Below are 72,089 nucleotides of genomic sequence, written 5' to 3' on the forward strand. Positions count from 1 at the left end.
GAAAATTCGTTAAAAATGGGAAAATAATAGATCAACGGGAAGTAGGGCACTGGTAGGCCCTTTCTAAAATAGCGAAAATTCGTTAAAAATGGGAAAATAATAGATCAACGGGAAGTAGGGCACTGGTAGGCCCTTTCTAAAAGAGCGAAAATTCGTTAAAAATGGGAAAATAATAGATCAACGGGAAGTAGGGCACTGGTAGGCCCTTTCTAAAAGAGCGAAAATTCGTTAAAAATGGGAAAATAATAGATCAACGGGAAGTAGGGCACTGGTAGGCCCTTTCTAAAAGAGCGAAAATTCGTTAAAAATGGGAAAATAATAGATCAACGGGAAGTAGGGCACTGGTAGGCCCTTTCTAAAAGAGCGAAAATTCGTTAAAAATGGGAAAATAATAGATCAACGGGAAGTAGGGCACTGGTAGGCCCTTTCTAAAATAGCGAAAATTCGTTAAAAATGGGAAAATAATAGATCAACGGGAAGTAGGGCACTGGTAGGCCCTTTCTAAAAAGAGCGAAAATTCGTTAAAAATGGGAAAATAATAGAGCAACGGGAAATAGGGCACTGGTAGGCCCTTTCTAAAATAGCGAAAATTCGTTAAAAATGGGAAAATAATAGAGCAACGGGAAATAGGGCACTGGTAGGCCCTTTCTAAAATAGCGAAAATTCGTTAAAAATGGGAAAATAATAGATCAACGGGAAGTAGGGCACTGGTAGGCCCTTTCTAAAATAGCGAAAATTCGTTAAAAATGGGAAAATAATAGATCAACGGGAAGTAGGGCACTGGTAGGCCCTTTCTAAAATAGCGAAAATTCGTTAAAAATGGGAAAATAATAGATCAACGGGAAGTAGGGCACTGGTAGGCCCTTTCTAAAAGAGCGAAAATTCGTTAAAAATGGGAAAATAATAGATCAACGGGAAGTAGGGCACTGGTAGGCCCTTTCTAAAAGAGCGAAAATTCGTTAAAAATGGGAAAATAATAGATCAACGGGAAGTAGGGCACTGGTAGGCCCTTTCTAAAATAGCGAAAATTCGTTAAAAATGGGAAAATAATAGATCAACGGGAAGTAGGGCACTGGTAGGCCCTTTCTAAAAGAGCGAAAATTCGTTAAAAATGGGAAAATAATAGATCAACGGGAAGTAGGGCACTGGTAGGCCCTTTCTAAAAGAGCGAAAATTCGTTAAAAATGGGAAAATAATAGATCAACGGGAAGTAGGGCACTGGTAGGCCCTTTCTAAAATAGCGAAAATTCGTTAAAAATGGGAAAATAATAGATCAACGGGAAGTAGGGCACTGGTAGGCCCTTTCTAAAAAGAGCGAAAATTCGTTAAAAATGGGAAAATAATAGAGCAACGGGAAGTAGGGCACTGGTAGGCCCTTTCTAAAATAGCGAAAATTCGTTAAAAATGGGAAAATAATAGAGCAACGGGAAATAGGGCACTGGTAGGCCCTTTCTAAAATAGCGAAAATTCGTTAAAAATGGGAAAATAATAGATCAACGGGAAGTAGGGCACTGGTAGGCCCTTTCTAAAAGAGCGAAAATTCGTTAAAAATGGGAAAATAATAGAGCAACGGGAAATAGGGCACTGGTAGGCCCTTTCTAAAATAGCGAAAATTCGTTAAAAATGGGAAAATAATAGAGCAACGGGAAGTAGGGCACTGGTAGGCCCTTTCTAAAATAGCGAAAATTCGTTAAAAATGGGAAAATAATAGAGCAACGGGAAATAGGGCACTGGTAGGCCCTTTCTAAAATAGCGAAAATTCGTTAAAAATGGGAAAATAATAGATCAACGGGAAGTAGGGCACTGGTAGGCCCTTTCTAAAAGAGCGAAAATTCGTTAAAAATGGGAAAATAATAGATCAACGGGAAGTAGGGCACTGGTAGGCCCTTTCTAAAATAGCGAAAATTCGTTAAAAATGGGAAAATAATAGATCAACGGGAAGTAGGGCACTGGTAGGCCCTTTCTAAAAGAGCGAAAATTCGTTAAAAATGGGAAAATAATAGATCAACGGGAAGTAGGGCACTGGTAGGCCCTTTCTAAAAGAGCGAAAATTCGTTAAAAATGGGAAAATAATAGATCAACGGGAAGTAGGGCACTGGTAGGCCCTTTCTAAAAGAGCGAAAATTCGTTAAAAATGGGAAAATAATAGATCAACGGGAAGTAGGGCACTGGTAGGCCCTTTCTAAAATAGCGAAAATTCGTTAAAAATGGGAAAATAATAGATCAACGGGAAGTAGGGCACTGGTAGGCCCTTTCTAAAAGAGCGAAAATTCGTTAAAAATGGGAAAATAATAGATCAACGGGAAGTAGGGCACTGGTAGGCCCTTTCTAAAAGAGCGAAAATTCGTTAAAAATGGGAAAATAATAGATCAACGGGAAGTAGGGCACTGGTAGGCCCTTTCTAAAATAGCGAAAATTCGTTAAAAATGGGAATATAATAGATCAACGGGAAGTAGGGCACTGGTAGGCCCTTTCTAAAAAGAGCGAAAATTCGTTAAAAATGGGAAAATAATAGATCAACGGGAAGTAGGGCACTGGTAGGCCCTTTCTAAAAGAGCGAAAATTCGTTAAAAATGGGAAAATAATAGATCAACGGGAAGTAGGGCACTGGTAGGCCCTTTCTAAAAGAGCGAAAATTCGTTAAAAATGGGAAAATAATAGATCAACGGGAAGTAGGGCACTGGTAGGCCCTTTCTAAAAGAGCGAAAATTCGTTAAAAATGGGAAAATAATAGATCAACGGGAAGTAGGGCACTGGTAGGCCCTTTCTAAAATAGCGAAAATTCGTTAAAAATGGGAAAATAATAGATCAACGGGAAGTAGGGCACTGGTAGGCCCTTTCTAAAAGAGCGAAAATTCGTTAAAAATGGGAAAATAATAGATCAACGGGAAGTAGGGCACTGGTAGGCCCTTTCTAAAAGAGCGAAAATTCGTTAAAAATGGGAAAATAATAGATCAACGGGAAGTAGGGCACTGGTAGGCCCTTTCTAAAATAGCGAAAATTCGTTAAAAATGGGAAAATAATAGATCAACGGGAAGTAGGGCACTGGTAGGCCCTTTCTAAAAAGAGCGAAAATTCGTTAAAAATGGGAAAATAATAGAGCAACGGGAAATAGGGCACTGGTAGGCCCTTTCTAAAATAGCGAAAATTCGTTAAAAATGGGAAAATAATAGAGCAACGGGAAATAGGGCACTGGTAGGCCCTTTCTAAAATAGCGAAAATTCGTTAAAAATGGGAAAATAATAGATCAACGGGAAGTAGGGCACTGGTAGGCCCTTTCTAAAATAGCGAAAATTCGTTAAAAATGGGAAAATAATAGATCAACGGGAAGTAGGGCACTGGTAGGCCCTTTCTAAAATAGCGAAAATTCGTTAAAAATGGGAAAATAATAGATCAACGGGAAGTAGGGCACTGGTAGGCCCTTTCTAAAAGAGCGAAAATTCGTTAAAAATGGGAAAATAATAGATCAACGGGAAGTAGGGCACTGGTAGGCCCTTTCTAAAAGAGCGAAAATTCGTTAAAAATGGGAAAATAATAGATCAACGGGAAGTAGGGCACTGGTAGGCCCTTTCTAAAATAGCGAAAATTCGTTAAAAATGGGAAAATAATAGATCAACGGGAAGTAGGGCACTGGTAGGCCCTTTCTAAAAGAGCGAAAATTCGTTAAAAATGGGAAAATAATAGATCAACGGGAAGTAGGGCACTGGTAGGCCCTTTCTAAAAGAGCGAAAATTCGTTAAAAATGGGAAAATAATAGATCAACGGGAAGTAGGGCACTGGTAGGCCCTTTCTAAAATAGCGAAAATTCGTTAAAAATGGGAAAATAATAGATCAACGGGAAGTAGGGCACTGGTAGGCCCTTTCTAAAAAGAGCGAAAATTCGTTAAAAATGGGAAAATAATAGAGCAACGGGAAGTAGGGCACTGGTAGGCCCTTTCTAAAATAGCGAAAATTCGTTAAAAATGGGAAAATAATAGAGCAACGGGAAATAGGGCACTGGTAGGCCCTTTCTAAAATAGCGAAAATTCGTTAAAAATGGGAAAATAATAGATCAACGGGAAGTAGGGCACTGGTAGGCCCTTTCTAAAAGAGCGAAAATTCGTTAAAAATGGGAAAATAATAGAGCAACGGGAAATAGGGCACTGGTAGGCCCTTTCTAAAAGAGCGAAAATTCGTTAAAAATGGGAAAATAATAGATCAACGGGAAGTAGGGCACTGGTAGGCCCTTTCTAAAAGAGCGAAAATTCGTTAAAAATGGGAAAATAATAGATCAACGGGAAGTAGGGCACTGGTAGGCCCTTTCTAAAATAGCGAAAATTCGTTAAAAATGGGAAAATAATAGATCAACGGGAAGTAGGGCACTGGTAGGCCCTTTCTAAAAGAGCGAAAATTCGTTAAAAATGGGAAAATAATAGATCAACGGGAAGTAGGGCACTGGTAGGCCCTTTCTAAAATAGCGAAAATTCGTTAAAAATGGGAAAATAATAGATCAACGGGAAGTAGGGCACTGGTAGGCCCTTTCTAAAAGAGCGAAAATTCGTTAAAAATGGGAAAATAATAGATCAACGGGAAGTAGGGCACTGGTAGGCCCTTTCTAAAAGAGCAAAAATTCGTTAAAAATGGGAAAATAATAGATCAACGGGAAGTAGGGCACTGGTAGGCCCTTTCTAAAAGAGCGAAAATTCGTTAAAAATGGGAAAATAATAGATCAACGGGAAGTAGGGCACTGGTAGGCCCTTTCTAAAAAGAGCGAAAATTCGTTAAAAATGGGAAAATAATAGATCAAAGGGAAGTAGGGCACTGGTAGGCCCTTTCTAAAAAGAGCGAAAATTCGTTAAAAATGGGAAAATAATAGAGCAACGGGAAGTAGGGCACTGGTAGGCCCTTTCTAAAAGAGCGAAAATTCGTTAAAAATGGGAAAATAATAGATCAACGGGAAGTAGGGCACTGGTAGGCCCTTTCTAAAATAGCGAAAATTCGTTAAAAATGGGAAAATAATAGATCAACGGGAAGTAGGGCACTGGTAGGCCCTTTCTAAAAGAGCGAAAATTCGTTAAAAATGGGAAAATAATAGAGCAACGGGAAGTAGGGCACTGGTAGGCCCTTTCTAAAAGAGCGAAAATTCGTTAAAAATGGGAAAATAATAGATCAACGGGAAGTAGGGCACTGGTAGGCCCTTTCTAAAATAGCGAAAATTCGTTAAAAATGGGAAAATAATAGATCAACGGGAAGTAGGGCACTGGTAGGCCCTTTCTAAAATAGCGAAAATTCGTTAAAAATGGGAAAAAATAGATCAACGGGAAGTAGGGCACTGGTAGGCCCTTTCTAAAATAGCGAAAATTCGTTAAAAATGGGAAAATAATAGATCAACGGGAAGTAGGGCACTGGTAGGCCCTTTCTAAAATAGCGAAAATTCGTTAAAAATGGGAAAATAATAGATCAACGGGAAGTAGGGCACTGGTAGGCCCTTTCTAAAAGAGCGAAAATTCGTTAAAAATGGGAAAATAATAGATCAACGGGAAGTAGGGCACTGGTAGGCCCTTTCTAAAAGAGCGAAAATTCGTTAAAAATGGGAAAATAATAGATCAACGGGAAGTAGGGCACTGGTAGGCCCTTTCTAAAATAGCGAAAATTCGTTAAAAATGGGAAAATAATAGATCAACGGGAAGTAGGGCACTGGTAGGCCCTTTCTAAAAGAGCGAAAATTCGTTAAAAATGGGAAAATAATAGATCAACGGGAAGTAGGGCACTGGTAGGCCCTTTCTAAAAGAGCGAAAATTCGTTAAAAATGGGAAAATAATAGATCAACGGGAAGTAGGGCACTGGTAGGCCCTTTCTAAAATAGCGAAAATTCGTTAAAAATGGGAATATAATAGATCAACGGGAAGTAGGGCACTGGTAGGCCCTTTCTAAAAAGAGCGAAAATTCGTTAAAAATGGGAAAATAATAGATCAACGGGAAGTAGGGCACTGGTAGGCCCTTTCTAAAAGAGCGAAAATTCGTTAAAAATGGGAAAATAATAGATCAACGGGAAGTAGGGCACTGGTAGGCCCTTTCTAAAAGAGCGAAAATTCGTTAAAAATGGGAAAATAATAGATCAACGGGAAGTAGGGCACTGGTAGGCCCTTTCTAAAAGAGCGAAAATTCGTTAAAAATGGGAAAATAATAGATCAACGGGAAGTAGGGCACTGGTAGGCCCTTTCTAAAATAGCGAAAATTCGTTAAAAATGGGAAAATAATAGATCAACGGGAAGTAGGGCACTGGTAGGCCCTTTCTAAAAGAGCGAAAATTCGTTAAAAATGGGAAAATAATAGATCAACGGGAAGTAGGGCACTGGTAGGCCCTTTCTAAAAGAGCGAAAATTCGTTAAAAATGGGAAAATAATAGATCAACGGGAAGTAGGGCACTGGTAGGCCCTTTCTAAAATAGCGAAAATTCGTTAAAAATGGGAAAATAATAGATCAACGGGAAGTAGGGCACTGGTAGGCCCTTTCTAAAAAGAGCGAAAATTCGTTAAAAATGGGAAAATAATAGAGCAACGGGAAATAGGGCACTGGTAGGCCCTTTCTAAAATAGCGAAAATTCGTTAAAAATGGGAAAATAATAGAGCAACGGGAAATAGGGCACTGGTAGGCCCTTTCTAAAATAGCGAAAATTCGTTAAAAATGGGAAAATAATAGATCAACGGGAAGTAGGGCACTGGTAGGCCCTTTCTAAAATAGCGAAAATTCGTTAAAAATGGGAAAATAATAGATCAACGGGAAGTAGGGCACTGGTAGGCCCTTTCTAAAAAGAGCGAAAATTCGTTAAAAATGGGAAAATAATAGAGCAACGGGAAGTAGGGCACTGGTAGGCCCTTTCTAAAAGAGCGAAAATTCGTTAAAAATGGGAAAATAATAGATCAACGGGAAGTAGGGCACTGGTAGGCCCTTTCTAAAATAGCGAAAATTCGTTAAAAATGGGAAAATAATAGATCAACGGGAAGTAGGGCACTGGTAGGCCCTTTCTAAAAGAGCGAAAATTCGTTAAAAATGGGAAAATAATAGAGCAACGGGAAGTAGGGCACTGGTAGGCCCTTTCTAAAAGAGCGAAAATTCGTTAAAAATGGGAAAATAATAGATCAACGGGAAGTAGGGCACTGGTAGGCCCTTTCTAAAATAGCGAAAATTCGTTAAAAATGGGAAAATAATAGATCAACGGGAAGTAGGGCACTGGTAGGCCCTTTCTAAAATAGCGAAAATTCGTTAAAAATGGGAAAAAATAGATCAACGGGAAGTAGGGCACTGGTAGGCCCTTTCTAAAATAGCGAAAATTCGTTAAAAATGGGAAAATAATAGATCAACGGGAAGTAGGGCACTGGTAGGCCCTTTCTAAAATAGCGAAAATTCGTTAAAAATGGGAAAATAATAGATCAACGGGAAGTAGGGCACTGGTAGGCCCTTTCTAAAAGAGCGAAAATTCGTTAAAAATGGGAAAATAATAGATCAACGGGAAGTAGGGCACTGGTAGGCCCTTTCTAAAAGAGCGAAAATTCGTTAAAAATGGGAAAATAATAGATCAACGGGAAGTAGGGCACTGGTAGGCCCTTTCTAAAATAGCGAAAATTCGTTAAAAATGGGAAAATAATAGATCAACGGGAAGTAGGGCACTGGTAGGCCCTTTCTAAAAGAGCGAAAATTCGTTAAAAATGGGAAAATAATAGATCAACGGGAAGTAGGGCACTGGTAGGCCCTTTCTAAAAGAGCGAAAATTCGTTAAAAATGGGAAAATAATAGATCAACGGGAAGTAGGGCACTGGTAGGCCCTTTCTAAAATAGCGAAAATTCGTTAAAAATGGGAATATAATAGATCAACGGGAAGTAGGGCACTGGTAGGCCCTTTCTAAAAAGAGCGAAAATTCGTTAAAAATGGGAAAATAATAGAGCAACGGGAAATAGGTTACTGGTAGGCCCTTTCTAAAATAGCGAAAATTCGTTAAAAATGGGAAAATAATAGAGCAACGGGAAATAGGTTACTGGTAGGCCCTTTCTAAAAGAGCGAAAATTCGTTAAAAATGGGAAAATAATAGATCAACGGGAAGTAGGGCACTGGTAGGCCCTTTCTAAAAGAGCGAAAATTCGTTAAAAATGGGAAAATAATAGATCAACGGGAAGTAGGGCACTGGTAGGCCCTTTCTAAAATAGCGAAAATTCGTTAAAAATGGGAAAATAATAGAGCAACGGGAAGTAGGGCACTGGTAGGCCCTTTCTAAAATAGCGAAAATTCGTTAAAAATGGGAAAATAATAGAGCAACGGGAAGTAGGGCACTGGTAGGCCCTTTCTAAAAGAGCGAAAATTCGTTAAAAATGGGAAAATAATAGATCAACGGGAAGTAGGGCACTGGTAGGCCCTTTCTAAAATAGCGAAAATTCGTTAAAAATGGGAAAATAATAGATCAACGGGAAGTAGGGCACTGGTAGGCCCTTTCTAAAATAGCGAAAATTCGTTAAAAATGGGAAAATAATAGAGCAACGGGAAGTAGGGCACTGGTAGGCCCTTTCTAAAAGAGCGAAAATTCGTTAAAAATGGGAAAATAATAGATCAACGGGAAGTAGGGCACTGGTAGGCCCTTTCTAAAATAGCGAAAATTCGTTAAAAATGGGAAAATAATAGAGCAACGGGAAGTAGGGCACTGGTAGGCCCTTTCTAAAAGAGCGAAAATTCGTTAAAAATGGGAAAATAATAGATCAACGGGAAGTAGGGCACTGGTAGGCCCTTTCTAAAATAGCGAAAATTCGTTAAAAATGGGGAAATAATAGATCAACGGGAAGTAGGGCACTGGTAGGCCCTTTCTAAAATAGCGAAAATTCGTTAAAAATGGGAAAATAATAGATCAACGGGAAGTAGGGCACAGGTAGGCCCTCTCTAAAATAGCGAAAATTCGTTAAAAATGGGAAAATAATAGAGCAACGGGAAGTAGGGCACTGGTAGGCCCTCTCTAAAATAGCGAAAATTCGTTAAAAATGGGAAAATAATAGAGCAACGGGAAGTAGGGCACTGGTAGGCCCTTTCTAAAATAGCGAAAATTCGTTAAAAATGGGAAAATAATAGAGCAACGGGAAGTAGGGCACTGGTAGGCCCTTTCTAAAAAGAGCGAAAATTCGTTAAAAATGGGAAAATAATAGAGCAACGGGAAGTAGGGCACTGGTAGGCCCTTTCTAAAATAGCGAAATTTCGTTTAAAATGGTAAAATAATCGATTAACGGGAGGTAGGTTACTGGTAGGCCCTTCCATAAATAGAGAAATTTCGTTTAAAATTATAAAATAATCGATGAACAGAAGAAACAATTGATTAATCGTCGGGAGGTCTCTGGTAGGCCCTTTTAAAAATATCGAAAATTTTACTTTTTGAAATTGTTAATGCGTTGTTTAAATATGCAAAATATTAAGTAGTAAAAAGTTTAATTTAATTTAAATATGGCCAATCTGTTAAAACAAAGCGTATTCTACGCTTTCACCATTTTTTCAAAAGGTGGCGCTAGTAGTCGAGGGTTACGTTGAGAAGACGCGTTTTGAAAAGGATAGCTGTCCTGGATAATCTTTTATTTGGCTATGTACCGAAAGATGACGTAAAAACTCCGAATAGTATTTCTGATGATTTATATTCGTCTTAATGTGATAATAATCATCAGCTAGGCGTTGAGCGCCCCTAGCGGAAAATTATTTTTTGAATAGTTTTTGCATTAAAACCAAAAAACGAGCTTGGCGCTTAACGCCGATAGTTTATACACTTTTTTAACGAGCGATAAGACCTCTCCTCCCAGGCTCCCCCTTTACAATCTCCCATGTGATTGCTCAAGAGATTTTTCTAGGAACCTTGGGCCGCCACGGCCGTACTACCTAAAGTATGCCTAAACTCTAGGGGTGTGCAAAATATTTGGTCAAAACAAATAATTCGATCGAATACCAAATCGAATATTCGATTCGTCGAATCGAATAGCGCTTGGAAAAGTTCGCGAATAATCGAATTTTTAGATCAAATAGTCGAATATTCGAAAAGATAGGGAAAAAGTATTTGGTATTTTCAAATAGTTTGCAAACTGGTCGAATAACCGCAGGTCTTTTTCTAATTTGTTGAGTTTCAAGGCCATCCCAGGAGAGCCCAGTGAAATTTCCGAACTAGTCCTTATTTCTGGCACCTCTCTTTAGGCCGCAGCGCCAAGGTCCATATATAGAGTACCTTGCACGTCCATTATCCATACCGTTTGTATTAAAACTTCTTAGCGAAAGGCAGAAGCTGTTTATTCTAGCGCCTATTGGCCAGACTACTCGCTTGTTCTCTTTTGTTATGGAATTTTCTAGAATAGCAAAGTAAAACTCAAATTTAGTCTAAAACGTAAACCAAGTCCAAAACAAAACTAAAAACCGGGAGGAAAGTTGAAGTAAGTAACTTTATGGATTTTTCTGTTTAGAATTTTTGAGTTAACTAAATTAATAATTATTGATTTAAAATTAATATAAATGCAATTTTTTATTTTGTAACAAAATATCTGCTCCTTCGCGTTTTACATATATTTAAAAACTTGAAATTTAAATTAAGTGTTTGCAAACTATGAAGTATATAGCATACGGCAAAAGTGAAGAACAGCCCCCCCCTCCTTTTTTTTTTTTTATTTTCTTAGATGAAAGCCCAGTGTGTAAGGAGTGCGAAGGTATTTTTTTTAGTAACCGCAAATGATAATTAGTTAAGTTAACACGTTTTGAAAACCGTCAATTTTAACGCATTTTCGACAATAGTTTAATGTGAGTTCTATACTTTTTCTCCCGAGATAGAGCAGGACACGTGAAAGCAAACTTTATGTTTGGTGTGTACTAAGGAATAATACTGAAAATGAAATTTGTAGTGGTAGTGTAGTCTATACTTAACAATGCAAAAAGTTTTAATCACAATTTATTGTTTAAAAAGATATGATCAATGTAAAATTGTTACTTGCCAGCAATTTTTACAACGAGATTTGTTTGTTTATTTGATGACGTAGGACTGATGAGGAGGACGATTCTTTAAATGTCTAGATTTTAATACGTTTTGGAGACCGTAGGACTGATGACGAAAAAGGAAAAGGCTGAAATGCAGAACAGTACTAACTTTTAAGGGTTGGGAATTTTTCTCGTATTTCAACGCATTTTAGGTTTTTTTAACCATACTATGACTTCTGTGTGATGGTGACTTATACAACGTCGAATGTACTCTAAGTATTGGCGCCTAACGGCGCCGCGCACTCACTTCGCTCGAGCGCTGGGGGCGCGCAGCGCCTCCCCAACCCCATACTAAAAAAAGCTATGGGCCAACTATAACGCAACCTAGAGGACAGCACCAAGCCTGACGCATCAAGTAACATAAACCCGAAAACAATAAACAAAACCAAAGTACCTATTGTTAAAAATAGCCCAAAGGACTTCGTTAACACGTGTGAAAAATCTACAATTTCAAAGCATTTGCGAGGGTAAGAAAAGTTCTTATCGACTGAATTTCAACTTGTGCAATTGAAAACAGACTATTGGCGCCACCCCAACCCCATTCTTGCTATCACGATGGGCCGCCTATAACGCGACCTAGAGGACATTACCTAGCCATAACGCATCAAGTATGGTCCAAATACGCGGAAAACTAAAATAGTTAATTGGTGTTCAATGCTTCACATTGGCCCAAATAATTAATTGATGTTCAACGCATCAAGTATTGTCCAAATACGCGGAAAAGTAAAATAGTTAATTGATGTTCAATTCTTCACATTGGCCCAAATCATTTTTTGATATTCAATTAGTATAGACCAAAATGAAAGTTTGTTTTCATGTGTCCTACTCTATCTCGGGGTAAAACAGCCAGTGAAATCTCCTGATAATACCAGTGAAAATTGAAAAATCCCATTCCCGATAACTTTTAATTTATATGTTTGCGGATAATAATTAATACACCATTAAATTCAGCGTAAAAAATGATACCAATAAATCGAATAAAAATCGAAATATAATAGGGGGGGCTATTCTTCACATTGGCCAAAATGGGCATGATAAGTTGATAAGCACTATATGTTTGTAGGTTACGATCAGGAAACTCATTTTGATAAATAACATTATATACAGTATCGCTTAGAACAAAGTTCGCCCAGGGAACTTTGTTCTAGGTTATACTGTATTTGGTTTAATATTTTACCATTATTTTCAAGTAAAACGAACAGTGATTTCAATTACTTTTTTTGACAAATATGCAAACTATTTGGCTATTTGAAAACCAAATACGTCGAATAATTTGATATTCGAAATACTATTTGGTATTTGATCAGTTAACTGGCCTAAATTTTTGCCCTAAAAATATTCGACCAAATTATTCGACGTTATAAATATTCGATTTGGTATTTGCCGTGCTTTGAAAAAAATATTTGATATTCGATCCCCAAAAAGTGGTATTTGCACACCTCTACTAAACTCTTGAAAATTCTTTCCCTAACGGGTCCCCTCCCCAGGTAGTCAAGCTATAGATTCCCCCACGAGTATTCTCCTTAAAAGAATCTATACACTCTTTTCCGCGCCTTTATTTTACCCCTCTTACTTGCCTCCTGCTCGTCGGCCATTGCCTCTGCCCTCAGCGGGGAGTCTAACATCCACTCTTTGGGTATCGGTAATGGAGGATGGGGCTGAAAGGGAGAAAACCAAACATGGACGCGCCCAGGAAAAATACCGCGAAAAAGAGTGCATGGTTTATAGGGGGAAAATCCCGGTTCATGGAATTCGACGAATGGGTTGGCTGCTATTGCGCGAGTGTCATAGTTGGCCGTGGAAAGTTGGAATACCATTTTAGAAGCGGGAATTTCATCACTCATGCTGCTTTCTAGATGTTTACGTTGTTGTGGTTTTTAATGCAGAAGTGTTTCAGGTGATGTAATTTTCAAATAATTTAACTTCATTAAACACGTATAAAGCAGTTTTGAAAGAGCTACTCAGCTACGTCCAGGCAGCCATAACAGCTATGATGTCGGGGAATAAATAGTTTAAAAAACTAATTAGAATAACAATGACAAATTGACAATAGTAGTACATTTAAAACAAGTACTATTATCCAAAATTGTCCAGTAACCCGCGTTAAATATGAGATAGGGCTCTTAGGCATTAGTAGAAAATTTAAAATAACATTGTTATGGGTACCATCAGAAATATATATAAATTTGAATTTTGGATGAGCCAGTCTAAAGGATATTGATTGACTTGTAAGAGACCATTTTAGTTTAGAGCAAGGTAGATAAAGACATTGAAAGGGAATGCTATGCTACATACACTACCTTGGACATCATAGAGCATTTTAATATCTTAGACATAATTATGAGGGTTCCAGATTTGACAAGTAAATTCCAAAACAGATCAAACGTAACATAATCTTGTGAGCATAGGTGAAGTATCTTGGTTTAAGCACCGTATTTTTTGTCTTAAATCTAAAATAACAACGATAGTAATCTAATGATGGCACTAAACCTTTCAAAAAGGTAAAAGAAAAGTACAAAGTTTAATGTGAAAATGCTTGATGATAAATATTTACAATTAGGGCCTACAACTATTTCAAAAGTCTCTCCCTATTTACTCCTTACAGTGCTATTATTTTCCGTCATTCAAGCATTACTACAGGGCCAAATTGATGTTTGAATTTTACTAATTTCCCTATCAATTATTATATAGCGCTACATGGAGGTCAACGTAAGAAGGTTTAGAGTAGCAAATTGTCTATAAGTGGAAATTGTAAAATATAACCCATATCTGTTGAAATGATAGTCCTTCTATAAATTGGACACCCAAGACTAGTCCAATGGTAGTGATGCTTGCATGGAAACTATCACCGCCTGAGATTATGAATTTTTTCACCCATCCAAATTGGATGGCATGCACAATGCATTTTGGATTTAAAGTTTTTTTCTTCATTAAGAAAATTTTGATATTAATATTTCTTTTATTCTTTCATATTGTCGGATTTCATTTATATAAAGGACCTTTTATTTTTGGCTATTAGATATCATCTTGAGAAGTATATTTAAAGCCTGAAAATGGTATCGGATGAAAGTGATATGGAAGTAGTTGATGAAGGGAGCACTTTGACTGATAAAACTGCTGTTACTGATGATGCCAGGGAATTTAGGGCTAAACGGCAGTCTTATAGAACTTTAATGAATGAAATTAAAGAAAATGGTTTGTTCAGTGTTGTTATTTTTATTGATATAGGTATTTAAATAAATTTTTTAGTGTTGGCTAATACTGATATCTAACAGATTATTACTGATATCTAACTGATTTTTATCAATACCGATATTTCCAATAAATTAGCAAAGCCAAAGGTAGTTGTACCTTCTTTTTGAGAGTATTGGAAAATATCTGTATCGGGTAAAATTGGTAATTTTACGGTTTCGGCCCATCACTACAATTTTTCATTTTTCATTTTCAATTGAAATTTGATAAATGGTAAATCTAGATTTCAGTTTCTAGAATTAATATTTTATCAGAATTCCATCCTCTAAAATTAAATTGCTCATATTTTTTGTATAAATTAGCCCAATTTCGTGATGGTTAAACAGAGTAAAAATTACAGTTCCAAAATTACCTAAAACAATTAGATAATTTAATTAAGAATCTGAATCTTTTTGAATCTCAGTTTGTCCCTTCATGTGTCATATGATTATCGCATATTAAAATTGCATGAAATATTTTAAATAGATTTAAAAATATCTTTGGAATCAAATCATTAATGCTAGTATTTTATTTGGTTTATAGAAAAGGAATCTTCTGCAGCAGCAGCTAATTTTGTGACTAGCAAATCTCAACTTGTGAAGATAAATGAATTATTCGATGGAGGTAGGTGGAAGTTTTTATGCATATGTACGCATGGTCATTCTGCGAAACTTTTTAAACCGCGTGTGAACTCCGCCGTGAGACAACATCACCTCACCTTACATTTCAGGCTCTAAGCGACTGGAACTCACTGCCTCCAGATATCCTCAACAGTCATTCAAAGGGTTCTTTTAGTGTTAAATTAATAGGTTGGGTCAATTTTTGTTTTTGTGTTACTTTTTTAGAGAGCGCCACCGAAGCTTCCATAGAGTACGAGCGATTGACGAGCAGCGCCTCTAGGGGCGAGCTCGCGCGTAACTTGGTTAAAAATAAACTACAATTCCCATTGACGCTAATGTAAATGTTGTGATGATTTAAAGTAAATTAACAAATCGTTTTTCCAAAAAATATTTGATTAACATTTTTCCATAATAAATGAATTTGAAAGAAACCAAAAAAAAAGCCTTTAAGGTATATTTCATAGTTTTATTTTCTAAATAGGCGGGATCAAAGTTCACGCGTATGTCTAGATATACATCTAGGGAGAGAGCGGTGATTCCCGGTGAATTTCAATACTTCTATCTTGTACAACCTAGAGTAATATTTTATAGAAACTATATGGCAATTAAAATTAAATTACTTAAATTAATTGTTATATCGTAGACTTTTTTAGTCACTGTTGTCTCTTGTATGCATTACCCTTGAACTACTGAGCTGTCTTCGTTAACTGTTTCCCTAATGTTAAATATACGTTTGCCTACCAAAAGAGCTTGACCTTTTCTATACGTAGATTCTCTTAAAATATTTTCTAAGACCATTTTACGACAAAAATCCCACGTATTTCGTTATTTGTTTTGTATTACAATTAGCGTTTGCCATCATTTAACGATAGTAATCTGGTTTTTCCGTTTAAAAATACGCGGTAGATTAAACTGAGGCTTAAGACTGGGCAAGATTCACCGCGTAAAAATTTTCATTGTGATCGAACCAATGGATGAAAAGTTATGAAACTAGCTTTTAATTCACCTTGAAACTAAAGTCATATTTATACTTATGACAAAATTATTTTTATTTTTTATTAATATCGTTCCAAATTACAACCTACTTTCTAAAATCTCATTTTGCTTTCTAATACGTGCGTTGACAAAGCCAACTTCACCTAGATGAGCAGCTGTTTGATCTACATGACGCGTTAAAAATATTATTTTTGAATGTTATAAAGCGATAAACAATTTTTCAAGACGATTTTATGTTACATTTAAGTTCATATGAACGGGGAAAATTGTCAGTGGAATATTTCTTATATCATTTGGTAGGTTAATTAACGTTTAATTATCGCCAACTTTACATTAATTTCAATGGGGAGGGGAAAAAACTTTTAACCAAGTTACGCGCGACTTCGCCACAAGAGGCGCTGCGTGTCATTTTCGTTTGAAGCCGACAAAGCCTATTGGCTTAGGCGTATTATTATGTACCTCCTTATGAAATCTATAACTATAAGTCTTTAAGTTTGTTCTTTTATCTATTTATATTTATTTATTTGTATGTCATGTTCCTAAAAACTCGAACGGTTAGCTCTAGAGCTTTGAAATTTTAACTCAATGTTAATCTATTTCAATTTTACTCATAATTCAATTTTACTTCACTCAACTTTGGACTTTCACCTCTTTGCTTCGCGTATCTATTTTCCGGAGCTATTTTTTTTTAAATGTCGCGTGGTTGCGCCGTTATTTGTTTTTAAACCTAAAAACTCTAACTTCGAAATTTTAACTAAAATGTTCAGGGCCTGATTTCCAACTAAACGCTCCTAATTCCAAATACCTGACATGGTTATTAATCTAATTCAATTTAATTTTTATTTTACTTGACTTTGGACTTTCGCCTCTTTTTCTTTCCCTTATCTATTGAAAGGCTGGTCTCCGCTTTCAATTTTTTTCTCGACTTCCACCCCTTTGCTTCCCTTATCTCCTCTCTTGAGTTCCTTTGCGCCCGTCCTGACCTTTAAACTTTTTTAACCGGTTAGTGTGAAATTCGTAGAAGGGGAGATTTAGTTGGGATTTTTAAGTAGTTAAGGACTTTTTGCTACAGCGTTTACCTTTCTTAGGTACAAATCAGATCTAATTAATTAAAACTAGACCCCAGGCGAAGCTGGGTATTAAAGCTAGTAAATATATAAATAAATATATCATAAGTGGATAAAAAACATGAGAAACTAATTCATTTAAGGATAGTTTGTCATGGAGTGATTGCGAAACAGGAAGTTTCCAAACAGAAAACTCGTCCTATTCCTACTCTTTCTCTTGCCAAAATAGTGGGTTAGTTCGATGGTGAGAAATACGAGCGTACACGTGTTTAGGTTTGGAATTCGAAAAAAAAACTATCTTCTGAAATATAATAGTTATTTTTATCTTCCGATTCAATAATTCATCATTATTTTCCAAAAGTAAGAGTTATTTACACTTTTGAAAGTATTTCAATTTTGAAAAGGCTGCCAGTGGACCGGTGGCGATTTTCCGGGCTTACTCGAAATACTAGGAGCAGTTCGCGGAGATTTGTCAGGCTATCGGTACATAATGGTTTATGATGTCATTGGCCAAACAAGACTACCATTAATAAATTTGCATTGGGTGAATAGGAAGTGTCATACTTACGTTTATTATCCACTTATGGTATATATCGTTGACATCTAACTATTCTTTTGCTGCTTGTTCTTCTTTTAAATAATTTAAATTGATGGTTATATTTTTGTCACAATTAAGAATTTTGAAGAACTTTTTCTGGATAGATATCACCTCATATATATTTCAAAAGTTTACCGAAAATAATTACCAAATTAATCAGTTAAAATTGTAATGGGAAAAATTTGCCTATAAATTAGTCGGGGATAAATCGAAAAATTAGTTTTTACCCCATTCCTTTGTGAACCTGTGCCTTCATTCAACCAAAGCCAAACGTCAACTGCCTCGTAATTAATTTTGACCTCTTCCTTTCTATTCTCCACCTGATGGCGCTTTTTTGATTTATCACTTTCTAGCGCCCCTATTGCGCTTATCGGGCCTTACAAAATGCCCCAAAGATATTTTTTTCCATTTTTATGTCAGTCTGATGGGTGATATAAATGGAGGCTCTCCTACTCATAGACACTGAAAACTTAACAATTAATACTGTGATGGGTTGGAAAAAAATTTAAAACCACAGATTTTTTGGTTTAAACCGGGTTTTATTTTTTTTTATACTGGTTTAAATTTAAATTAATTGTAATACTGCTTTGCCATTAACCAAAAATTTATTTTGAATAAAAAAGTACCGAAACTCTGCATATGCATTGAAATTAACACAATTTTATATTTTGAAAATATTGAGTTTGTTTTTTGTTAAATCCAAGGAATTAAAAAACTGCATAGTAATGAGCTATTTTTATAATTTGCATTGGAACATGTGTTGAGTATAATATTAATTTGTCTTTGATTAAAGAGATTAGGTTTGTTTATCAGATAAGATAAGGTAAGATTTGTTTTTTGAGTGGGTCATGTGACCTTATTTGGTGGAAGGGTTTTTTTGTTGTCTGGTCTGGCAGACATGTTCTGATTAGATTGTTTTTGGAATGGCGAGGTAACTAGTTTGAGATGATGCCTCTTAGCTTAGTTCGTTTATCTTAGTCTTCTGTAAATAATGAATATAACTTTTAACTTATTTATTAAACATGTTTTAACCTATACATGCCCTCGTTTTTGCCCCAACAAGTGGTAGCAGAGCGTGGTTTGAGCCCTGGGGGCCTATTCTTGTCTCGGTTACGACATAACGATTCCGCCTTATCACTTCGCCATACCGACATTCGAGATAACGACATTCGCTTGGAACCTTATTCTTGTCCCCCTGTCGCTATCAGAAATGTCGTAAAAACGAAAATACCGCCAGGCGAGTTGTGACGTCAACATCCGGTGACGTGCCCCTCTAAGCGTCCAATACGAATCGCACTTATTTATTTCTGTCGGCTGCTGTAATATTTTGCGTTTGTTTACGTTTTCGCAGTTGTCATTTTTGTTCTTCGTTGGTAGTTTTTTTTAAAATAACATTGAGTCGCGCCACAAAATTCTGCGGAAATCTAAAGGTTTTAATTTTAGAATACATGGAGGCTAATGAACGTTTCGTTAGCCGTAAGTTTGATGCAAACTGTACAAACGAGGCGTACAGTACACCGCGATGTGCATTAGTCTTGTCCAAAGGCTTAATGCTTGTGGTGGACCGTACTGGAGGTGAAGTAATTTTTTTGGAATAGAAATACTGTTACTTCTATTACTTATGCATAAATGTTCCAGAGTTTGGCTGACTGGAACTTCCCAAACTAGAACTAAGACAACTGAGGAAGGTCGAGCAAATGCTGGGCAGCTCTCGTTTATTGAGCGGCCTAGGGGGTACATTTGGCCACTACGAAGTACCAGAAGCTGGTTTTGGGGTAAGTATTCTTTCATGAATACATTTCATGCTAACATTTCTTGATTTTAACAACAGATAATTGAAGAAAATGGATGCGGCATTGGCTACTTTAGATCAAAGTCCCGCAGCTTCTTCAACAATGGCTCCTCCATATTCAGTCACTATCGCCCATTCTTCTCCCACTGGTTCCCATTCCCGCAGATCTCCAAGATTTAATCATAGTTTACCAGTAGCGTCTGTGAGTTCTAACAATGAATATAAAGCCCCAGGAATGGAAGGTGTAGCTCCGTCTAGTGGAACTTTTGCGCCTCTCGTTTTCAAAGAGACCTGGTTGCGGTAACCGTTTCCAGTTACTCTGATTTGCTTTGCCGGAAGTTTCTAGCTCGGCCAAAACACGCGGCCAATAATATCAATCCTTCCATTCCTGGGGCTTTATATTCTTTGGTTCCAATCACTCCCAACGTAAAAATGTAGAAAATCATTTTAAAAATATTTAAAATTTGGAAAAGATAATTTGGCTTAAACCGTTTAAAGGTCGCAACCAACAGAGGCAACAGGGCCATATGCGAGGGCTCAACAATTTCTTGAGAAAATAAATTCAAATCTTGATAAGCAAACTAAGATAATGGAAGATCAGTTGGAAACTTGGTGCCATATAGCTAGTTCTCAAAGGAGAATTTGTATTGTAAAAACTATTTGAGTTTCATATGCTTAGTTTTAAAACAAAGTAAGTGAAAAATTCAAATTTTTTATTTTGAAGAATCTTTTACAATTTCACTAATAAAGTTTTGAAAAGAAAAATATTTGTTTTTCTGTTATCTATACACCCTCATACTTACCTTTATATTGAGAAGTTAATATTCAAAACTTACCTTAGGAATGATCTCTAGAGTTCTTGGTTGCTAGGTAACTTTTTTCAAAGATATCTTGAAACAATTGATGCCTTGTATATGTGGGCATCATGAGTACGCCCAGGAAACTTGGCTTTGACATTCAAAATTACCAAATCACAATCGAAAACCTATAAAAACTATGTAAATTTTTGAATGTACATGTATATTATTTATATATATATAAATAAAGCTTACAAATTGCACTTTTAAGGAATGGTATCCTTTCCTGTTAATGTACAAATGTTCACGATAATTTGAATCTCGTGAATTTGGAGCAACATTTGCAATTGTCGTACAATCTATTGCAGCAATGGCCCCCGGGAAATCTGGTCTTCTCCATAAATCTATATGCATTGTTAAATTAATATTTATCTGCTATGAGAAGATTTGATAATTACCTCAACTTTGTGGCTTCCCTTTACTCAGTGGAAATTTTATCCATTTTGGCATTCAAATGCTATTTATTGCATCGGTTTCTTGATGCAGACAGCGACTGACCGTGGCCTGACTGACATCAAGAAACAAATCTTTGCCATTTAGCTGCTTTCTGGTAAGCACAAAATCGAACAGCCACTAACGCCTAATGAACCATATAATTATTAAAACGCTAATAATTACGAAATTTAATTCTTAAATTCATGGCTCACCTTTGAATCTACAGGGAGATCCGTAACTCTTACGTTAGACGCGTTTGACTCTAACGTCGCTTTTAGATGCTCACAAATCTCTATTACTAAATACTTATCTAGGTGAAATAAACTTCTAAACTAATTTTCCGAAAGTTCAAAAGCTTTTGTTCTATCTCTTAGAACTCTCTCCCACCCCAAACTCTTCGTTTCTTCCATTTCTGACAGACGCCAAAACTCAAAACATGCGAGCTGTAAAGCAGCCATTTTCAAAATACCGCGATTCGAAGCGAAAACTTACGTCATAACGACAAAGAAACGCGATTCCGACATCCCCAGCCCTGTCGTTATAATTCGCTGGCGATACGGCGATGTCGAAGTGAGTTTTGGAGACAAGAATACGGTTTTCGCCGGTCGATGTCGTTATGGCGATATTTTATCGATTCCGCCATAACGACATGCGTATCGCCAAGACAAGAATAGGCCCCCTGCCTCGACAATCATTAGCTCGATGGCCAGGCCTGTGACTATTAAAACAGGTACCTCCAAAAATAGAACTGTGATTGGTCCCACCTCGAAACACGGGCTGCGATCGTCTTTCTCTAGTCTTAGTCTGAACAGTTAGTGCATCTGATTTCATGTGAGATTCTTCCCTCTGTAGTTGCCGACTATATTCCGCTAGTAACGTCTTCTTAATATTCAACGGAGTGAACTGTGCATCATCATAATGATAAATTTGTTGAACCAAATTTTCATATTCCTTTGGTAATTTGTTAATTAACTGATACGAGATATCGCTTTCCTTAACTGTATCACCCGCTTCAACTAATTGTCGTTTAACATCGTATAATCGCCCTATGAAGGCAGGGATGGATTCTCCAGGTTGACAGCATATCGTATAAAATTCCGCCCGTAGAGATGCAATACGTGCCCTTGACTTCGGGAGGAAGGCATCTCGTAAAGCATCCCAAGCTTCACGTGGACTAGTTGTTTCTACAATCAGGCATCGAACTTCTTTACTGAGAGATAAGGCGATCATGGAATAGGCCTTGACCACTTTTGTTCTGAATTTCTTCTTATCATCTTCACTAACTCCTTCACCCTTCGGCATATGCTCAGAGCCATTAACAATTCCCCAGTATTCCTTTTCTTTTAATCGTTCTTGAATCTCCCAGCTCCAACTTTTATAATTATCAGTGGTTAATTGGGTAAATGCTCTTACGAAATTAGAAGCATCCGCCATACTGCAAGTCACGGGAGATGCATGTGGTCAAGGGAACACGTTGACGCAAAACGGGCCTCGGCGACTGAATAAGATACAAAGGCTGCGAAAATGCCTAACGTTCTGCTACCACTTGTACCGATTCCGGGTCAAGCATCAACACCCTCACAAGTTCAATCATCAGTCGCTGTTTCACAAAGCTCAGTTACTTCACAATCACCGATTGGGGGAACTCTGGTTCCGAACTTACCAGCGGGTTGGCGGCGAGATGTTGTTACAAGGAAAAGTGGAGCATCGAAGGGGACAGTTGATATCTATTATTACAATCCAGATAGTGACAAGTTTCGATCAAAGGTAGAAGTTCAGAAGTATCTTACCGACAATAATTTGAATCATGCTATCGACGCTTGGGATTTTTCAAGGAAGAATCAAATCGCATCACTTTTCTCATCTATAACCGATGAAGATATTTCTGAAGTTTATGAGAATTACTGCACAGAGTTGGTAATTCCAAAGACATATCAGCAAGCCATGACATCTCCTCAAACTGAAGAATGGCGATTAGCCATGGACGCCGAGATGAACACCTTGAGCGAACGTAAAGTTGCAGAGGTCATCGAGAAGCCAGATAACAAGAACATTTTAGGTTGTAGATGGGTTTACACAATAAAGAAAAATCATGAAGGCAAGATACTACGCTACAAAGCTAGAATAGTGGCTCAAGGGTTCAGTCAGGAAGAAGGCGTTGATTACGATTCGACGTTCTCACCTGTAGTCAATTTTACTCTAATAAGGTTCTTTATTTCGTTATTTGTCATGATTTTTGGATGGGTCCATTGCCATATGGATGTAAAAAACGCATATCTATATGGAAAATTAGATAGAGAGATTTTCATGAAGCAAATACCTGGGTATGAAGTCGCAAGCACTAGTACTTATTGTCTGAAATTAATAAAGTCACTCTACGGTCTTCAGCAGAGTGGCCGCTATTGGTTCGAAGAGTTGGACAAAACTTTCAATGAGCTAGGATTCAGAAAGTTTCTGGGCACGAATTGCGTTTACTATATACCGTATCAAGCAATTGTTTTAGTATACGTGGATGATTTAGTGGTATTAGCCAAAACAGATGATATCATCCAAGAGATTTACAAGTTACTGTCGGTAAAGTACGATTTGAAATTGCTGGGACCCATTCGGAAACTGCTCGGAGTTTGTTTTGAGACATTAAAAGATGGTTCACTCAAGTTACATCAATCAGAGTATATAGAGACGATTGCCAAGAAATTTAACATCATTAATGAGGATCGAGTCAGTATGCCCATGAGCACTGGGATTATTCTAACTCGTCAAGATTGCCCTACTACTGAAGATGACAAGAAGCAGATGTCCCGTTTTCCATTTAAATCTTTAATTGGATGCCTATTATTTGTGGCACAGAGGACAAGGCCAGACATCCTGTATACGGTAATCGCCTTGTCTCAGTTCAGCAGTAACCCTGGCCTAGTACATTGGCAGCGTCTATGTCAACTGGCAAGGTACTTGATGACTACATCCAGTCATGGTCTCGTCTACGAGAAGCAGCATATTCCGGTCCTACGTATCTTCAGCGACAGTGACTGGGCGGCAGATCGAGATACTCGCAAAATCAAATTGTGGCTATGTGGCCTTCATGGGGTCGGCACCCTTCTCATGGAGATCCGTTAAGCAGAAGTCAGTTGCTTTATCTACGATGGAGGCCGAGTACGTTGCGTTGTCAGAGTCCGTTAAAGAACTTGTGGTTGTCACCAATAATTAAAGAACTCAAACTGTTTGACGTGAATTTAAGTAAGCCCACAATATTTTGTGATAATGAATCTGCGATATGTTTTGCTAAAAACTCGATCGAAACTCAGAAATCTAAACATATAGACATTCGGTATCATTTCGTTCGTGATGAATTTAATGGCGGTTTATTTGATTTAAAATTTGTTCAGTCTAAATCTAATATAGCAGACATTTTTACTAAAAATCTTAATAAGAGTAATTTTCTAAATTGTTTAACTTTGTTGAATTTGAAATAGATAATTTTGTTTATGTTCTTTGGAATAATTTTTAGATATGCCAAAGAAGGGGAAGTGTTGAGTATAATATTAATTTGTCTTTGATTAAAGAGATTAGGTTTGTTTATCAGATAAGATAAGATAAGATTTGTTTTTTGAGTGGTCCATGTGACCTTATTTGGTGGAAAGGTTTTTTTGTTGTCTGGTCTGGCAGACATGTTCTGATTAGATTGTTATTGGAATGGCGAGGTAACTAGTTTGAGATGATGCCTCTTAGCTTAGTTCGTTTATCTTAGTCTTCTGTAAATAATGAATATAACTTTTAACTTATTTATTAAACATGTTTTAACTTCTACATGGCCTCGTTTTTGCCCCAACAACATGCCTAAGACCATTTTTATAGACTATGTAGGAGGTATAAACACTAGCGTTCCCACACTAACTATTGCTTTAAAACCTTTGCGAATTTTTATGGAAATAAGAGAACTTGCAAACTCAAGGAAAAAGGAGTGGTTCCAAAGTCTTAATCCAGTCCCTGAGAGCTCGGATTGAACCTGTGCTCCTCTTGTTGCGAGGTGAAAAAGTGCTCACCACTCCGCCTTATGGTTTTTATTTAAACCAGCCAAGCCTGTCTGCTTGCTTGAAACCGATTGCTGTGGTGACAATAGCATTGAATATTTTTTCAACTTTTGAGAAGAATATTTAATTCTAGAAAAGCTTGATTATCACTCTCTGGTATGGAAAGTGTGCTATTCCTATTTGATCTATGCCAAGCTAATGTATGTCTATTAACTTTTGTTTCTTTATTTTTAGTTACAAGGATCAATGAAATGGTTTACGACTCCGCCGCTGTCGATCTTTTCACCAATAGAGAATATATGAATGTTGAAAAACTTCAAACAAATCTTACCCATTTTGACACATTGGAATTTTGTGAGAAAATGGTAACGTTATACAAACAACTTTTTCCCTTTTTTAAAGATTTAGTCCATGAGACAGCTAAGTTGCTGCTATCAAATGCTATGATACATTGATAATATTTTTGAGGCGTGTTGCTTTCTGACCAAAAACAGGATTGAAATCTGAAAATGTACTTTAAATAGGGTTTCATTGATCATGTCCATTTCTGTAAACTTAGAACTTAAACTATTGCAACAATGGATGTGTAGTAGTTTGTTTATTACAGCATTTGGAGCAGCTTAGAAGTTATTTTGGTTTAAAATTAAGAACGATTGACCAACATGTGAAATTATATTAGGACCTTTTTGTATTTAGCTTTAAATGAATAAAGAATATTTTGTTCAATTAATTTGATTTTTTGATAGGTTCTTAATGTTGCAAAAGTTCTAATTAAGGAATATTTATTTTGTGATATTTTTGAATGTTAGTGGTTTAATTGAATTTTTTTCTTTTCAAGTTAACCTTCATGGATGTTAATAGAATAGTTGAAGATGATGCGCAAGAAGGAAGAGGCGTAGGTGTTTCTTTTGAATCCTGGTATCAACTGGGATGCGATTGCAGTTTTTATAAGAAATCACCGCCATTTTACTTCATGTAAGCAGTTTGTTTATTCCGAAATGGATTTTTTTTTAAATCTTGGTTTTACTTTTTTTTAAAATAAAATTGCGAAAATAAACTTAAAAGTGCCACAGATACAGATAGTCAATATTATTCCTTCTAAGCCATAGTTCAAATGAAGAGGTCCGATACTTAGATTACTCTTATTTTGAGGTACAAGTATTAATGGTTGACTGTTCAATTTTTCTAAAAAAAATTCTAGGAAACTTTGATCAAAGAAAATACCTCTGTTTTTAAAATACAATTCCTTATAGGTTTTCCTAATTCCACTACAATAATGTTTTGCGTAAGCAGCTGGGTGGGTACCAATGCAAGCGAGAAAATTAATTTGAAAATACATTCTACTTCATAGTAGTTTTTAACTTTTAATAATTTATCTTAAATCTGAAATAAGAATAAAGCTTGTATTCTATTATTTTTATTATTACTGTTAAGGTATGGCTCATATGCTGTTGAAAAAGTTGAAGTGAAAAAACGAGTAATTAAACCGAGAGAAGCCAGAGATACAAAGAATCCTCATACAAAGCCAGTGGAAGTAAGTATATTTGTTTTATTTCCTCAGTGTTTGCAGATTTCTTGTTTTTTCCTTATCTTTGAAACCAGGAAAGACTAGCAAGTTTGTTTTGTTTATTAAATTAAAAATCCACATTCATGTATTTTTAAAAGTATTATCACATTTTAGCGTGAAGTTCTTTGTTCTTTATAGTTTTATATTCTGTTTTAAACAATTGAAAAGATCCTTGTGGGATTAGCTATATGTCTAGCACTTTCGCCTTGCTGCACGAGGAGCCGGGCGGGATCAATCCCATCTTGTGGGCACTGGGAGGAAACTGAACAACTCCTTCATTGAGTTTACCAGTTCTCTCCACACTGATTAAAGAGGTTCCCCCCCCCCCCTCAGTTCTTCGGTTTCCCCTTCCATAAAAACTTGAGGTTAACGGTAATAGTTAGTATTGGGAGCTGTTGGGTCGCGTGGCATGAAGGGTTTTCCACCACCCTCCTACGCATTGTAACATAGCCACCTGATTTAATGGCTTTAAAAGTCGCTCGATGACTCTTACGCTGTCTTTCTTATATAACTGGTTTTATTCGTTGGTTTGCCATGTCTAAAAGAAAATCCGGTTTTAGGTGGATAAGCTTCAAGCTAAAGATCAAACAACCGAGGAAGTACAAAATGTTTTAGCTCTACTTAATGAGCTTTATGAAGAAAATGATAGTAAGCAAATTATATTTTTATCATTATGATCATATATTATACAAGGTCTCAACTAAAAATGATCCAGAGCTTAATTGAATAGCTATTTGTCCTAGGAAAGACTCGGTTTCAATTAGAAATGTGTGCACCATCCCATTTTATGTACAAGTGACTTAACCAATGTAAATTGGCCAACAGGAAGCCAACAAAATAAACAACAATAACAAGGTCATAAATAAAAATGTATAAAAGATCATGCTTAGGTGTTAATTTAGATAGTACTTGTATTACGGCATCATCATTTTCAGGACAAATTAACTCTGGTATGATATCTTAGGCTATTAAAATTCAGTTGACCTTGAACCAAGTCTTCAAAATATCTCAAACCATAAGGCTTGGAAGGTCGGTTCCATTTCAAAAAGTGTGCGCCATCACTTTTTAGATCCCTATTGACTTCCACCGACCTAATTTGAGCTTAATTTAAATAAATTTTTATATTGATAATTAGTCATTTAGTATTTTTATTTATCACCTTCTTGTTTTTGTGTTTATATTCTTGGCTTGCTATAGGCGAATTTACATCGGCTCAAAGCCACTTTGACATAAAAAGTGATGGCCCACGCCTTTCTAATTGGAAAATATTCTCTAAGCCCAATGGTTCTCAAGATAAATTTTGAATGGCCTTGAGGATATGGTTCAAGGTCATTGAGTTTTGTATCATTTAAAGACCCGTGAGTGAGCTATACAATCTAAAAATATCAAATTCCCAGGAAAAATAGCTTTTCATTTATCTGGATCATGTTTTAGTGGACCTCTTGTGTATGAAATTATATGGGCAAAATTGCACTACAGCGGCTTCATGTAATTTTTTTTTTTTTTTGGTGGAGAATGTAGCACTTGACGCGTAGATTACGAAACTATTTTTTTGGGCCGCAAATGATAATTAAATTAATTAACTTAATTTTAAAAATTTAGTAATCTTAGGGAATTACCGTGTTTTTGTATTTTTTTGTGGCGGAGAATGTAGCACTTGACGCGTAGATTACTAAACCAATTTTTTTGCGGACGCAAATGATAATTTTTTAATCAACTAACTTTTAAAAAAGGCGTCATTTTAGGAGGTTAGTAACGTTTTTCTAATACTAAACTCCCCGTATTGGCGCCTGACACACTTTGAGACTCCCCGTATTGGCGCCGCGCACTCACTTCGCTCAAGCGCTGGGGGCGCGCAGCGCCTCCCCAACCCCATACTAAAAAAAGCGATGGGCCATCTATAACGCGACCTACAGGACAGTACCAAGCCTTACGCATCAAGTATATACTTTTAATCTCAACCAGAAAAAAAGTGGCCCAAAAATAGCAAACACCTAGAAAATGAACAAAAACTGTAATAGATTTGATAAAGTATGGGCATATCACTTTGTATCCCAAAAATACAAAACACCGAGAAAATGAACAAAAACTGTAATTGATTTTATAAAAAAAGGGAATATCACGGAATTCATTAGGACACCGAAACTGTGGTGTCGGCGAACACACGATGGAAATAAGTACAATGAAACACGTGAAAATGCCCATAAATTAGAAATTTAAAATTACATTAAAAAATTAAATAATCATTTGCGGCCAAAATAAAAATTATCCTCGGCATCTACGTGGCAAGGTCTATCAGACGCAACCAAAATTAATATAAAATTCAATGAAAATGAGAAATTTTTAAAATTAAAAAAATTAAGTTAAACAATTAAATTAAACAATTAAATAATCATTTGCGGCCAAAATAAAAAATACCTTCGTCATCTACGTGACAAGGTCTATCAGGCGCAACCAAAATTAATATAAAATTCGATGAGGCCGCTGTAGTGCACTTCACCCATTATGGGTACTGACTGACAATTGTAAGAGTAATCATGGCAAATTTTTATTTCTGCTTCAGATTCTCCAATTTCATACTTCAGTTTTTGCATTGATCCAGCATCCTTTTCTACAACTGTGGAAAATATGTTTTATATTGCATTTTTAATAAAGGTAAGCTGAAATGTTGTAACTAATTTATCATTTTCTATTTTGCCCATCTTGACCCAAGGAATTAATTTATTTCATAACTTTTTTTTACATTTTAATTATTTGCTAAAGGGCTAATGAAAAATATTTTTGTATATTGCATTACATTAGGTGGTTTCTTTTCCCTTGTTCCGAGACTTTGGAGTATAGTAAGAAGACTAACGCTATGACATCATTTTACTCTGGTTCTGTGGTGGCAAATAGTTTGAGTTTTTCCAAAATGACTGCCTGTCTCCTTTTTAGCAGATAAATTCTAGCTAGCAGATGGCAAAGTCCAATTTTCTCCTTGACACCTCCTTTTCAGAAGGACTAAAAAGAGTATACCCTAATACTCCGGAACAAGCGAATAGTTTATGGGGCGGAGTAATTATCATCCCCGGAACAGGCGAATAAAATATTTTATGGTTAAAAAATTAACTTTTAGTCCGAGAACAGGCGAAAAGAAACCACCTATTGTGTTATATCTGTCCAATGTATAGATGGATTTTAAAGTAAATAATAATTGTTTTTTGTTCAGGACCATGCAGCATCCATATTTTTAGATGAAAAGAATCTTCCAGTCATAGGTATGTAAAATAATACATGGCACAGTTAGAAGTCTAAAAATTAAGTTTTAAGTTGGAAGAGGTGGAGAAGTGGCTAGCATGTTTTGCCTCACAGGAAGGGAAGCTGGGTTCAATCCCAGCTTGTGGCACTGGGTAAAAAGTCGAAAAAACTCCTTTTGCACATTCTCCAACCAATGGTTAAAAGGCACTGCTCGATTTAACGAGGTCCCAAATTAATGGGCAAAAGGGTGGAGGCCAAGTCCTTAAGAGTCCCGGCCTTAATATTACAAGGAGGCTGAAGCCCTGTAGTTAAGTATACTTACAAGGAGACATCCCGAGGTGTTTCTCCCCGATTTTTTCCAACTCTGGGTTTAAGTAGACCTTTGTGTTCCTTGAAAGCTTCCAAAGGGAAAAGTTTCAATGACCAAAACGTTTTTCACAACTAAGTTTAAACTTTCTCTACCTCGATATGTCTCCTTGTCAGTATAATGCAAAATCCAGCACTGGTTAGTGGTTAAAGGGTTTTTCACCAAGTTTTTCAGTTTCCCTTTCCATTAAAATTTGCTGACTTTAATGGTAATTCTGTAGGGAGCTGTTGGCTTACGTGGAATGAAGGGCTTACATTCCTACTCCTAAAATAACCTCCTCTTTAATTTCACAAGTTAAAATTACTTTTATTTTCATCACTTAAAACTTCATAGAGCTTTTTTAAAACGTAATTTAATCAGCTGAGGAAAGTAAGTTGCCTGAAAGCTTCTGCGCATTGTCAATAAATGTTTTAAAAAATTCTCCATAAAGTAAGTCTTTTTCAAAAGTTTTAATTGGTTTAAATATACCATGAAACAAAATTTTAAAATTTATAAGAAATTTCATTTTGTCACTAAACTTTAAGGATGTAACTATACTGTGTATAAAAAAAGCATATTGTGAGGCAACAATTTAGTAAAAAGTTGTGAAAATAGTTTTAACTTTTGTTAAATGAAAAATATTAATTAAACGCATTTTCAGTTTTTTTACGTAGTTTTTTTATATACCAATTGTTTATGATATATTTTTTTTAGCTCCTATAACTCGTGCTGATAATACCAAAAAAGAGACTAAGCAAATTGTGATATCTTTCGATATAAATGAATATCAGGTATGAATTCTTTAAATTTCAATGCATAGCACATATATCAAAATCTTTGGTTTGCATTATTTTGTTGATAAACAAATGTACAGTCCCTGACAAAAGTTTCTGGACACTTTGTGTTTCAAATGTTTCTAAAACCGTTCACAGTAGAAAGTCGGCAAAATTGCACTACAGCGGCCTCATGTAATTTCGTGTTTTTTTTTGGTGTAGAATGTAGCACTTGACGCGTAGATTACGAAACTAATTTTTTTTGGGGCCGCAAATGATAATTAAATTAATTAACTTAATGTTAAAAATGTACTAATTTTAGGGAATTACCGTGTTTTTGTATTTTTGGGGGGCGGAGAATGTAGCACTTGACGCGTAGATTACGAAACTAATTTTTTTTGGGCCGCAAATGATAATTAAATTAATTAACTTAATGTTAAAAATGTGCTAATTTTAGGGAATTACCGTGTTTTTGTATTTGTGGGTGGCGGAGAATGTAGCACTTGACGCGTAGATTACGTAACTAATTTTTTTTGGGCCGCAAATGATAATTAAATTAATTAACTTAATGTTAAAAATGTACAAATTTTAGGGAATTACCGTGTTTTTGTATTTGTGGGTGGCGGAGAATGTAGCACTTGACGCGTAGATTACGAAACTAATTTTTTTTGGGCCGCAAATGATAATTAAATTAATTAACTTAATGTTAAAAATGTACTAATTTTAGGGAATTACCGTGTTTTTGTATTTGTGGGTGGCGGAGAATGTAGCACTTGACGCGTAGATTACGAAACTAATTTTTTGGGCCGCAAATGATAGTTAAATTAATTAACTTAATGTTAAAAATGTACTAATTTTAGGGAATTACCGTGGTTTTGTATTTTTGGGTGGCGGAGAATGTAGCACTTGACGTGTGACGCGCAGATTACGAAACAATTTTTTTGGGCCGCAAATGATAATTAAATTAATTAACTTAATGTTAAAAATGTACTAATTGTAGGAAATTACCGTGTTTTTGTATTTTTGGGTGGCGGAGAATGTAGCACTTGACGCGTTGATTACGAAACTTTTGTTTTTGGGTCGAAAATGATAATTAAATTAATTAACTTAATGTTAAAAAGTTAGTAGAGTGGAAACCTAAACAAACAGTAACAAGCCGTGGTGTAGGCGACAACCCGACGAAGATAATTACTTCCAAAACACGTAAAAGACGTTACTAAACTCCCCGTATTGGCGCCTGACGGCGCCGCGCACTCGCTTCGCTCAAGCGCTGGGGGCGCGCAGCGCCTCCCCAACCCCATACTAAAAAAAGCGATGGGCCATCTATAACGCGACCTAGAGGACAGTACCAAGCCTTACGCATCAAGTATATACTTTTAATCTCAACCAGAAACAAAGTGGCCCAATAATAGAAAACACCGAGAAAATGAACAAAAACTGTAAAAGATTTGATAAAGTACGGGAATATCACTGTGGCCCAAAAATACAAAACACCGAGAAAATGAACAAAAACTGTAACTGATTTTATACAAAAAGGGAATATCACGTGGAATTCATTAGGACACCGAAACTGTGTTGCCGGCGAACACACGACGGAAATAAGTACAACAAAACACGTGCAAATACCCAAAAATTAGAAATTTAAAATTACATTAAAAAATTAAATAATCATTTGCGGCCAAAATAAAAATTACCCTCGGCATCTACGTGACAAGGTCTATCAGGCGCAACCAAAATTAATATAAAATTCAATGAAAATGAGAAATTTTTAAAATTAAAAAAATTAAGTTAAACCATTAAATAATCATTTGCGGCCAAAATAAAAAATACCCTCGACATCTACGTGACAATGTCTATCAGGCGCAACCAAAATTAATATAAAATTCAATGAAAATGAGAAATTTTTAAAATTAAAAAAATTAAGTTAAACAATTAAATAATCATTTGCGGCCAAAATAAAAAATACCCTCGACATCTACGTGACAAGGTCTATCAGGCGTAACTAAAATTAATATCAAATTCGATGAGGCCGCTGTACTACACTTCACCCAGAAAGTCCAATGATACCTTTTTGGAAAGTTTAAAAAAACGGAGAAACTTTCTGCTATTTAAAATTTTTAAATATTGAATAAATATTCGACTGAGGCCTAATAAACCGAAACATCGCCTTTTCAACCAATAGAAATTCGTGACACTCTTGCACGTGACAAACACCGATCGACGCACGGAATTGTTTCCTTTCCAAAACTGGATCCGGTTTCAAAATCGGACTAGTACTGGTTCCGATAATATTGAGGAAAAACCAAAACTAAAAATTGAGCTTATTAAGCCTAATTGAAAATTCTTTAAAATTTAAGTCAGTTTTAGTTGGCAGCGAGGAATTGGCTGACGCCATGGTATACGACTATTTTGAGTTGTTCACAGTGTTTTATGATATTCCTTCGTAGTTTTCTCGGTAATTTAGGATCTTAAAACACTGACAAAGCTATAAGATATGATATTAACAAGTTATTTATAAACAAAGGATAGAAAGGATTTCCTTTTTAAAGATCTTAGATATGTTCATCCTTAAGTGCCAAAATAATTTATGTTTTTATGGTACACATGTCAATGAAAAGGTGCATAATGTGTGGGATAAAAGACAGAAGCCATCCTTTGGGAGTGATGTTCATTCTCTTTACATAAATTTTATAAAATAATTGACATTAATTTTAATGCAGAACATTAAAATAGAAGTTTCTGTTGCTCTTTTGATTAACATAATGTAATGGATATAAGTTATTGCTACATTTTTTATCCCATGAAATCAAATTATTTTTTTACATTCCAATTTAAAACTGTACAAAATTGGTGAAATAGATAATTATGTTGCGATTACTATTATAATTACTTTGCTTAAACAGTGAATCTTGTTTGTGTTTTTCATGGAATGACGAATAATTTGATTTTCTCAAAACTTTAAATATATTCATTACCCTTATATTTTTACTACTACATAACTTTTACTAAAATTCCAGGAATTGATCAAATGCCTTGGAATAAGAGAAGCAGTTATAAAAAGACGCTGTAACTAATGTCAACTGTGAAGCTTTTAAGAATTTTGTTTTAATGTGTAAAAATAAATTTTACATTTTTTTAAAATAAATATAAGTTTGGAATTTGCACGGTTAGCATAAAGATAATAATGTATAGATGGCACCCATTATACTCATTTTCATCCTAGCCTGTAAATATTTTATACCTCAACAAGTGGTTAGATTTGGTTAATTAAAGTAAGATGTTAAGTGATTTAAAATAAAAGTTTAATATACATGACTGTCGCTGGAGACTGGCCTCTAAAAAGTGCCTTCTCCAATTTTCCTTACCCCCTACATCCTCTAGCCAGGCTTAGGCAGTTAGCGCCATCTAGTGATAAGTTACATAAATTCCTTTAAACAATATTAACTATTATAACATCTTTCCTTTCCAATCATCTATTAGAAAGGGTGTTTTTTGAAGTTGTCAAATTTTTCTCTGGCTTCTTCTTTTCTGTGAAGAAATCTAAAGCTGTTCGGAACCGTAATGGAAGAGTGCTTATATATCCACTACGAGTAGTAATATGGCCTGAGACATTAGAATTGGTCGGGTGTTATGACTGAAACGCAGGTATATTCAAAGGTCTGACAGTAGGTGTAGAGGTTATGTTTATAAAATAATTGTGAGAAGCAGCGTGGGAAACTCCAGGAGATGCCATCAGTGACTCAGCATTAGGGCGATGTACACAAGGAGAATTGCCCACTATATTAGTCCCTGGGGTCAAGGATTATGAATAGTTAGTGGGCATAGATGTATAGCAAAATGCAAATTTGGTGAAATATCAAGGTGAGGGTAGATATCAAAATGATGTGACAATGGTAGTTGTTGGTCATGTGTTGGTACGTACTATGTACCACAGTTGATGGGCTTTGGCTGCGTAATTTTAGTCTGGGCCATTGAGTCTGATTCTGACATGCTCGTAGCAGTAATAGGGTTGAATAGAGGAACATACGGTGTATCCCTTACCAAAAAATAAGTTGGCTAAAAACCACTTAGGACAACTTGTTTTTCAACTTGGTTTTAATTTTGTATTTGGGACAAATGCCTACTTAAAAATAACTTAAATCCTCTTTATTAATCAACTTATTTCCAACTAAACCGGAATCAACATTTACACTTAACTACTTAAAAGCAACTTAAATCCTACTAGGGAAACATCTAAAAACCAACTTAAAAATATTATGTAATTTCCTGACTACTAAAAACCAACTAATTATAAACTTAGCAAGAGCAGTATTTTCCTACCAACTGAATAACAACTTATTACCCCTTTAATAGTAACTTGAAATATGCTGACAACTTGAGCCTACTTAATACCAACTCAATATCAACTAATAATGTGTATACAAACTGAAATCCAACTTATTTTTTGGTAAGGGTAGCCATATTGTTAGAAGGCCAAATGGCTAGGCCTAACTCCCAAGGGCACTGGTGGTGGCGCCAGTGTGGGGTTAGTATAAAAGGAGATAAGCAGAGGCAGGGCAGAACATAAAAAGCAGTGGTTAGAAGAAGTCAGGAGTTAGTAGGGGGGTGGTTAACTCCCAGCTAGTTATAGTATCCCCCCCCCCCCCCGTGGCCGCAAGAGGGGATAATGGGGAGATGAGGTGATGTGAGTTATACCCCATTGTTCTAAAAAGTGCTCGAAACCTGCAGAATTAAAGGGAGGGGCATTGTCAGAGATATGACGAGCAAAATGAGGCTTTAAAAATGTGGTAAAAATATATTAACCTTATAGATAACTTAATTCAATAGCAGTCAGTTTTGGTTTTATCTGGACTCTACTTCTCCCCTAACTCTTGAAATGTGTTTTCTCTAATAAATTCATTAACTTTAATTATTTTTTCAAAGTACAACATTATTTTTTTACCATAAATACTTTGATCTGCTAAATTAATTTTAAAAATGGTCATTAAAAGCTTAAAATATCCCAAAAAAATTAACACAGTTCAGAAAAGAAAGCATAATGTTGAAAGAAAACATTTGATAGGCTGAACAAATAAATTTAAATTTTCAATTTATTAAAACATTTTAAACAACATTTCTGTGGGAAAAACCTGTAACAGTTCTTTTTATAAACTAACGTGGTATCCTGGTTTTAATGTCGCTCTTAATTTTACAAGTCTTATGAGCCCGCGCTACAGTCGCGAAGAATATGGGTTTTTCTAGCGTGTGTGCAAATCCCACGTGTGAAGAAAATACTAATAATGCTGTCTTGTCACGTAAGAGCAACATTTTAACAAGTTGGGCAAGACCACTTTTATTTTATAAAATCAACTAATCATTTTAACTCTGAAATACTCACCAATTGAGGTTGATAATTTATCCATTTTAAAGATCTAAAACAATTTAGCTGCCTTTTAATTATATCAGATCTTGGAAAATATTTCCACTTCATTAATTTATTTCTGGTAAGGTTTATCAAAGTTCTGCCATATTCTTCCAGATTTGGTTAAAATATTAGTTTTATTTTTAATTGGTGCTATATTTGACACTCTTTAAAAACTAGTTGATGAAGTTTATTTTATTGGTGATATTTTTTTCCCGAAAATAATCTTTGGAGTCTATCTAAGGCAATGGCCACTAGATCTCAGAAAATACTTAGAAAATTGGTCCCCAGAAGTTAAGTCTTGTATAGGTCCCCATATATATATGTGCAAGAAGAAATTGGCTGCCAGATTTACTACTAGGTTAGGTTGATTATGAGAAAAACCACCCAAACTGTGCAATAATTTACCATCGTTTTACCAAAGTGTTAGTTTTATTTCAAAATAAGGTTTTAATCTTCTAAATTGTAAGTATTAGGCTAAAATATAAATAAACCAGTGGAGGATCCCTTACCAAAAAATAAGTTGGATTTCAGTTTGTATTTAGTTTGTATACACATTATTAGTTGATATTGAGTTGGTATTAAGTAGGCTCAAGTTGCCAGCATATTTCAAGTTACTATTAAAGGGGTAATAAGTTGTTATTCAGTTGGTAGGAAAATACTGCTTTTGCTAAGTTTATAATTAGTTTGTTTTTAGTAGTCAGGAAATTACATAATATTTTTAAGTTGGTTTTTAGATGTTTCCCTAGTAGGATTTAAGTTGCTTTTAAGTAGTTAAGTGTAAATGTTGATTCTGGTTTAGTTGGAAATAAGTTGATTAATAAAGAGGATTTAGTTATTTTTAAGTAGGCATTTGTCCCAAATACAAACTGAAAACCAAGTTGAAAAACAAGTTGTCCTAAGTGGTTTTTAGCCAACTTATTTTTTGGTAAGGGATATTTCTCAGTCAACATTACCAGGCAGTCAGCATGTTGGAAGTTAAACACTGAAAAGTTTGTTTTAGTGTATATTGAAAATTTCATTTGTACACGATCATGAACATGTTAAAAAAAAATTCCTAGTCGATGACAAAGCAAAATTTATTATATTTTCCTTCAGCTGAGCAAGAGTTTAAGTATTCGATTCTAAAATGAGCGAATGAGAGAGCAGTTGCTTATCTTACAAAATTTAAAGGAAAAAGAAATGAGCTATCAATAAACGCCTTTGATATGTGCGTATATGAGAGATATACATTATCTAAACCGCTCTCTTATGTCAGATTAGCATGAATGGCTTGTGAGCTGAGATTGAATTTTCAAAATATGCCAATCACTGAGCCTTTTAAGAAAAGTTTGTTTTACTACCAAACTGCAATCAATTGAAATGTTTTACAGAAACTTTAATGATTTTTTAATAAAAAAATAATTTACAGATTACCACTAATAAATAACATTAAGTAATCAAGTTGTAGAAAGACTGGCCATTAAATGCTCCATTTTATTTAGGAAATTTTTTCCTTCCATTTTTTCCCAATGAACTTCTCTGAATGAACCTGAAAGGTGCTGCCACCTACGATTCCTAACTAATGTTGATGGATAAAAGTCTTTTTGCTGTGGGCTAAACGACACACTAACTTGAACTTTACTTTGTGGACCACAGTGAACAGATATTACTCTGAAAATAAAATTTTTATTTACTAATATAATAGATAAAATACTTTGGAAAATGAAAAATTGTAATAATAAAAAAACATTACTATATTTCATACTCAATTATTCTAAAGCCAAGTGGGTTTTTTTAATTTAAATTCCTACCTGTCACCCGTAGGTGATGCAATTAAAGCAGAAGAAGCATTTCCAGTTGCTTCAGGTGGTCCAACACCCAAATTGTTACATGTTGATAATACTTTCCAACCCATTAGTTTTGCTAATGCTTGCACAGCGTTAACTTGATGTTGCGAAACTTGGCTAACAAGAAGATTTCTTAATTCTTGAGCTTCATACGATAGATTTATCACTCTTCCATCTCTACAAATTGCTTTTAGGTCTGTTTCTCCAACATGAATAACTAAGGGGGTTCTGAAAATAAATGATTTTTAAATAAAGCTTTACTCCACAGCACAAGTATGGGCATTTTCAGTAGTTTTGATTTGCCTTAATTTAATCTAAAATGGTTTTGGTATTCTTAACAATACTCTAATCAAGAATGTATTTATTTGACTAGATTGAGATGATCCATGGGGATCATGGTCAAACAAGTGAGAGGCGAAGGAAAAAGTCACCAGCATGAAATTTAATCACGTCGAAAGATAATAGGTGGATTTTTTTTAGTTGGAAGGAGCTTTCTCTTCGAGCATGACTGGGAGTGAGAGAAAAGATAAAAATCGCCTCAACATAGTCATTCTCCCCAAGTACATATAAATGTGGTAATCCTTGATTAACGAAAGCTCGTATTGTGTTGGGCTAGATGGAAAGGTACCATCATGGGGTGCTAGGCTATTGTTTCTTGCCAACTTGATTGTTTTCAGCATTCAAAGTATAAAATAATATTTTTTTGGTAATAGTTTTTTATATGGAACTTCATACTGTACTAAAAATTAAAACATGAGAAGCAATTAATTTAAAGTACATTTTTAAATTGTAGTTTAAGATATAGGTTACGGTAAACTGGTACACTATTTATGTGTTGCATTTTCCCTTAAATCCATGTAAATGATGGAACCAAACAGGAGTCAAATGGGCCTTAGGTAAGACGAACTACTTATTAAGACTCCAATTTAATCTTTCTTGTTGATTTCAGCAGTTAAATTACCTGCAAATTGTTTCGTATCCATGGGTGTTTATGTTTATTTTTACAGAACTTTTTGTTGGACTATTCAAACAAATCCAGTGAGCCATTATCAGTGGATCAGAAATTTCACAGGCGTAAGAATCAATCATGTAAACAGTACGTAATCTTAGTACTACGTGTCTTGTTTGACGAATAATCTGCTCCAGTAATGTCTCGCTGTAAATAAATAGAAAAGCTTACACAGTTACGTACAGAATCAATAATTATGAACGATAATTTTATTATTTAATTACAACAAATTACTTTTGTTCAGAATCAATAAGAGTGGCTCTATCATAAGCTTCAGGTCCCGCAAGCCTCCTTTTTTTGCTAACACCAAGTGTGGCGGTTGTTGGGTGTGGCATGGGATGATGGAGAGCATTATAATGAAGCTCTCGCAAAAGTTGGTGTAGTGAATGTTCCAACACAGGTTTGTGATCCATTTTGGGGGGACTTGTAGAAGACTAGAAATTTAAATTCTAAGCATTAGTATAATCAGAAATACATGAACCGAAATTATCAGCGAGCAAATTTTTCTTGGACGCCAATTTCTCCGCGCGACAGGGGAGGGTCGAATAGCGAGACCTTGTTAATTTTCTGCCTCCCGCGACTACAGGGAAAATTCTGAATGCACCACGGGTAACTAGACTGCCATCTAGTGAGGCTAAGATAAATTATTTCATCGAAGAATATCGTGAGAAACGTGGTCTGCAAACCTAGGCTTAGCCGTGTTTTGTTATTGATAGAGGTCAGCGGAAGGCGGTAGCTGCAGCAGCTGTCCAAAATGTAAAAAGTAGATGAATTAAACACCTTTTTAACTCATCTTACTAGACCATTTATGTATGAAAGAACAGAGAAATACGTTAGTTTTATTAGAATCAGAAAATATATCTTAAGTAGCTCCATCAAATAATTTTGAATATGAAACCCAGATAAAAATATTTAGGCTTGCAGTAGTAAAGAAACAGAAGGCCACGGAAGAAGAAGAAACTAAAAAGATTGACTAATGAACATTAATTAGTCCATGCTAAAATAAACCACGAGAAAAGAACTAGTAGAAATAAGAAAAAAGAATGATGATTTCGTTTACGAGTAAGGCTACCTTTACGTTGCTATTCAGTTTTATATTTCAAATAAAACAAGTACAATTATTTTAACCAAATAATACAAATATTCATTGTGTATAATTCTTAACGTAGTAAAGTTAGACTAGTTTTTGCCTTTCTTCCACTGACAAGTGATGCACTAGTAATTTTTCCCCAGCATCATATTTTATTTATTTGTTTTTCGAGAAAGTTTCGCTCGGCCGTCGCCAGGTAGCGTATTCAAACCTTCACCGCGGAGGTGGGGAGGTTCTCTTTTCGAGGAGGGGAAGATGACATCCGGCCACTAAGGTGGGGGAAAATGGGGAACTTGCCTCCCGTGTTAGAGGAATAGGATGCTGATAATTTCGGTTCATGTATTTCTGGTATAATTCAATAGAAACTACTATATTAATGAAATTCCAAAAGAAAGCTATTTGCAGTCCTTACACATACCAATATAACATTTGTTTTAAAATTTTTATTTAGTGAGTAAACTATAGCTGGTTGATAATAAATTAATGGAAGAATTTTAAGTGACATTTTAGAGTTAATTTTGAAAAAAAACTTCGAAAAATTGTTTGCTATTCCACTAGACAATTTTCATTAAAGTGTCACAACTTGGACGAATAATTACTAGACCCAAAACTAAATGGCGCGCTTGGTGCTTTTACAGCAGCGCCACTTGTAGTGTCAAGTATTGGAAAGATTTATCTCCAAATAATAAACATGTGCCCAATATTAGCGGACGAAATTAGGCCTAGCATTCTTAGCTCGTCACTATCGTCAAAGCTTACACCTTTATTTCCATTTTGACTAGGCATTTTTAAATTTATAATCTATTTAAATCTTCACACAAACTATGCAAAAACTTTAAACACTTAAATTAATTAAATCATTACCAATAACATAAATAATTGGAGTTTGCTAAACGAACAACAAAGTGTAGTGTTTTGGAATGTTATATAGGTACTTGAGCTGTTAATTTTTTACCTCCTTAGTTGAGATGATAATAAGAATACATTAGGATAGGCTTCCCTTGTTTATATGGGTCCCATGGAATTTCCCCTTTAAAACAATCATTGACCAAAACAAGCTTACTTTATTTCTTTGACCACTAGAGCTATGGCAAAGGCCAATACACAACTGTACACCAGGAAACAGCTAAAAACCAACAATTTGTTGTATTTCCCATCAAACCATAAGTATCAATTAATTTTCAGTTGATATCTAAAACTTACAGAAACTGTAATTTGGTTACCCACAACAAGATTAGGAATAACAGGTTGAAGCTGAACAGCTTCTCTGGCAAGCTAAATTTAAAAAAAAATCTTAACATTGAGATAAAGTTAATTTTATAGTTAACATATCTGTACCTGGGTGAATAATTCTTTACAAAATAAAACATTTTGAGCAGCTTCTAATTTTTGCTGCCAACGGCCTTCTCCAGCTGTGCCAGTGAATGGAATTGTTAGGTCCCCACTAGCAATTGTTTCTGTGTCTAAATAAAAAAAAGTGGGGATAAATTTGTGTTTAGGAACCTATCTTTTTCAAATTCCTCACCTTTTTGAATTGTAACTTGAATATAACTAATGCCTTCCAATTCACAGGGCAAAGTTACTAGCAGGGCTGATTGTTGCATTGAACCACCCCCTTGATTACTAGGTGGAGACAGAGAACCACCTCCATTGGTAATCTGTTGTGTTGCTGGTGATGGTCCTCCCGTTATTGCCGTATTACCAAGAACATTTTTGGTTACTTTGAATTGCCCAGTCTGCCAAAACTGTGATCCCGCTAAAATTGCAGGAATTGGTTTAAATTGATTATATGGACTTTAACTACTTAATTAGTACATACCACTACGATAGGAAAGGTCCCCTAAAACTGTGTTTCCAACTTTTTTCAACCTCCAATTTTGCCTCATTTGAAGCAGCTCAAAATGAAAATTTTGATGAATTCCACTTCCAAGTCTCACTCGGGCCATTCCTGAAGGATCAGTTAATTGTGAAGATCTCAATCTCTCAGCCCCGTTTAACAAAATTGCTGCAGCTGCAGACAGGGCCTATAATACAAACAAGATTTCTAGATTTTATATATACATCAACCTGTACTTTTGTATGACGCAATAGAGTATTGTGTGTTGGTACACCCATAATTGAAACGAGCCATGAGAAAAAAACTTTTACACTTATCAAAGTGTATGTTTCTTTATTAATAAGAAAATACTATTGAATGAAGATTTAAAAAAATTTAGGCTTAATTAAACGTATCCCATTAACTGACAAAATATAAAATGCTAATAGGCTTTGGCACTACAAAGTTTAATAAAATGTTGAAATAATTAAATGATTTTACCAACATTATGAGATTATCTCTTTGCTAGCCCCTTACTAAAAAATTAGTTGGATTTTAGTTGATATACACATTTTAGTTTATGTTAAGTTGGTTTTAATAGGCTCAAGTGGTCAGAATATTTCAATAAACTAGTTAAAGGGGTAATAAGTTGATGGGAAAATACTTTTTTCTTTAAGTTGGTAATTAGTTGGTTTTTAGTGGTTAAAAAATTACATATTATTTGTAGGTTGGTTTTAAGTAGGTAAGTATTTCCTAGACCACATTTTTTGGTAAGGGAGGTCACATAATTGACAACAAGCTATATGCAGGACTGTATTTTTGTGCTCGTTTGCTAAATGTATAGTAAAATTAAAATTAACTCCTTTATAGGCCGAAGGCACTGTACCTAATGTACACTCTGTTAAATAAGTCTTCGGCCATTGGGATTTTGGCACTTATTTGCGATTATCTCAAAAACTATGAAAGTTTTATATTTAATTAAATATTTATAAATTATATTAATCTTATATTTAATTAAATATTTATAAATTATATTAATCTTATATTTAATTAAATATTTATAAATTATATTAATCTTATATTTAATTAAATATTTATAAATTATATTAATCTTATATTTAATTAAATATTTATAAATTATATTAATCTTATATTTAAATATTAATTATCTCAAAAACTATGAATGATAGCAAGTTGAAACCAATTTTATTTTTAATATTTTACTAATATCTTTCATACCTATGTCTTTTTTCACGTGTAGCATTTCCATATCCGCCGGAAACGCCAAATATCGTTTTTGACAACTTTTTTAATAATGATGTTACGACCCTGAAACCTGCATTTTTGGATTCACAAGGGTTGATTCATATTTAGAAAGTGTCATTGTTATCCGGCTACGTCGAACGGCTGCTAAGATATGGCCTATCGAACATTCGGGTCTCATTCGGAAAATTCTAAAATGCCTAATTAATCAATATTATTAATCCGGCATATAACCACACCGTTCCAACAACTCGTTAAATCAATATATATATGCTTATTGTGTTACCCGCAATGAAACGACGAAAGTTGTTTTTTTCCTCAACAATAAGATATTATTTCTCAGTCGCCTTGAGCATTTTAGAATTTTCCGAATGAGACCCGAATGTTCGATAGGCCATATCTTAGCAGCCGTTCGACGTAGCCGGATAACAATGACACTTTCTAAATATGAATCAACCCTTGTGAATCCAAAAATGCAGGTTTCAGGGGCGTAACATCATTATTAAAAAAGTTGTCAAAAACGATATTTGGCGTTTCCGGCGGATATGGAAATGCTACACGTGAATGAAGACATAGGTATGAAAGATATTAGTAAAATATTAAAAATAAAATTGGTTTCAACTTGCTATCTTTCATAGTTTTTGAGATAATCGCAAATAAGTGCCAAAATCCCAATGGCTGAAGACTTATTTAACAGAGTGTACCTTATAGTAAATTTGTCCCTGGAAATATGACATATTCAACCAACACAATATTATTAACTTTCAGGAAAATACAATCTGATCCAAGGGGGTTGCACAATATCTAATATAATCAAGGAATTATATATTTTTATACTTAAAATATCTAAAAAAGACTGTGGTGTAAAATTTTTCCTTGTACCATCATCAATTTGAGATTAAGCATTGGTGTACTTAATTTCTTAACCATCTCATTACATAATGTAATGGGCAACCAGTGTTTTCACATGGATGAATTATTTTTCACCTTCCTTGAAGCCAAAAGACTGATTCTCCCCTTTTTCGGAATTGGTTTCCCTCACAATTTCAAGTACTGTGCGCGTCCTGTTTTTTGGGTTTCGAGTCTTATCCACCCATACCAAAATTTAAGTTGGCTTTTAGTTTGTATTTAGTTGGTATACACATTTTAGTTGGTATTAAGTTGGTTTTAAGTTGTCAGCATTTTTCAATAAACTAGTTAAAGGGGTAATAAGTGTATATTAAGTTGTCAGTATGGTTTTAGTTGGTAATAAGTTGTTTTTATGTATGGTTTTAGTTGGTATTTGTTCCAAATACAAACCAAGTTCTTAGACCACTTAATTTTTGGTAAGGGCAGAGTCCTGGAAAATTGGACAAGTCTTTGAAAGTTGGACTCGCTCGAGTCCTCAAATATGGTGTTGAGTCTAGAATTTACAGTCGAGTCTTATTCAAGTCCAAAATTTTTGTTCGTTTAGTTGTTTTCAGCTTGAAATTACTCAAATTAGTGTAAAACCCGGAATAGAGTGCGAACACACCTTAACTTGATAAATTAAAACTTAAAGGTGAGCCACATGAACTCCATCAAACTGTGTGCACTAAAATAGCTACTGTAGTGCCATTCTGGGAATTTAAATTTATCACATGAGGGGAATATCACTCTGGTTGGGACAATAAATAATGGACTCGTTGGAAAAATAATGGACTCGTCAGGATTTTTTCTACTAGAGTCCGTTTTGTACCCATTCGAGTCACTCGAGTGAATGTTGTTCTTTTTTCCTGAGGTTCCAATGCCAGAACAGTGGCGTCAATAAATTTGAAAATTAATTTTACATGTTACATTTCTTTCAGCTTCATTTGCATTACAGTGGTAATTGATATTTCGATATACCCAAGTATATACATAAAATTTCTTGGTTCTATAATTAAAATACAGTACCTTCTTTTTAGCTAGTAATGCAGCAAATGGTTTTTGATCTGGAGCTTCTTGAGATACTGGATCAAGAACCATATAATGTTTCTCCTTGACAATACTTAATACATCGCATAAAACACTAACTTCTGTCAATGCGCTTCTAAAAGTTTCAATAAAAATGAAAGCAATATTGATAAATTTAGAATCAGTAAAACCACTTTTTACATAGTTTATAAAGCAAGCTTTAAATTTTCAAATATTTTATAAAATATGCTAAATTTGAAATATATATCAATTTTAACTTACTTGAGACTGTTTCTAACATTATCCCAAGGCCACAAAGAAGGCTGAAATGTAACCATTTCTTTCTTAGCATCGCTATTTGATTCCCCTGGAATTGCGCTATCCAAATCATGCGATAACAAGTCTGGATGCTCAATGGTTCCAGAATGAACATGTTCATCACCTTCTTCACCAACTTTGTTAAAGTCAATTTTATGGGCAAGCTTGGTGAAGTTTTCAGACAAAGAAAGAGGTCTATAATACAAGTAATAAAATAATCAATGAGAAAGTACATTGCAAATTTATAACATGTAATTTTTACTGGGAATATATCTCTTGTCCATCATATGATATTTCTTGAACCTGGTATTCATGGCCAGATTCAACTGATATGTTTACTGCGAGTGCCATTGAGTCCAAATAAAAATGTAATCTGAAAGGACTTAATAAAAATAACAATCTGTTCAGCAACAATAAATCATTATCAGAATTGGTGTTTTTATAAATTAACGTGGCCTCCTTGTTTGAATGTAGCTACTACATCACAACTTTAACTTTGGTAATATTATGAGCACAAGCTTAGGGCGCGAGAAGCCTCAGATTTTAACATGTGCATGTAAACCTTGCGTGTAAAAACAATTCTAATAAAGCTATGACATCGTGACGTAACAGCAACATAAAAACAAGTTCAACAAGCACAGCTGAATTTATAAAAAGAACTATTAAATATTATTTAAATAAGAACAGTCAACATTTGCATTTCAGAAACACTCTTCAAGAAAAAATCCAGTTACGCTGAAAGAAGCTACAAAATAAGCAGGCACCATATTTCTCAAGGCAAAAGCTTTTTCTATATAATTTGATGGCTTACTCATTATTATGATTTTAATAGAATTGTAGAGGCAAGAGATGATACTCAGTTGAATAGAAGCAGTTTAGGAACTCAGATTCGCAAGCACAGTAATTAACTCTTTAACATACACAAAGAAGCAAAATAGGGCCCATTTTCAAGAAGTTTTTGTAGCCTATTAAGCCCAAAATGAAAAACTTTTTTAGGCTACACCGAACATGTATTTTTTAGCCATGGCTGTGCGCCAATGGATAATATTAGATGGACACTCATGGCTGCTAAAACCAAACTAAGTATCTATAGCAAAAAAATTTTTAGTGCTTCTTACTTTCACACCCAAACCACATGAATGTTAATTAACAGAATTATTCATATACAACCACGAATATAGAACAGGCTATACTTTGCAGATACATGTTTGTCGTAGAGACAGGGTAATCTTCACTCTCTGTAGCACAACCATGTTTTATAACGGAAATTAAACATGAAAACTGCAGTTCATAAAAAAATCCCTTTACCTTTGCGTAGAAGTATCGAAGTTTTGGACTGTGAAGATAAGGTCTACTATGTTCATTCATTAGTACATATCGAAGTGAAGTAATATTCCATTCGTTTTACAAAATTTATTTCCTTTTGGTAAACAAATATTTAGGTAAGTATAGCCACGGCTTATATAGCCTATAATTTATAAGGATTATAAGTAGATTAGTCCATTATGAAAAGGGATAAAAAAGCTAAACCCTAAACAAATTTGAAGAAATTTAAAAACTTACAAATAGCTCGTACCGATACGTCTTCGCTATAATTTATAAGCCGTGGTATAGCAGACGAAATGATAAACTGATCTTAGCAGACACATTCTTAATTTGTTAAGCAATCAGGGTGATAAATAAGGATTTTTTTAAACTGGACCTGTGGCCAGTTGAGACTAGGTAGTTTAATTAAAAAACTGGCCACTGGCCGCTTACCATTTTTAACCTTCAAAATCAGGCTTTCATAATTTATGGTCAAAATATTCATTCTTGACCCGAACAAGCCTACTGAGAGAGAGAGACTGTTTATATTCATTTTTGCTAACTGCTAAATTCCTCCTAAATTCGCTTCTTCTATACTGTGTGTAAAGTAGACAGATTCACGACACCCAGTCACCAGAGAGGGTAAAGTCGCTTCGCTACTGAGAGGCGTCTCTCGTTCAAAAATCCGTATTTATTTTTTTCGGCGAAAATGCCCATAGGATCCAAACGTTTGATGGCGCTGCAAGCGTATCCGGAAGTCCTAGCGCGCGATTCAATATTCAGTTTAGTACGACGCAAAAATTGATTCGTTTTTAATTTACATTTTAAGTAGTTTTTAAATGTTTTAAATATGCCTGGACCATTGTGTTCCGCCGTAAATTGTTCTAATACGAAAAATAAGAATTCTCGATTATCATTTTTCAAGTTTCCAAGGGAAAAAGAACGGTGAATACGCGTTTTTTACACAGGTTTATTTTTACTTTAACTTTCTAATTGAAATTTCAGTTCCCTATCATAGTTGTATAATGTAAAAAACGAGAATCTGACAAATAAAACAACGGAATACCTACACTTTAACCATAGGTTTTGCTCTAATCATTTCACTGACGAGTTTTATGAATATTAAGACTAAAAATAGTCTAATACCATCAGCTGTGCCAACAATATTTTATTAACACTACTCATTTTCCAGTACAGTTAGTGAAGTATAAAGAAAAACATATAAGGGTTCTTAATGTGGTTTAAAAAATTTACTGACAATTAATATACTAAAATGTATAGCATATCCATACGCGACATATGAACATGGGTTGGAAGAAAGCGCGTTGGTCACAAACGCATCACAACCAATTTCAGAGGAAAACACATTGAATGTTCTAGATGAACATAATTACACTTTGTCCAGCAGTATTTCATGCGAAAATTCAGAAAATGGTAATTGAAATTTGAAACTGTCTATCTCAATAATAAATAATTTTAATAAATTACATTACTTTAGTTGTTAATCACAATGGTAAAAGAACTTTAGATTTAAACACGCAATTGTCATCACATTCGAACAGAGCATATGCAATTCAATTGAGAGTCCAAATCTACTTAAACAAAATGTCCTTAGCTATATATCAGGATATCTAATCCATCGCTGTTTTTCCAACCACCAATGCTACTCTTGCCTCAGCCAACTCAAAAAGAACAATCCAATTATTGATCCTACAAATGTGCTCTCCTTCTTCAAGTTTTTCAAAACAACAAAGAACTCTTCTTTTGGTAGCCTTATAGTACCTACTGACAATTTTTTAAAGTTTATTACAGAAACAAATGAGGTATTTGATACTATAGCTTTAAACTACTATCTCACATGCCAAATGTCAAAGAGCGTATGGAAAAATTTACTACACGTCGAATTGACAAGACTTGGTTTCAAGCATCAATAGATTCAACATGTCCGACTGTATTTCAAAACATGATAAGTTTCTTCGTTGAGTTTTGCATGCACAGTGCCCTGAAAAAACAAGATCTCGATCATGATTACAAAAAGACACAGAAAAGACTGGACAGGAAATTGATGAAGATACAGCACTAAACTCATACCTCATATTCGTCTTTTTTGAACTACTTCGAAGCTTTATCTTATATATTTATTTCTTATTTATTTTCATTAAGTTATTTGATCTTATTTCATTTCCAATATATTAATTTCTATTGTTATTGTTGTTAGGCCTTGGCTATTTATGTTTCCCATTATTTTAGGCTGTTAAAAAGAATTGACACTTCAATATTCAAATATAATATTTAAAAATAATTAGTTGTACTTACTTGCGTCATAAATTCACATGAAACAACCATTTCACATTTTATTTAAATTTTTTAGTATCAGAAATAAGAAAATAATCGGTGCCATATTGCGGATGTAACAAAAATCTTCTAAAAAAATTTAACTAACGACACCCTGTAGCACCCTGGTAGTGGGATCCTGAACTTCATTTGTAATTTCTTCTATTCGCGCGTGCGTCAAAAACTGGTATCGAAATTTTAACATTGCGGGAATAGGAAGAGACGCCTCTCAGTAGCGAAGCGACTCTACCCTCTCTGCAGTCACCCACCCACAGCATAGAAGCCAAGACCAAACAATTTTAGGGATTAATATAGTATTTACTTAATGAACTAAAATCTTGAAGGGAAAAAACTTTGAATTAATTAAGCGGTCACTAGGGCCACTAACATCCCAAGTATTTAATTTTTAAACTGGCCCAGCTAATTTTTAAACTGGCGATTGGCTTGTGATTATTTCTCACACTGTAAGCAATGATGGATTCAGGCACGGCCAACTTAAGATATTTTCATAAACCCATAGATATAAGTAATATAAAGGTCTAGATAAATTTCGGGGCTTCTAAACCTAACATAAAATACGGAATTGACACCTAGCAGACACCGAGGAAGGCACGTGACCAAGAGCGCGAGCTCTCTTAGCATTTTAGTACTAAGTGTATGACCTTTCAGTAGGTCATAGTCTTTAGACACCATCTGTTGGTGACTTTTAGTATAATTTTAAAGCAGGAGACAATGGCTCTCGCGACGATAGCACGTGGTTTCTTACCGATAGATAGCGCCTTATAAGGATAGCCTTCAGAAATTACGCTTTCAGCTAGCTGTCACCTCCGTATTGACTCCCTTTGAAATATTTTATCTAGACCTTTATATACGTTACCTATATCTATGGTAAACTCGCACAGAAGGCTTGCCAGTTATATTTTTCGCCACTTGGTGCGCCAGTAAAAAGGACAACCTCCACTTATTTATTTTTCTAGTGGTCTGATCCTTCTTGGTCTGATGATCCCAATAAATCATCCCATCCATATTATTTATGGCTAGATTATTCGCGACCGAAACGAGTCTAGGTGGCGTAACGGCGAGAAACGGCGCTATCTTCTCCGAGGTTGCGCAACTTGCGCCTATGATCTAGCGTCTGCTACAGACAAATTAAAAAGTAAAAAGAACGTTTTTCCTTAAAGGGTCACACCAGCGTTTGAAAAATTTGTCCCGAATTTAGCACGTGATAGCAGATACGACCAAACATATTCTAGAAACTAGCGTATGGCACGCCAAACCGGACAAAATTCGTCTACCACTCGCTATATTCATACTTTACCTATTGTTATATTCATACTTGGTCTTGCTATACTCATACTAGGTCTTGTTATATTCATACTTGGTCTTGCTATGCTCATACTTGGTCTTGTTATATTCATACTTTACCTCTTACTATACTCATATACTTGGTCTTGTTATATTCATACTTGGTCTTGCTATACTCATACTTGGTCTTGCTATACTCATACTTGGTCTTGCTATACTCATACTTGGTCTTGCTATATTCATACTTGGTCTTGCTATATTCATACTTGGTCTTGCTATATTCATACTTGGTCTTGCTATATTCATACTTGGTCTTGCTATATTCATACTTGGTCTTGCTATATTCATACTTGGTCGTGTTGTATTCATACTTGGTCGTGTTGTATTCATACTTGGTCTTAATATATTCATACTTGGTCTTAATATATTCATACTTGGTCTTACTATATCTATACTTGGTCGTGTTGTATTCATACTTGGTCTTAATATATTCATACTTGGTCTTACTATATCTATACTTGGTCTCGTTATATTTATACTTTTTTTTTCTCTCTTATACATCGAGGTCTCTCACACTTCGTCTCTCTCTCTCTCTACTCTAACTTGGTCGTTCGCTATTTATACATCGCACCTCTCTCTCATACTTCGACTCTCTCTCTCTACTCTAACTTGGTCTTTCGCTATTCATACATAAATAGTTTCCTTAGCTTTCTCTCTAGCTTCATACCGTCGCGCTATCAAATCAAAACTTTGTACCGCGCGCTTTTGACGCCGACTATATTTGGCCAAGCTAAGTGAGAACTTGACCAACTAAAAAACTATTCTGTCTCAGCCGTATTTTATTGTACAGGGTGTTTGGAAATTAAATTTCAAGAATGAGAATCTACATGAGATGACTTTTGAAAGAAATCGAAAATAAAATTCCCCACTTTTGAAAGGTATTCTGCGTCTTTCAAAAGTCAAGTAAAACGATTTTTCAACCATTTTGCAAGTACTAGGCGAATATAAGCGAGGGGTTGGTCACTCCGCGAACTCGGTGTACACTGTCGTACCTCTGACAGTGCTAATAAGCGTTCGTGAACCCTTTAAAATCCGTACCTTTAACAGTATTAAGTACGCGAACTCGTTGTACAGGTCATCCGAGAGTGACTTATATACCCCTCGAATATAAGGGAAGTAGAGCATTCGTTTAATTTCGCGAGACGGCACTAGTCTTGCACGGATACGTACTTCCACCCAGGCCCCATCGTAACCCTCAAAAAGTCTCTGTGCCCCCTTAAAATATCATTGTGCCCCTAGAAAAATATCAAAGTAAGTAAACAAAATCAATAAAATATATCCGATTAACTTATTATAATTAGTTAAGTCCAACTGTACAAAGTATATTATTACCTTTCGTGTACCTTCAATAATAATAATAATCAGCTAAGCTAATACCTAAGTCACCACTGCAGGCCTAAGTCCTCTTGCACCTTATAAAGCCTTTTAACCAGCGGCCGGGTTAAAGAGCGCAGGAGGGTGGTGGCCAGCCCTTCATGCCACGTGAGCTAACCGATAGCTCCCTACACCTTCTATTACCTAGGTTTACTATATTAGTTCCCTTCAACGTGGGCGAAGTTAAACGTTCTAGCTGTAGCAGAAACAATAATATGGCACGTAATCAGGTACACATATTGATTTGATTATACAAACTAAGGTTAATTTATTCCCAACGCCACGAATTCGAGAGTAGCCCCTCAGGCTCAAAACAAAACCTTTCAACATTAAAAATGTATCTTTGCAATATAATGACTAAGCGAAGAAACGTTTATCTTGACCCGATTTTTACCTCTCCGAGGGGACAAAGTCCCCTAGGAGGGGTTATACAATCACCGTGTCTGTCCGTCTGTCCTGTGAACGCGTTCGCATTATTCGTGCAAAGGTTAATCATTGCGTACGCAATTTCTCGAAATTTCTGCGTTCGCAGTTTCTCGAAGGGTTGGCAAAACCACCGTGTGACGGTGAGCGTTAACGGATACATTTGCGGTTTGGTTGGTGTTTTTTCGCTCACCGTCGTGACGGTTTGGTGTATTACGTTTTTGTAATGTTTATGCGTAGGTTGTGAATGTTGAGTTCGTGTTATGACGGTTGTGAGTGTTGAGTTTGTCGTGTTTGTGTTTTGATGGTTGCGCATGTTGAGTTCGTGTTATGATGGTTGTGGATGTTGAGTCTGTTGTGTTTGTATGGGCGTTATCTCTCCAACTTCTTCTAACCGACTTTGCGACGGACCGAGTGCTGAGTGTAATGCTACCTCTTAACGTCTAATGGCAGGGTATTCGTCTTAGTATCATTTTGCGAATTATTGGCGCCGGTCGGGAATCGAACCCGGGTCTACCTCGTGCAAGAGATTTACCCTAACCACTCAGCCACCAACGCTTGTTAAGTTACGGTGTCTTTCTTAAAAACAGCTTTGGCGAATGTCATTTACAAAGTTATAACGTTAGGTACTATAATTTATTCTACATCATTTTAAATATTTATAAATTATATTAATCTTATATTTAATGAAATATTTATAAATTATATTAAGCTTATATTTAATTAAATATTTATAAATTATATTAACCTTATATTTAATTAAATATTTATAAATTATATTAATATTATATTTAATTAAATATCTGAGTATTTTAATTTATTTGACCGTGTTCAGGAACCGAACTCGGGTCGCATAGTTACAATGCAGATATTTTACCGCCGAGCCATTGACTTCCTTAAGGAATTTAAAAAGTAAAGAAACCATTATGATAAGGCGAGTTTTTTCCCATTTAATAACGCTTAGAAAAAGGATTATTATTCAAAACTTCCGCGGAAACTATATCAAAGTAATAATATAGCGCCACCGTGTGGAGAATTATCAATCAAACCGGGTAAAAAATATAACCTCTTCAATTTTTCGAACTTTAGTCAAATCTCGGCGGGTTAAAAAACACAAAATAAACGTATATAAGGCCGTTGCGCTCAATTTACACGATTTAGTCTTTCTTAGTTCTTGGCTGTCAGACGAACTACTACAGGACGGGGTCCTGGTGTCGGTCAAAAGTTATGAGGTAACTTTGCGGTTTTAATTGGTATGTTCGGTCTTCGGTCAAGAAAAGAGTTAAATTGTGTTTCGCGTTTGGAACGTGAGTGAATGGACTTAAGTGTATGAACAGTGCGTGTTTAAGACTGAAAGTGTTAAAGTAATTGTGAACTAACTCAAGTCAGCTGTAAGATAAAATTGATTGTTATTATTTTTTGTATTGGAATAACCTAATTATACCCTAGAAATTATCAACTCAACCTGTGAGGCTTATTAAGTAGATTGGAGGTAATTAGTAGCGAACAGCTCTCAGTTGTTAATTAAGACGGAGTTTATAGTTAGGTAGTTTGAATTTAGTTAAAATTACTCAGTATAATTTATGATATTTACTTAAGTGTAAGTGTGTTTTGGTTTATGTTTCAATCACGATGAACTAAGACAAATCTAGTCTTAGACACTTAAGTTACCAGTTCTGTATAATTACGTAGGAGGGATATATATTGTTGGGTTATTGATGAAAGTTAAATCTAGAACGTTCCATAGACTGTTCTGAATAAAAATAAACATTTATAATTTTGCATAATTCTGGTTGCCATTTTATTTTCTAATCACTCGCCCACAACATTAGAATTCTGGTAATCCCGAATCAAATAAATTTTCAATTTAACGGCGACGGGAAATTATTCTCGTAAATTTATCGCGCGGCCCTAGGGAATATTATTTTAACAAAATTTCGAACTAAAAAGCGAACGGTCGTTATAATACCCTCTGTAGATATTTTTTCATTAAAATTTGCTTTGTATTATATTCAACTGATAAACTTGTACTGTAAAAAGGGTTTAATTCAATTGTGCATTGTTATAGTACGTCTAACTCACTGCTGGAACTACTTAACTTATGATATTCTGAATAAATTAAAATTGGTCGTTTCGTCTCAATTATTTTAATTATAATTAAAATTCTATACCGGGCGGGATAGAACTGGGATAACATTTTTAACAAATAAAGATATATCTCCGCAATTTAGAGTTAAGTGTTATCTCGAGAAATCAATACCACTAGGGACAATTCTTCCGAGGAGAGGTAAATTTTGGCTTGCCAACTTACTTTGTATCACTCAGACATTTTATTGCGACCAGCGGGCGTTGTCACATATTTAGTCTGACAAGTGAACTAATTTCTACCTTCGATAATTTGTGTTCTAACACCAACAGTTTTCCGGACAGAGCCAATATTGTAGGCTGACTCTGTGTAAAGTGCGAAGTCTACGTCAAACGACCTTGAAATAGGACCGTGCAAGATATTTTCCACTATTTGATTCGACTAAATTATGACGTTAAATTGCGGGTCTACTATTCGCACCGACGAAACGATTGAAGTTTTTTTATTAATATTCTTAAAAACCAAATAATGAATTTAAGAAAATCGAGTATTTTATTATGGGCTTGTAAACATATATCTGTTTAAAGCGATGGTTGTGAAATGACTCGCGATAGTTTGGCCTTAGACCATTCCATTGGTCGTCGTATCCGGGGGGAGGGGGGAGTTCATCGGGAAATTCGACTCTACGAATCGCGCTCGCTATTCAACGGGCATTACACTCTTTTTCGCACCTTTATTTTACCCCTCTTAATTGCCTCCCGCTCGTCGGCCATAGCTTCTGCCCTCAGCGGGGAGTCTAGAATTCACTCTTTGGGTATGCGTAATGGAGGATGGGGCTGAAAGGGGGAACACCAAACATGGACGCGCTCAGAAAATACCGCGAAAAAGAGTGTATACTATGCCGCGTCGGTGCTGAACACTTTCCTCCCATATCTCTATGGCTTCTAAAGTCTTCTTTTTTGTAATATTTAATGTCTTTGAATAAATTGATCTCAATCGTGGCGGAAAGCTCAAAAACATAAATTTCTACTATTTCATTTTGTTTTAAATTATTTAGCATTCCCATCAGATTTTCGCCCGTGAGCGTTGCAACTTTTGCAATGTTTGAGAGAAGGCGCTAAAATGTTTCATGTAGCATTCACTCAGTGTTTCCCCCTCTTAAAATGCTCTAAATCAAGAATGATGAATTGGCCTAACGTTTTTAACTAAGATTAAATAATCCAAGGACAAGGTAACTTAAAGAATTTGAATTAAATAATAATAGCAAAAACCAAAAAAAACTATATCCTTTCATAAAGCTTTTATCTTCCGTGGCTTTACCTTTGGTTTGTATGAAATTTCTTTAGCTCACGATATTACTTATAGCCTAAGTCCCGTAATACTGAACGATATATGTGAATTATAATCTATGACATAGTGATTGCGTAATCGAAAGTTTTGGAAGAGGACACTATTTTTTTTTTCAAAATAAGAAAGATATTTATTTGGTGCCTATGACAGCGGGGTCTTCGCACCCCACACTCCAAAATTACATAAAAGGACTTAGCACCAGAACAAAGAAGAGGAAAAATTAAAAAACAAAAACGAAAATAGAAAAAACTGACAACAGACGAAATCTAATGACAGCCAATTAAAAAACTAGGCAAGACAAAGGTAGGAACTTAACATTAATTGATTTTCGCCACTTTAAAAATGTCACAAAGTTCGTTAATAATCGCCGGTTAGTTTCAATGGCGTTTAAGTTTCAAATTTAAAAATATGAACTTTGAAAATGAAGCGAATGTTTATAATTCTGATTTATAAGTCCCGATTCAATAATTCATCATTATTTTCACAAAGTAAGCTTTACTTATATTTGTAGAAGTTCATGGTCTTGGCTCGTTCATCAAACAGCGGCGATTTCGCGGGCCGCGTTGTTAGTTGTTACTTGGCACTTACAAAGCCTAAGTTGTTCGAGGACCCAGTGGCGCCGCCAGGATTTTTTTCCCACGTAGGCACTACAATTTGGGGCCCCCTCTTGACAATCCCAACCAATTATTAAAAAATTTACTTTAACGATAAGTAACATAATAGACATAAGTATGACACTACCTATTTACCTAATGCATTTTTTAATAATGGTCTGTTTCGCCATTGACAACTTAATTATTATATGTGACTAATAACTCTCGGCGAATTCCTCTTAGTCTTTGGAAAGCGCCGAGTGATACAGCCAAGACCCATTAAAAATTGAAATGCTTTCAAAAATGTAAATAACACTTACTTTGTGTGAAAATATTTATGCATTATTATATCAGGAGATAAAAAGAACTATTATAAACATTAAGGGAAAAGTCTAGGTTGGGTAAAACTTGGGTCTATTTGGAAGATCATGTTTAAATATACTCAAAAATATCAGTCGTAAAATTGTATCTTTTTTTAATGACGAGAAATTAATTTTTAGACGAGCGAAATTTACCACCAAGCGAGCTGCCATTTTCTTTAGACTTCCCTCCGCAGACCGCACGCGAAACAAAAAATGGCAGATCGCTTGGCGGTAAATTTGGCTCGTTTAAAAATTAATTTCTCGTCATTAAAAAAAGATACAATTTTACGACTGATATTTTTGAGTTTATTTAAACATGATCTTTCAAATAGACCCAAGTTTTACCCAACCTGGACTTTTCCTTTAAACATTAACTAGTTATTTTCGAATTTAAAACATGTGTTTTCGCTGGTATGAACAACCATCTGAAAGACAGAAACTATACTACTACTACTATAACCAACAAAGTTACTTTATCAACTTATATACAGGGTGATTCAATAGTCAGTACAGAAATTTCTTGTGGTCGTAGGGGATGAGCTGAGAAGTATGCAGGTTTTTGTCGCGTTTCTCTGCGACGAGTTTAAAGAGCGCTAGAGGGCTTCAAAGTTTGACCTACTACCCCCTGGAAGTAGGCTGTTGCAAGCACGCACCCACGAAGCAGAAAAAAAAACTATTTTCGGGCTTATTACCTACCCATTCGAAACCGAGGGGTAATTAAAGCCCAAACACACATACGGTTCGCAAGCGATTTCGCCTGCGAATTTTCGCGCACGCGCCCATGCGCCATGACTTCCATTCTATTTATGTCACGCGACGCGACGCGACGCGATTTGCCAGCGAAATTTCGCGCGTGAAGGCTATGTGTGCATCCACCTTTAGACACTCTGCGAACTCGTGTACACTGCAGTACCTTTGACAGTGCTAAATGGAACTCACGAACTCTTGAAAATATGTACCTTTAACAGTGCTAAACGTACGAACTCGGTGTACAGATTATCTGAGACTGTCTTAAGGCGGATGCACACATAGCCTTCGCGCGCGAAATTTCGCTGGCAAATCGCGTCGCGTCGCGTGACTTAAATAGAATGAAAGTCATGGCGCATGGGCGCGTGCGCGAAAATTCGGAGGCGAAATCGCTTGCGAACCGTATGTGTGTTTGGGCCTTTACCCCTCGTTCGAAACTATCACTAGCCACGCGCGTAACTCCCCCTCAGCGGGAGGAGAAGTGACAGCCGCGTAAGGCACCCGTTGCGTTTTTGCTTACGCGCTTACCCCCTGGTATTATACAATGGGTATTATCCTCTTTAGATGGAGTAAATATAAACCCACAAAATATGTGCATTAGTTGATAGTCACAACTTTGAAATTTTTCGGCAATTTCTCTATTAATTCAGCTACGGAAAATTTACCAATATGAAAAAATAGGGCTCCCTTTTTTAATAAATTTGGGGCCCCCTCTGGTTTTCCACGTAGGCACGTGCCTACTCGTGCCTATTGCTGGCGGCACCACTGCGAGGACCGTTGTCAATTCTTAGTAACCCAGAGCCTAAGCCAATGGAAACGACGTATTAAAATAATCTCAAAAATGTTAGTAGCACGTTTCGTAAGTTGGAGGGGGGAAGTCACTGGCGAAATGTTTTAATAACATCCTCTGATTGATGGCGCCAACAAGTATTAGGGATTAAAGCTATTCCATCACGTTATCTACCATTATTTACCACTTTTCCCATTTTATGATGTAATGTTAATAACCATTATTTAACAACTTTTATATCATTTGTTATTTACCACCTCTTAAATACCACCCTTTCATAGTCGATGGAAACTCCTTAAAGAGATAGTGCGAACTCAGAATAATTAAAAATTTTGTTCTTTGGCTTACACCTTATGATAGATTTTTAAGTCCGGAATCCGAATATATATACTTATTAGCACTTTCAATTAGTATTTAGTTTTATATTTTAATATAAAATAATGGTATTTCAATAGCCGCGTCAAAACTTTACAGATTGCTGACGTCATGAGTTTGATCGATTTCGGCGCGCTCGAGCGGCGGGGAATTTCCAGTAGTCTCCTTTCTACTATCGCGTAGAGGATTTGTAAGCGCGTTTTTTGACTTACTTCTCGCGGACCACGCGGTTCGAGATTCTCGAATCACGACTTCACGAGCCGGCTACGTGTAAAAATATTATTTTCAAAGTAGAAATTGAAGAAAAAATCGATAACAAGGTATTGTTTATAAATTATATCATTATTTCTTATACGTAGTCATTATAACAATATTTATATTCTACGGAAAGATAATCATCAGCTAGGCTAATACCCAAGGCACCACCTTAGGCCTAAGTCACCGAAGACCGTGGGCGCCACAGTGTATTGTGCAGTTCCTTCCTGCAGTAATAATAACAACAAAAGTGGCTTATCTTTCCATTACTTTAAATCGAATGAGGGTCTTAAAGCGTGCGAAAGCGATGGGAGTAAAATTTGCTCCTGTAATCCACTAAAAATTCTATCTCCAGCTCGCTCTAGTAGCAACCAATAAACATCAACCTATCTATGACGTAGACAGTATGTGATAAAAAAAAGTTACGCTATCTTTCTATTTTAAAATTTGAAATTAATCGTGAATATTTATATTTATACCAAATGTTTTATAACTATATTTTTCTTTACTATACTCTTCAATAATTGATGAAAAAACTTCATATGCGTAGAAAATTCTGACACTATCTCTTTAAGCTAAATCTTTGATATTTGGTAGAATATTGTGATAAAATGACCATTTAGTTGGAATTTTTAAACCTGGAGGTATTTGGTCAAATTCTATGGTCATTTTTTAAATTCGATTTGACATAAGGTTTCTAAAAACCGAAATATTTGGTTTTTGACAAATACCTAGAATGGGCGCCAGCAGACATTATTTTAGGGAGTGCCTTCTTTCGCTCGGCGGTCACACAGAACGGTTAAATAAGTGAACGGGCTTTAACTAAAATTTAATAGGGATAAATGCTCTCCGTAAGTGATATAACATGCATTTCAAGTAATTGCTTCAGTATTCCTCAAAATAAAGTTCGACAAGTTCAAGTAATACGTTGGTGCGTACGGGCCGCGGGAAATTGTGCACCTCCGCGAGTTTTAACGCGATAAAAAAATTCTCGAACGATACTTCCCCCCGAAAAGGGTTTATTATAGACTTATGGTAGAACTCATTTAGCAAACTACGAAATATAGTCCCATTTTCATTTTGACTATACCTGACTTTAAAAATAATGCCTTCTCCTTACAAAAAAAAATTAAATAGTGATTAAAATAGATTCCATAGTTCAACACAAGACAACACTTTATTAAACATTGTATAAGGAAATGTCAGCTCGTAGCTTTGACAATGGCGGCCATTGTGGTATACTTTTTGTTTTCTGTATATTATTGGTCACGTGACTGTGACGTACTACTTCCATGTCCCAATTTATTCGAGATTTCCCACCAAAACCGTCTTTGAGAAAAGGCGCGAAATTTCCGTCTACTCCCCTTACAATACCTTTCAAAAGTGGGGAATTTTATTTTCGATTTAAGTTCTCACTTAACTTGGCCAAAAGCGCGCGGTACAAAGTTTTGATTTGATAGCCCGACGGTTTGAAGCTAGAGAGAAAGCTAAGGAAACTATGGATGTATGAATAGCGAAAGACCAAGTTAGAGTAGAGAGAGAGAGAGTCGAAGTATGAGAGAGAGGTGCGATGTACGAATAGTGAACGACCAAGTTGGAGTAGAGAGAGAGAGTCGAAGTATGAGAGAGAGGTGCGATGTATGAATAGCGAACGACCAAGTTAGAGTAGAGAGAGACAGTCGAAGTATGATAGAGAGGTGCGATGTATGAATAGCGAACGACCAAGTTAGAGTAGAGAGAGAGAGTCGAAGTATGAGAGAGAGGTGCGATGTATGAATAGCGAACGACCAAGTTAGAGTAGAGAGAGAGAGACGAAGTATGAGAGAGAGGTGCGATGTATGAATAGCGAACGACCAAGTTAGAGTAGAGAGAGAGAGTCGAAGTATGAGAGAGAGGTGCGATGTATGAATAGTGAACGACCAAGTTAGAGTAGAGAGAGAGAGTCGAAGTATGAGAGAGAGGTGCGATGTATGAATAGTGAACGACCAAGTTAGAGTAGAGAGAGAGAGAGTCGAAGTGTGAGAGACCTCGATGTATACGAGAGAGAAAAAGTATAAATATAACGAAACCAAGTTATAGTAAGACCAAGTATGAATACAACACGACCAAGTATGAATATAGCAAGACCAAGTATGAATATAGCAAGACCAAGTATGAATGTAACAAGACCAAGTATGAATATAGCAAGAGGTAAAGTATGAATATAGCGAGTGGTAGACGAATTTTGTCCGGTTTGGCGTGCCATAGCGAGGCATCTGACCAGTGACGTCACTGGCTAGATTTTCGAGAGAGCGATATATAGGGTGGCTACGTTTGTCTCTATCTTCGTCTGTCTCTTAAGTCGCGTTTCATTCTGGTATGCGAAGTATTATTCATTTTGTAGATATTTAGAAAATCGATATAATTTGTGTAGTTAAAAAAATTTCCTTTAAAGTTGGAAAGAACTTTACAGAGATAAAATAGATTCTTTTGGATATTTTAATATATATAGATATTTATATATAAGTATGTGTATATGTATGTATATGAATATATTGTGTATGCATATTAGAATAGTACATAAACTTATTAATTTTTAGTATATTTTACCAACATTCTAAGTATTAAATCTTATGAATTGAGCACGGGCTCTATAACAAGAGAAAAGAATTTCAGTCTTAGAATATAAAGCGGCAAAACCCTTTCTTTAGGCAGAGTTGGTTAGGCGAGAAAGCAGAAGGGCCCATTTACTAACGGATCTCCCTAAAAACTGTACATGGACTCGACCGTCTTCGCCAGCTAGCCAAGTTTTTAGCCGTTATCCGAACAAAACCCTCAAAAGGGCCAGTCGAACGGTGGCGCCATCTAAATCGAAAACCCAAACTACAATTCGATTTTTTTTATAAATAGAGTGCGATCTTGTTCCTTTAAGAATACGGCCTAATATACAGCATTGATATGTAAATATATACGTTTTGAAAAAAAGTTAACGACTTCCGTAGTGTAATGAAAATTAATTGTAAATTAAAACATTACTTACAAAATACACAATTTTAACAGGAAACGAGGCCACGTGTTTGGTAGAGAATCTTAAACGAAACCTTGGATTAATAATAGAAGCTATTAATAGAAGCGTTAGCTTCTCTTATTAATCCAAGACGAAACGAACAGATCTATCTCGGATAATAACCATGAACCAGGCCCAATGCCTTTTATGATAAATACCGCCAAAGAAAATGAAATATATTAAAATAAAAGTTTCGCTCTACTACCTTAAATTAATCTGTTTAAAAATACAGAATGATATAGTCATTTTTCGAAAATACGAACAACGAATAAAATAGTGCTGTTAAATACAACGTGTTATAACGTAAATAAAAATTCAATGTTTTGTTGTATATAGCCAAATTGGGCTACTATAACGATAAGTTGAAAGACCTGTAGCTGGAATTTTCCCTTTTTTACTTTGGCGCCTGCGCAGTGTTGCTATAACCCATATCATTTCCCGCGGAGTCTTGTTTCGTTTTATTCTGACCAACGACGTCCCCAGACTAGGGGAAACCCCCCCCCCGCGCGGTTGCCGAAAACTAGTTTCCCGCCACTTTTATATGCGCCAACCTTGTAAGAACCTTGTAAGAACCTTGCCGTCGAGCTATCAAATTCGAAGGTCGTCTGTCTCGAACTTTGTACCGCGCGCTTTTGACGCCGACTATATTTGGCCAATTTAAGTGAGAACTTGACCAACAGCAAAACTATTCTGTCTCAGCCGTATTTTATTGTACAGGGTGTTTGGGAATTAAATTTCCATAAGTAAATAATTACTTTTGAAAGAAATTGAAATTAAAATTCCTCACTTTTGAAGGGTATTCTGCGTCGTTCAAAAGTCAATTAAACCGTAGCGCTGTAGTCTGACCCTGGTAGCAATGACAAGTTATTTCTTAACTTAATATCAAGGTTGATATTAGGTGCATACTTTCAACTCTATTCAACGTTATATTTAATGAGAGTTATATACGTTGTAATACCGTTTCAATTTATAAATATTATATTATTTATATATAGAAAAAAAACCGATTATTTTTCAAAACATTTATCATATTTTCGGAAGTTATCTTTATTTTCTTTAATTTTTTATAGTTTTCGAATTTACAACTGAAAACTATTAAACATCCTTATTCTTAAATTAAAACAGATACTTGTAAATGATAACTCCGTTTTTCTTGGCATCAACATTTTCATTAATGTTGCAGCGCCACCTAGGCTCAAGTATTTCAATTTCAAGTACTTTTCTATATACGTTAAGGCAAACACTAATGTGAAATTAAACTTACAGTGATTGATTCAAAATAAAATATTAAGCTTCATAAACAATTTGTTTATTTCTATAGTTAATATCTTCTATCCGTTAGTATTATGAAGATAATAATGATATAAATAATAGGTGGTATTCACGAGAAGATGGCGGCTATTGCTCTAAGGTAGATAGTAATGGGGAAAGGGGGATGACACTAGCCTTCCACAACAGTAATGATGACGTCACGATAATTCACCTTATATTAAAAAATAAACGATTAAATATTGTTTTCCTTACGTTTTAATATAAGCATGTTTTCGAGAAAAACGTTTTTTAAATGTTTATAAAGCTAAAAGTTCTATAATATGGTTTTAATACTAGAAAAAGACAAAAACGTTTTTAGAAACTAACTGATTAAACATAAACACTATGAGACATCGCTTATTATTGGGTCATTGGATTTGGCTATATACGAAATAGACTGAGCTATTAAAAATTTAAAACCAAATACAAGTTTTCAACTTTTTTTGCAAGGCTTAGATTAATTAATTACATTTGTTTAACCCCTGGTCTTAAAATAATTAGTGTTCGGAATTGTTTATTCATTATCCACAAATTTTCCGATTTATTTAAAAAACGTTGGTAAAAAGAATATCATTTTAGCTTATTTAATTATGTTTTTTACGCAACCAAGCATTTATTGGAATAAAAGTGGTATTTATTTAAATAATTGTTTGTTTTATTTAAAAAATAGGCTTATTGACTTTCGATTATTTAAACATTTTACAAGTTTTATTCAACTATAACCAATATATTGGTTATTTAAATAAATATTATTTAAATATAGCCGAGCTTATTTTATTCATGGATAAAAATTAATTGACTGCCGACCTCTAGAGTACCTGAATTTAAAGCTTATTTGTATAATGTACCCGATATTAAATCAATTTAAACGTTAATATAATGGTTTTAAAATAGCTTAAATAACGTTCCGAAAATAACGTTTTTTTACGTTACTCTAATAAACGTGCAAAATTGGTTAGAATTTAGTTTTTAGAAACGTTTTATCAACCGTTTTTTAGCGCGTTCCTTAGCCGGACATGATCAACGAGTCAATAACGTTTGCTTTAATTATCAGCTACTCATCAACTGTTTTTTAACGGTTTTTCAACGAAATTTTTCTTCCTGGGAACTGCTAATGCAGTGCTGTCTTTCCCATTGAACCCGTTGGGCCAGGGGCCAGTGCCAAGAGTTCGAGAGGAGCCCCTCAGGCTAAAAAAACCCATTCAACATTAAAAATGTATTTTTGCAATAATGACTCAGACATTTTATCGCGACCGGCGGGCGTCACATATTTAGTCTGAGCTGATATCTACCTTCGATTATTTGTTCTCAAACACCTACAGTTTTCCGGATAGAGGCAATTTTTTAGGCTGACTATGTGTAATTTAAAGTGCGAAGTCGACGTCAAACGACCTTGCAAGATATTTTCCACTATTTGATTCGACTAAATTATGACGTTAATTTTCGGGTTTACCTTTCGCACCGACGAATCGATCAAAGTTTTTTATTAATATTCTTAAATACCAAATAATGAAAAGGCCTTTATTAAAAGGGGTGTAAAAATGTCGACCCTCGCAGCAATATTTGAAATTATATGAAAACGAATTTCCTGTCTCGCTTAGTTTCGTGTTTTCGGTTTAAAATCGTCTGCGTTTCAGACGTCGTGTAACGAAATAGCAGTTTCTTATTGGTATTTCACATAAATTCAAAGTTTGCTGGGAGGGTCGCCATTTTTACCCACCTTGTAATAAAGGCCTCTGTGTTCGGTTGTACACATCGTAATTTTGTATAGTACAGGTACCTATATTCGTTTTCAAATGTTTATATAGCGCACGCGCGCGTGAAAGTGAGTTTTTGGTTGCTGTTAAAAAAGGTGTTATTTTGCGCGTGTAAAAATAAATTAACGGCCAGTTCTGTTTTGAAATAAGAGGAAAAAGGTTTACCGGTTTTTATGTCGGAAAAGTTCGCGTCTTTTATTTCGCTGTTCACGACATTTTTTGGTCCGTCGAGCCGGATACATTCGTCAACTTGATTATGTTCCTCAACTAATCATCGAATCGGCTATCTTTCCGTGAGAGACAGTGAAAATTAGCGTGGATTCTCCGTTGGAAACCGTTTAAACAATCGATCATATCCCGATCGTAAACGAATCAACATAAGTCATCATGGATGTTCTGGTGAGGAGAAGAGCAGCTATCAAGGGACAGATCACCAGGATTGAAAATGCGGTGGGTCAAACAGCAACGAATCTATCTGACGTCGCCTTGAAGCTGTATGTAGACAAGGTGGAAAAACTTTCGAAAGACTTGGATGAGGTTCAAGATGCCGTAGTTGCAAATGTCGATCCCGACGACGACGATTTCGCGGATCACGAAGATGAATACAACCCCCTAATCGCTCGACTCGAAGATCTGACAATCCTACTCGTCACTGAATCGAATGAAAGAGCAGCAAACATTCCAGTGAGACAAGTCAGACCAGCTAATGATGTACGTTTACCGAAGCTGGAACTTCCATCATTCAGCGGTGGTTACGTCGATTGGCTTCCATTTCATGATCTCTTCACGGCCACCGTACACAACAACGAATCGCTCACCGGAGCTCAGAAGTTTCAGAATTTGAAGTCATCATTACGAAACGAAGCAGCGCTCCTAGTTCAATCTATTCCGGTAACTGATGCTAATTATCTGGAAGCTTGGGATATCTTAAACAATCGGTTCAACAATACCCGGGAAATCATCGATGCACACGTAAAACGTCTCTTCAGTCAAACTAACGTCATCCAAGAATCTTCATACGCTTTACGAACGCTCATCGATACCACCGCCGTATGTATAAGGGCGCTCAAGGTTCTCAAAGAACCAGTACAACATTGGGAATCCATACTACTTCATCTTGTAAAGGAAAAACTGGATTCAGAATCTCGCCGACAATGGGAACTTTCCCTGAGGGGGACCGAAAGACCAACTTTCGAGGATCTCGTTACATTTCTTGAACAACGGGCCAGAGCCTTAGCAGCAGCTCCGCCTACAACTACTGCAATCAAGTCGAAGCCTCCATTACATCAGAGACCGAGTACAAAGGCTCATCATGGTGCTCTGAGCGAGACGTGTCACTTTTGCAACGAAACACACTCGGTATACAAATGTACCAATTTTCTGAATGCATCTTCGGACGAGCGTTGGAACATGGTCAAGAGGAGTGCCATGTGTTTCATCAAAGCAATGACTGCAAATCTGGTCATTGTAGGAAATGCAACGCACGACATAACACACTTCTACATCAAGAGAAGGAATTAACGAAGACGAAGGCAACCTCCGGTGTAGTTTCATGCCCATCTCGTGAAATAATTGGATCAACCCAAGTTATCTTGGCAACCGCAATGGTCCAAGTCAAGGGACTTGACGAGCAACTTTATCCAGCCCGAGCGCTTCTGGACTCGGGTTCTCAAGCCAGTTTCATCACGGAACAATTCACGAGGAAACTAAGATTGAAGCGAACACGTTTCAACGTCTCAGTTGACGGAATTGGAGCAACCGGAATGAACACCTCTCAAGGCAGTGTCATGGTGAATATTCAGTCAAATATCATTAACACGTCGGAGGTCATCGTCGAGGCAATCGTCCTGAAAAAGGTCACGGATTATTTACCTAACAGTCCGTTCGATCCTGGAAATTGTCTACACTTGAAAGGCTTAACACTTGCTGATCCAACTTTTCATAGCCCTGGACAAGTGGATATTTTACTAGGTGCTGACGTGTATCTAGAGCTCTTACAAGATGGCATTTGCAAGGGGAAAGAAGGTCTTCCAGGTGCCTTTAATACTCTTTTCGGATGGGCAGTTTCCGGTCCATTGCTGATGGCCGGAAGAAGTTCGAAAATAAAGGTCCACCATTGTACATTGGAAGCAGATTTGAAACATCTTTGGGAGCTAGAAGACATCCAGCCTCGAAGAATACTATCTCCAACAGAAATTCAATGTGAAAAGAACTTTGAAGAATCACATACACGTGACGCTACAGGAAGATTCACTGTACGATTACCAAAGATAAACGATGCACCAAAACTTGGAGATTCTAAACAAATGGAAATCCGTCGATTCTCTCACTTAGAACGACGTCTACGTGTTAACCCGAATCTCTATGAGGAGTACCGCAAGTTCATGGGGGAATACATTGCCCTTGGACATATGGAACTCATTCCCTCGAATGAAATAAAAATCGAAACCAATCCATCTTACTACGTGCCTCATCATGCGGTATTCAAAGAAGACAGTACCACCACGAGAGTTCGTGTGGTGTTCGACGCCTCTGCCAAATCTACAACTGGAGTTTCCCTAAACGATCATCTGCTAGTGGGGCCAAAACTTCAAGATGATTTGGTCAACCTCCTTATTCGCTTTCGTCAACATTGCATTGTAATGAAAGCAGACCTTGCCAAAATGTTTCGTCAAATTAGAGTACATCCAGACGACTCCGATCTTCAAAGAATTGTTTGGCGAAACAACTCACACGAACCCTTGCTCGAATACCGTTTGCTAACGGTTACATATGGAACCGCATCAGCGCCATACCTAGCAACTAAAGTCTTGAAGCAACTCGGCCATGACGTGAAAGAGACACTTCCGTTGGCATCTTCGGCTTTACAAAATGACTTCTACATGGACGATCTAATGACAGGAGACGAAACGATTGAGAACGTTTTAAGACTTCAGTCAGAAATCATTCAAGCTACATCTCAAGCAGGATTTGAAATAAGGAAATGGGCGTCGAATGAAGCTGCATTATTGGATACTCTACCAGCCAACATGAAGGATTTACAAAAGCCACTATGCATCGAGAACGACGAATCAGTCAAGACTCTCGGCCTATATTGGACTCCTTCGGCTGATAATTTATCGTTTATGGTTACTTCTCCAGCGTCAAGAAGTTCAATCACTAAACGTACAATTCTTTCGGATACAGCAAGGATATTCGATCCTCTGGGACTGTTGGCACCAGTAACCGTTCGAGCGAAACTGATGTTACAGGAAATGTGGCAGCTAAAATTGAATTGGGATGAGCAACTTCCCCAACCACTTGAAGCTAAATGGAGGTCGTTTCGAACCGATTTACCAGAAATTGAAAACATTACGGTTCAACGGCACATTTCGCAAGCTAATGCTACAGACATTAGCCTGCATGGATTTTGTGACGCATCGGAGAAAGCGTACGTGAATAACAACGGACAAATCAAAATACAACTGATCGCTGCGAAAACAAGAGTCGCTCCACTCAAACAAATCACACTTCCGAGACTGGAATTATCAGGTGCATTACTTTTGGCTTCTCTGATTCAACTGATCAGGGAGTCATTGAGATTGGATATAGCTGATGTTCATTGCTGGTCGGACTCAACAATCGTCCTAGCTTGGTTGAAAGCTCCACCGCAACGTTGGAAAACGTTCGTAGCCAATCGAGTGTCAGAAATCCACGAGAAACTACCGAGAGCGCAATGGCATCACATTTCAGGAGATAGCAACCCTGCAGATTGCGCTTCTCGAGGAATATCCGCTAGCGAACTGGGAAATCATGGTCTCTGGTGGCATGGACCGCAGTGCCTTATTTTCGCCGCAACAACGCAAGAACTACATGAACTCTCAGAGCCAAATGAATGTTTATCCGAGGAAAGACGAATTATTTCGTTAGTAACACATCATCAAATGGATTTCACGCTCCTTTCCAAATTTTCAGCGCTTAAAAAACTCATTCATATCATCGCCTACATTCTACGTTTTGTCTTCAATTCGCGAAATGCGACAGAATTGAGGATTACTGGACCTTTATCGAAGGAAGAGAACGAAAAGGCGCTATCCCATTGGATTCGGGTCGTCCAAAGCAACAGTTTTAACGAAGAGATAGCTTGCCTTAAACAAAACAAGGAATTACCACGGAAAAGTAAAATCCTTTCGATGCGTCCGTACATCGATCAAGATGGGATTCTTAGAGTTGGTGGCAGACTTTGCCACTCCAACTTACCATACGAACAAAGGCATCCGGCACTGTTACCGAGACAGAGCAAATTAACAGAACTTCTAATACAACACGAGCACGAAAAACATTTTCACGGAGGTGCTCAACTACTAACTTCTGTCTTACAGAAACGTTATTGGATCGTCGGTCTTCGTGATGCCATACGTTTCCATATCAGAAGATGTGTTTCATGTGTACGACAGCAGGCAGTCACTGTAAAGCAACTTATGGGCGATTTACCACCAGCGAGAGTAAATCCTGCTCGGCCATTTTTGAAGTGTGGAGTCGACTACGCAGGACCATTTACCCTTAAACTAATGAAGGGACGAAGTCACTTCAGGTTTAAGGGATACATTGCCGTCTTCGCTTGCTTTACCACAAGATCAATTCATCTTGAACTTGTCAGTGACATGACCACCGAAGAATTTCTGGCAGCATTGAAACGCTTTGTTGCTCGACGAGGAAAATGCGCCGACATTTACAGCGACTGTGGAACCAACTTTACAGGAGCCGATCGAGAGATGAAAACTTTTATCAAATTCATAGTCTCTACAAACAACAACGATCAAGTGTCACGATGGCTCGCAGACGAAGGAATTAATTGGCACTTCAACCCGCCTGCAGCGCCACATTTTGGAGGCCTCTGGGAAGCCGGGGTGAAGTCCGTCAAGTATCATCTGAAACGAGTTCTTGGCACCAGGGTTCTAAACTTTGAAGAAATGCAAACGCTTCTTTGCCAAATCGAAGCTTGCTTAAATTCACGTCCTTTAACGGCGTTAAGCTCGGATCCAAACGACTTCAATGCGTTGACACCTGGACATTTCCTAATCGGAGATGCGCTCACCGCAATACCCGAACCAGATCTCACTTCTGAAAACGTCAACCGCCTGTCACGTTGGCAATTGGGCCAACAAGTACTGCAGCACTTTTGGAACCGTTGGCGAAATGAATTCCTCTCTCGCCTTCAACAACGTCCAAAGTGGACTACACCAAAACCGAATCTACGAGTCGGCGACTTGGTCTTGCTCAAAGATGAAGATTTACCTCCAACCAAGTGGAGAATGGCAAGAATCACTGAACTTCATCAAGGACAAGACAATCAAGTTCGCGTCGTAACTGTCAGAACCTCTGACAAATCACTGAAAAGACCCGTAGTTAAATTATGCCAGTTACCACTAGACTGATTTTAATTGTATTCAAACTGTTTACTAAGGGTTATTTATGTATGCAAATGTAACTTTTCGGACTTTTACTATCTCATTTGAAATTCGTTATTTCAAGGCGGGCGGAATGTTCGGTTGTACACATCGTAATTTTGTATAGTACAGGTACCTATATTCGTTTTCAAATGTTTATATAGCGCAGGCGCGCGTGAAAGTGAGTTTTTGGTTGCTGTTAAAAAAGGTGTTATTTTGCGCGTGTAAAAATAAATTAACGGCCAGTTCTGTTTTGAAATAAGAGGAAAAAGGTTTACCGGTTTTTGTGTCGGAAAAGTTCGCGTCTTTTATTTCGCTGTTCACGACACTCTGTTTAAAGCGGTGGTTGTGAAATGTCTCGGCTCTTTCATCCGCGATAGTTTGGCCTTGGACCACTCCATTGGTCGTCGTATCGGGGGGGGGGGGGGGCGCAAGTTCATCGGGATATTTTGACTCGCGATTCAACGGGGCAATACACTCTTTTTCGCGCCTTTATTTGACCCCTCTTACTTGCATCCCGCTCGTCGGCCATTGCCTCTGCCCTCGGCGGGGAGTCAAGCATCCAGTCTTTAGGTATCCGTAATGGAGGATGAGTATGAAAGGGGGAAAACGAAACATGGACGCGCCTAGAAAATACCGCGAAAAAGAGTGTATACTATTCCGCGTCGGTGCTGAACACTTTTCCGCCCGGCACCTCCTTTAGGGAATAGCTCTATGGCTTCTAAAGTCTTCTTTTTGGAAATATTTAATGTCTTTGAATAAATTAATTTCAAACATGGGCGCAGCGCTCAAAAACATAAATTTTTACTATTTGATTTTGTTTTAAATTATTTGGCATTCCCATCAAATTTTCGCCCGTGAGCGTTGCAACTTTTGCAGTGTTTGAGAGAAGTAGTAGTGTGATAGTGATTATTTGTTCGTAATTTACTTTATGTATGACATACGTTGGTTGGCGCCTTATAAAAATTTTGAACCTAGCGCCACAAACCCTCAGAACGCCACTGAGCGTGCCCCCTTCAACTAGAGGTCGGGGATGGTTAACTTTTATTCAATAGATAAAGCTCTCAAAATTATTCGTAAAACGTTTTGATCGAGTAATTTATATTTCTGTATTATCCGATTAATTTTTTGATAAATTTGTAAAATTAATCGGAAAAACGACGTAGTTTTCGATAAAAAGCTCAAATTTTACGAATAATACATGTTTTTTAATAATTTTCCGAAGTATTAACCGGTAAATTTCTTTGTTTAAATTTTTTTAACGAAAAAATCAATTTAAACATGGATAATGATTAACTGTCAACTGAAAAATCCTGGCTACGGGCCTGCTTCCACCGGTTTTCTTCTGCTAATATAAAGATTATAAATCACTAAAATATAGAATATGAATTCACCTTGTAATACAAAGGTCAAAGATTCAAAGTGTTACTTGGATAATATTTGCTGTAGCGTAGCCAGGATTTGGTTTCGGGGAGGGCACACAATGAAAAAAAGTAAAACAAAAAATTAAAAAATTGTGCATACAACTATACGTTTCGGAGGGGGGGCACGTGCCCCTGTCCCCCCCCCTGGCTACGCCACTGAATATTTGGTAAGGGGAATAGTATAACAAAACAGCGATAGAAAATGGGGGCGGGGAATGGGGTTTTCGGTCGAAAAACGTTTTAAAATCGTGATGTCACCCAGATGCGATCCCATTGCAGGATCTCATCTCAGTGAGGTCACGATGTTCGTTCGCAACGAAGTTACCAAACTTAGCCCTTAGCAACCACAGCGTATCGAGGCACGGCCAACTTCGATCGCGCGTACCGCGCTTTAGCGGCCCCGTCAATCGCCTGTTACCGTGTATATATTTTACCACCAGGCTTTCGCTACGACAAAAATTTAACGTTAGTCAGATAGGAAAATTCCACAAAAAACAATTATTTTTAAATAAATTTAAAAAAACATTGAATTAAACCGAATGTAGGTTAATATTTA

The 72,089-nt window shown here is 36.1% G+C and overlaps 2 protein-coding genes and 2 long non-coding RNA genes across 7 annotated transcripts; 2 read left to right on the forward strand and 2 right to left on the reverse strand.

Moving 5' to 3' along the window:
- The first annotated feature begins 11,072 nt into the window (after nt 1-11,072).
- Nse4 (SMC5-SMC6 complex kleisin component Non-SMC element 1) lies at nt 11,073-33,680 on the forward strand. Of its 4 annotated transcripts, none has more exons than XM_090177915.1 (11): nt 11,073-11,134; nt 14,037-14,212; nt 14,792-14,872; nt 24,879-25,009; nt 25,483-25,619; nt 26,079-26,178; nt 26,772-26,859; nt 28,775-28,866; nt 29,420-29,468; nt 30,509-30,585; nt 33,585-33,680. In XM_090177915.1, exons 2-11 carry the CDS (start codon nt 14,071-14,073, stop codon nt 33,639-33,641), a joined length of 954 nt encoding a protein of 317 aa, XP_090034041.1. In that variant the 5' UTR covers nt 11,073-11,134; nt 14,037-14,070; the 3' UTR covers nt 33,642-33,680. The 4 variants fall into 4 exon arrangements, with proteins under 4 accessions (XP_090034041.1, XP_090034038.1, XP_090034039.1 ...); XM_090177912.1 differs by lacking the exon at nt 11,073-11,134 and adding an exon at nt 12,732-12,914; XM_090177913.1 differs by lacking the exon at nt 11,073-11,134 and adding an exon at nt 12,979-13,415.
- Nucleotides 18,495-19,952, forward strand: LOC149943186 (uncharacterized). The gene is made up of 3 exons (XR_016481301.1): nt 18,495-19,104; nt 19,168-19,304; nt 19,361-19,952. It is a non-coding gene; the product is annotated as an uncharacterized LOC149943186 (long non-coding RNA).
- A 3,661-nt stretch (nt 33,681-37,341) lies between the features above and the next one.
- Nucleotides 37,342-46,623, reverse strand: MED17 (mediator complex subunit 17). Its single transcript, XM_090178108.1, has 13 exons — nt 46,516-46,623; nt 45,470-45,589; nt 45,172-45,402; nt 44,890-45,025; nt 41,716-41,920; nt 41,422-41,652; nt 41,235-41,359; nt 41,100-41,171; nt 40,960-41,022; nt 39,041-39,240; nt 38,759-38,953; nt 37,762-38,025; nt 37,342-37,621 (listed from the first exon to the last, which is right to left on the reverse strand). The coding sequence occupies exons 1-13, from the start codon at nt 46,569-46,571 to the stop codon at nt 37,408-37,410; spliced, it is 2,112 nt and encodes a 703-aa protein (XP_090034234.1). The 5' UTR covers nt 46,572-46,623; the 3' UTR covers nt 37,342-37,407.
- Nucleotides 46,624-47,743: 1,120 nt separating this feature from the next.
- On the reverse strand, nt 47,744-48,911 carry LOC149943188 (uncharacterized). Its single transcript, XR_016481358.1, has 4 exons — nt 48,829-48,911; nt 48,604-48,763; nt 48,409-48,514; nt 47,744-48,297 (listed from the first exon to the last, which is right to left on the reverse strand). It is a non-coding gene; the product is annotated as an uncharacterized LOC149943188 (long non-coding RNA).
- Between the last annotated feature and the right edge of the window lie 23,178 nt (nt 48,912-72,089).

Source organism: Leiobunum rupestre, chromosome 6, assembly GCF_980474605.1.
Source record: "Leiobunum rupestre chromosome 6, qqLeiRupe1.1.hap1, whole genome shotgun sequence".
Taxonomy (NCBI): domain Eukaryota; kingdom Metazoa; phylum Arthropoda; class Arachnida; order Opiliones; family Sclerosomatidae; genus Leiobunum; species Leiobunum rupestre.

What these genes read in the sequence shown, in the direction of transcription:
- Nse4 (XM_090177915.1), top strand. Translation starts at nt 14,071, where the DNA reads ATGGTATCGGATGAAAGTGATATGGAAGTAGTTGATGAAGGGAGCACT. An exon ending in TCACCGCCATTTTACTTCAT is followed by an intron (nt 25,620 to 26,078) that starts GTAAGCAGTTTG and finishes ATTACTGTTAAG; the next exon opens with GTATGGCTCATATGCTGTTG. An exon ending in AAAGAATCTTCCAGTCATAG is followed by an intron (nt 29,469 to 30,508) that starts GTATGTAAAATA and finishes TATTTTTTTTAG; the next exon opens with CTCCTATAACTCGTGCTGAT.
- MED17 (XM_090178108.1), bottom strand. Translation starts at nt 46,571, where the DNA reads ATGAACATAGTAGACCTTATCTTCACAGTCCAAAACTTCGATACTTCT. An exon ending in CTAGTGGTCAAAGAAATAAA is followed by an intron (nt 39,241 to 40,959) that starts GTAAGCTTGTTT and finishes TTAAATTTCTAG; the next exon opens with TCTTCTACAAGTCCCCCCAA. An exon ending in CTTATTGATTCTGAACAAAA is followed by an intron (nt 38,954 to 39,040) that starts GTAATTTGTTGT and finishes ATTTATTTACAG; the next exon opens with CGAGACATTACTGGAGCAGA.